Source organism: Pagrus pagrus (assembly GCF_965226575.1).
Source record: "Pagrus pagrus genome assembly, chromosome: 22".
Classification (NCBI taxonomy): Eukaryota; Metazoa; Chordata; class Actinopteri; order Spariformes; family Sparidae; genus Pagrus; species Pagrus pagrus.
The window spans coordinates 18505678-18566625 of NC_140204.1; the positions used below are offsets into that span (position 1 = coordinate 18505678).

General features: G+C 41.4%; 10 protein-coding genes across 12 annotated transcripts in view; 8 read left to right on the forward strand and 2 right to left on the reverse strand.

The window, feature by feature from the left end:
- Positions 1–1442, forward strand: part of cldn7a (claudin 7a) — an 11454-nt gene extending 10012 nt beyond the window's left edge. The window contains exon 4 of the mRNA XM_084344888.1: positions 1–1442. This exon is cut by the window's left edge and continues 2671 nt beyond it. The gene's annotated coding sequence lies outside the window, so the exon portion shown is untranslated.
- Positions 1–3275, reverse strand: part of LOC311252071 (uncharacterized protein) — a gene marked incomplete at its 5' end in the record, with an annotated part of 3458 nt that extends 183 nt beyond the window's left edge. Inside the window, 2 exons of the mRNA XM_084344890.1 lie at positions 1–1497; positions 3095–3275. The exon at positions 1–1497 is cut by the window's left edge and continues 183 nt beyond it. Of these exons, the coding sequence (XP_084201016.1) occupies positions 1418–1497; positions 3095–3275 (261 nt within the window). The 3' untranslated portion in view covers positions 1–1417. The remainder of the gene's footprint in view (positions 1498–3094) is intronic.
- Positions 3276–3388: 113 nt separating this feature from the next.
- Positions 3389–6438, forward strand: LOC311252070 (uncharacterized protein). 2 transcript variants are annotated; one of them, XM_084344889.1, is made up of 5 exons: positions 3389–3475; positions 5387–5581; positions 5804–5866; positions 5956–6060; positions 6184–6438. In XM_084344889.1, the coding sequence occupies exons 2-5, from the start codon at positions 5515–5517 to the stop codon at positions 6276–6278; spliced, it is 330 nt and encodes a 109-aa protein (XP_084201015.1). In that variant the 5' UTR covers positions 3389–3475; positions 5387–5514; the 3' UTR covers positions 6279–6438. The 2 variants fall into 2 exon arrangements, 1 of the variants encoding a protein (XP_084201015.1); XR_014621483.1 differs by lacking the exon at positions 3389–3475 and adding an exon at positions 5120–5174.
- Positions 6439–10410: 3972 nt separating this feature from the next.
- Positions 10411–15352, forward strand: LOC311251186 (placenta-specific gene 8 protein-like; the record flags this gene model as incomplete). The annotated part of the gene is made up of 3 exons (XM_084343535.1): positions 10411–10510; positions 10678–10832; positions 15146–15352. The coding sequence occupies 3 exons, from the start codon at positions 10411–10413 to the stop codon at positions 15314–15316; spliced, it is 426 nt and encodes a 141-aa protein (XP_084199661.1). The 3' UTR covers positions 15317–15352.
- Positions 15353–19967: 4615 nt separating this feature from the next.
- On the forward strand, positions 19968–22668 carry LOC311251285 (cornifelin homolog A-like; the record flags this gene model as incomplete). Its single annotated transcript, XM_084343661.1, has 3 exons — positions 19968–20061; positions 20435–20589; positions 22549–22668. The coding sequence occupies 3 exons, from the start codon at positions 19968–19970 to the stop codon at positions 22666–22668; spliced, it is 369 nt and encodes a 122-aa protein (XP_084199787.1).
- Positions 22669–28765: 6097 nt separating this feature from the next.
- On the forward strand, positions 28766–32201 carry ugt5g1 (UDP glucuronosyltransferase 5 family, polypeptide G1; the record flags this gene model as incomplete). The annotated part of the gene is made up of 2 exons (XM_084344088.1): positions 28766–28810; positions 30612–32201. Exon 2 carries the CDS (start codon positions 30615–30617, stop codon positions 32199–32201), a length of 1587 nt encoding a protein of 528 aa, XP_084200214.1. The 5' UTR covers positions 28766–28810; positions 30612–30614.
- Positions 32202–35909: 3708 nt separating this feature from the next.
- LOC311251173 (G-protein coupled receptor 4) lies at positions 35910–39472 on the forward strand. Its single transcript, XM_084343510.1, has 3 exons — positions 35910–35989; positions 36073–36899; positions 38582–39472. Exons 2-3 carry the CDS (start codon positions 36319–36321, stop codon positions 39003–39005), a joined length of 1005 nt encoding a protein of 334 aa, XP_084199636.1. The 5' UTR covers positions 35910–35989; positions 36073–36318; the 3' UTR covers positions 39006–39472.
- Positions 39473–39602: 130 nt separating this feature from the next.
- On the reverse strand, positions 39603–58297 carry LOC311251602 (prostaglandin D2 receptor 2-like). Of its 2 annotated transcripts, XM_084344089.1 has the most exons (4): positions 58260–58297; positions 57942–58116; positions 46071–46195; positions 39603–41898 (listed from the first exon to the last, which is right to left on the reverse strand). In XM_084344089.1, exons 3-4 carry the CDS (start codon positions 46178–46180, stop codon positions 40686–40688), a joined length of 1323 nt encoding a protein of 440 aa, XP_084200215.1. In that variant the 5' UTR covers positions 46181–46195; positions 57942–58116; positions 58260–58297; the 3' UTR covers positions 39603–40685. The 2 variants fall into 2 exon arrangements, with proteins under 2 accessions (XP_084200215.1, XP_084200216.1); XM_084344090.1 differs by lacking the exon at positions 46071–46195 and having other exon boundaries at positions 57968–58116.
- LOC311251347 (immunoglobulin alpha-2 heavy chain-like) lies at positions 48174–50321 on the forward strand. The gene is made up of 5 exons (XM_084343725.1): positions 48174–48350; positions 48467–48781; positions 48869–49195; positions 49272–49403; positions 49890–50321. The coding sequence occupies exons 1-5, from the start codon at positions 48308–48310 to the stop codon at positions 49892–49894; spliced, it is 822 nt and encodes a 273-aa protein (XP_084199851.1). The 5' UTR covers positions 48174–48307; the 3' UTR covers positions 49895–50321.
- Positions 56170–58120, forward strand: LOC311251286 (uncharacterized protein; the record flags this gene model as incomplete). Its single annotated transcript, XM_084343662.1, has 5 exons — positions 56170–56227; positions 56342–57025; positions 57151–57282; positions 57364–57407; positions 57995–58120. The coding sequence occupies exons 1-5, from the start codon at positions 56185–56187 to the stop codon at positions 58118–58120; spliced, it is 1029 nt and encodes a 342-aa protein (XP_084199788.1). The 5' UTR covers positions 56170–56184.
- Positions 58298–60948: the final 2651 nt, after the last annotated feature.

Sequence of the window (60948 nt, forward strand, 5' to 3'; positions counted from 1 at the left end):
GTAACATGACATCAGCATGAGCCTTTGCGGACAATAATATGTCATTTCGAGGTCCGACGCAATCTTTAAAAAACCCCCAAAAAACACATGAGTGTGAAGATTGTCTCAGCGGTGAGCGCTCGTCATCGGCTGCTCGTTTTCCATGATCTCATACTGTAATTGTGATAACAAAAGGTCGACATTATCTTTAAATAGTTCAAAGACACTGTGGAGCCACCTGGGTGGAGCTTAACAAGCAGATAACATTAATACAAAGTAAGTGTTTTTTTTCTTTAAGACATGTCCGCGGGCCGATCTGGATCCAGTCTGACGTAGCGTTAGATTTCATTTGGCAATTTTTTTCAAAGCGTTTAGAGCCGTACATGTCTTTAATCACAGTTTGTCTGGCCGACTGGGAAACCCAAACAAAACCCTCCGTAATCCTGTGGCTGTTTACCAAATATTAAAGCCGAGTCAGCAGCTCGAGCCAACAGTGAGCGAATCGGAAAACGCTGACTCAGCGCGATCTAAAGAGCATAACGGTGGCGTGGCGTGGAAACACTACTACATAGCCCTTAATAAACAGGATACCAGTTACGTGTTGTTTTTGATGCGTTCAACAGACTCCATGCATAGAATTCTGCAACATGTCACTGCACATAACAGGCATTCCCACAAAAGTGCACCATTTGGAAAAAAAAACAAAAAAAAACACAAAGTAAAATCTCAGTTTCTAGACGACTGGAGCCATTTTCCAGTCAGGAACAAGTAAAAAACATGTAGAAGCCATTAACAACACAACAGAGTGTTTCTGTTTCTCATTTTTTTTTTTTTTTAAACAATAAATAATTAGCAGTAGTTTCTTTTACTGTAAATAGCGAGCTTTCATCCACTGGATAATAGTACACCACTTGCATCGGTGTGAGAGTAGAGAGTGATAGTCATTGCACAACCAAAGCTTAACATTTCACCTGTGTGGTACACATTAACTCACACAGACGGTCAGGAACCCTCACCGGAAAAACAGGCGGGTGAGAAGCTGCCGCTCATCTAACCATTAGCTCAGTGCAACTTTTTTAAGAAACGTAGCCCTTGTGAAGAAGAAGCTTTGAAAAATATATAGACACTCTCTCCCAAATCCTTCTCAAGTCCTGAAAGTCTACTACCTAACCGAGGTATAGAGTAGAGGGCGACGCAATACGATTCATTCACAGTCTGACCAAAGGTTAAGTTAAATAAACACTATGTACAATCGGAGCCTAGGCTTCAGCTGGCGCTAAACGAACCCTTTTTTTGTGCCTTGTTTGAGCCATCAGAAGCTTCAGTAGGACACTTGACGAGGCTCAAGGCCAAGATCGCTGACGGGGAAGTTTTGGCGTCCCGGAGGATTTTCTTTTCTTTTTTCTTTTTTTTCCTTTTTGGCACTTCTCGGTGAAGTTTAGGAGATGGGCGACAGGGATACAGGACACTGGCCGTTGTTGTTCATGATGTCGTCCAAGTCTTCGTCGTCCAAGTCCACTGGGGAGGAGAGGTCAAAGGTCAGGAGAGTTAAGAATACTCCAAAGACGCTAATACCAGATACTGCAGCTGAAATATGGCGGACTGTTCCTTTTACTGGAAGAATTCAACAGTTTCTCATTGGTTTAGCCCGGTGTCTTTCCTTGTGTCAAGTCTTTATGTGACGCTAAGCTAACTGGAACCTCAATCACACAGAGTAGCATGTAAAGTTAAAGGGTAAATTCACCCAAAAATGACAAGTTGAAGTTTCAAAGTTCACAAAACATTTCTGGAGCCTCACAGCAAAACTACTGTGGGGACCAAAAAAACAGAAAATGGCTCCATACAGGTCGTCCAGAGTAATCCCAGCCTCCAGAAGCCCCGAGACCCCAAACTGATTTGAAAGGACATTATTTACACCCTCGATGTGAGGTCGAGTTTGTGCACCCACTTGAGAAGGGATGCGTGCTAACGCTTTTAGCTTTTAGCTTAGCAGCTACATTGAAGATTTCTGATTTAAAAAGGGTTTATATAAAATCTTTTAAGATGAATTTGGGATCTCGAGGCTTCCGGAGACTTGGATCACGGCAGACGAGCTGTATGGAGCCATTTTATGTTTTGTTTTTTTTCAGTTGTCCCCATCTTCTTCAGTCGTTTAGGAGAATGCTGCTGTGGAGCTCCAGAAAGGTTTTGTGGACTACAAAACTTTTTTGGGTGAACTGAGTCCTACTCAGTGTGACTGAGCAAAGACTTGCCATCATTTAGAGCTGCAACTATCGGCTATGTTTTAAAAAACCTACTTTATATTCACCAAATATTATAAAATACAATAAAAATTCCCAATCAAAAATATGTCCTCTTGCTCTCTGAGGACAACCAAAGCATGGAGGTAACGAGAAGTTGTGTTTCTGTTGTGTGCATTCAGTCATTTTTATACAGTCTTGGATGGTTGTGGTTTATTCTAACCTAATTACTGTGTGTCTCAGTATGGGATGGGATGTTGGGAGGGATTCTCATTTTTCTACAGCACAGACCATTAACAAATCTGCCTTTAGGTCCCGTACATGAACACGCACTGCCTTTACATAAGGGGAAAACCCCTACATATATTATTGTTCAGAAGTTAAACTATTAATACGCAGACATACTTGACTCTGCTGCTGGAGGGAGGTTTACTTTCATTTATCTAAGAATTAAGAATGTATCACTCTCTTGATGATCACTGTTGGGGTTTACTTGAAGTCATATTCTCAGAACCCCAAATGATCTAAATGTAGGGCTTCTTAACATGATGACTGATAAGCTCTTGTTTTGAGAAAAAGAAACGAGTTCCTGGTTTCAGAACAGAACTGAAACAATCTTCCGAGAAGAGACTTCAGACCTTTTGGCACTTCTCAGTTTCTCAGAGCTGGTCTGTGTCTATGTTCTGATATTGTCATGTGTTACTGGATATCATGCCAGTCTGACAGGTTAAGCTCATGTCCATTTGGGTGTGAGTGTCATCAGCTAAGTGTGATCACGGTGGCAGTAGGTGATATATATGTTAGTAAGAACAGTGATGCAGCATTTTATGTGGATCCAGACGCACACGCTTCTCTGACAGGTACCGTCCACTCACCTTTCTTGGTCCGACCGATCTGACCCAGCTTGGGTGCCCTCTGTCCGAGTCTCTGCGGGTTGTCCCCGCCTCCATGGCCGTTGACCTGCGGGTGTCCCGGGTTGTACTGTCCCGCCGGGCCGGGCTGCCGCGGCGGCCCGCTGGGCGGGATGAGCTCCGGGACACCTGAAGCTCCGTACATCTCTGAGAGGCGCCTTCTGCTGATCGGCCGCTAGATGTCCGCACAGCCCGGGCTTCGTGTCGAGTGGCGAAGCGTCTCACTTCCGCAATGGCATTCAACAATGAATGTATGAACAACACGCGAGCGGGCAGAGGAGAACCAAAGAGAAAGTCCTCGCAGCCTGTGGAGGAAAGTAAACACGTCTGTCAGGAATAGCTGTGGTGCGTCAGAGAGCGGCCGGTGCGCACACACGCACACACAAACACCGGCGCGCGCACACACACACAAACACACACACTTCTCCGCTGTTTACAGTGAAATAAGCGATGTCCTCTCGTGTGTTTCCCGCTAACAGGTGTAGCGAATGTCTTCCTGGACACTACAATAGCCGAGCGGCACCAGAACGCGCCCCTCGCTTCATCTCCTCACTGTCACAAACTGCTTTCCGCCCGCTTCTTACAAACCCCAACATCCACCGCTCGCTTCCTGTGCAATCCCGTTAAATATGAGAAATGTGAGCTCACCTCTTCCTCGCCGAGGCCGCAGCACAGAGCTGAATCCGGTAAAAGCGGCTTCTGAGAACAGTGTTGTTGTTTATCAGCGCTCTCTCTCTCTCTCTCCCTCTCTCTCCCTCTCTCTCCTGGCACAACACCGAGGAAGCGTCGATTTAAAGGGCCCTCTCGACGTTTTCTCGGCCTTGGGGATTTCCTCGCATTGTGTCTTGACTCATAGCGGCGTGTGCACGTCACCGTGCGGTCGATGCGAGGGACAGTGCTGACACTTCGGATTATACAGTGGAGGAGTGCCAAAGTTTCGAGGCTCGCCCCTGCGTAATTACGCACCTTCGGTAATGAGAGAGTGACTCAGGCGGCAGCCAATGACAGCCGCCGCTCAATAATACCCCGCACATAACACATGTAATGCTGTAAGTCGGTTCAGGGAAGTGAGGCTCTGTGGCGCTTAAAGAAAAAATACATCCGTTACATAGAAACATTTAAAGAGTGAAGATAGATCACTTCTTCACGGAAACACCAGGCATTTCCAAGCTTTTTACATACACATAACAACAACTCACAGAGACCAAAATGGTCAAATTTATGAAAAGCAGTCAACTCTGGACATCTCAAGGCAAAGGGAGAACTGATCATACACCTCAGTCAGTCAGTCATTAAAATGTAAGCTGTGCAGCTGAAGGTCAAACCCACAGAACTTCACTGAATGTCTTCAGTTTAAGTATGAGTGGGTATTGGTGCGTATGTTTATTGAGACTGTGATTGCTACATGACTGTGAGTCAAAGTGTTGTGTCTGTATTGTAATATAATATCTACACTGGCCATCTTTAATCTTTCCCCTGGCAGATTAAACCCCCGCATGACACTGAAAGTAGTAAAACCAAAACCAAAACAAAACATGTTTCAACAATAAAAACTAAACCGGACAAACAAACCTAAATGAAAGTAAACCGATTTGAAAACAAAAGTTTAAAAAAAAAATGAAATGAAAATAAAAACTCGTGAAAAAGAAAGAAATACGTTAACTGTGGTGTGACCGTCACGCAGCTATGAAGAGGAAAAAACAGAAAACAGAACTGGCACTGTGTCGTGATCAGAAGAGAAAGATCTCCGATGACAAACTAAACAAACAAACTCTCTTTGTTTTCAAGACTGAAATAAAACAAACTGACCTTAAAGGACAAAACTAGTTCACACTGTTTCACTTTGTTTATATTTGGCGGACCCTGCCATCTTTCTAGCTTCAAACAGTGTTCCGGGGAACAGCTTGTTTATTCAGCTATGGGAAAGATAAATATTTCTGAGTTTGTATTAATTCATATTGTAAATATTAAGTCTAAATTTCTTCTACAGAACTACATAGTGCCCCTTTAAGGAGGAAGGAAACAGATGTTAAAGGTGCAATATGTAAGAACTTTGGTATAAAACATCAAAAAATTAACTGAAGTTATCAACTGAATGGGAAGACATAACTGGTTGTAACTTTGGCCATAGTTGAACCCATGTTTGTGTTTGTGTGCATCAATAAACCCTTTTGCGTGTGGGAATGTGTTATCTCCATGTTCATCACATTTTATGGATGAATCCATGCACAGTTGACGGATAATCTCCCCCTTTAGACTTGCCAAGACAGATCAAACTCTGCAGAAACAAAGAGGAGGTGGACCATCAGCGCTGGTATATATTTGTCCGGGTTTCTCTTGTCCCGCAGAACAATTCGAACACTTTGTCGTGAACGGAGCAAATCATGTCGAGGATCACTGGTGTCACTCTCCTGCTCGTCATTCTGGCTGTCAGCTTCTACCACAGCACAGGTAAATACAAACAGCGTCTCTGTTTTAATAGTTTTTGCGTAGATGCATCTTATACAATCTCAAATTTGGCACCACTTGAGAAAATAACTGAGTCGGCTCGTAAAAATAAACACTTGTCAAGGGAAATTGTGTTTGACGGGAAGTGTTAAGCGGTTGATGGGTGATGTATTGTTGTCCCACATAAATGATTTCTTGCACTTTGTCTTTTTCCACTGCGTACAGCTTCACATGCGGAAACCGAATTTCATAGGTTCAAAGTTCCCATCCGTCAGTGTCGGTGCACAGGTGAGTGTCTTCATTTGGTCAAAAATTTGCAATGTCCTATTTTCTGCCGTTGTACACATCACTACAGTTTGTTTCTGCTCTCATTGCAGTTTTTGCCAGGGGGAAAAAGAATTGTCCGAAACCATTGCTTCCCGCAAACTCTAGCCAGATACAGGCTCTGGCCAATTGCCTTTGCAGCAAACCAGAGCACCACAGTGAGTGAACTGACATTGTATGTGGGTGTGAGATGGAGAGATTTGATCTTGTTCATGTTAACATTCAGTAGAGATGTTTAATTTGTTGCCATATTGTGTTTTGCTTTTCCTTCTTATCTGCAGTGTTTAAGACAGCCTGCGGATGGTACAGACAGTTCATACAGTCCAGACAGGTCAAACAGTCACCGCGTCCTGTCATTCCAAGCACCCCGCTGTGAATGATTGGAATTACGCAGAGGGACCAGGAGTGACGGTCCTTGAACACATCTCACAAGATCCGAACACCACATCACTGCATCATCATGTCTGTGTCATGTCTCATAAGAAACAGCATATGAAATAACTTTAAGTCACCAGCAGCTATTATATGACATTGAATTTATATTATATTGTGCCTGTAATGTGTTAAACATGTATGTGAAATTTCATATATTGTAAATAAAGAGAGATTTTCTATTACACATGCTTTCTTTTACCTCTTTGTTTGTGTGTGTTTGAATGTAATTGGAGCGCAGCTGTAGTTTGACATTTTGGGGAAAAAATTGTAAGCTGGGAAGCTACAGACAACTGTAGACAACAAAACTCCATGAGGGTTACAAAATCAGACCTTTTCACTAATTAGCATGTTATATCTTATTCTTTAAAATCCATTCAATCACCAAAATGTGCGCTGGACTAGCCTACTTCTTTAGCTAACAAGTTTCCAGCTTCTTTTCCTGTCCTAGCGAGGCTAACCGGCTGCTAGCTCCAGCTACAAATATACCGTATTCTCGAAACAAAAAAGCCATAAAGCTTTCTTTACTGGACTGGTTTTGATATAAATTACATTGGTTGATAATATATGTATAATATTAGTTAAAATCTTATTTTGTTGTTGTCATTTAGCCAGCTAAAAACACTGCAGTTCTTCTGAATATTTAATCAGGACATTAACAGCCAGGCTACAGTATAGCCTACTACAGGTATTAAATCGGAAAATATGCTTATTCACTTCCTTGTTGAGAGTAATGTGAGAAGATTGATACCAAACTCATGTTAGCAGCTTACAGAGAATTGGAAGCTATAGCTAGAAGTCAGTTAGCTTAGCTTTGCCGGAGACTGGAAGCAACACTTTTCACATCTAAGTCTCAGAAAAAAAAGCAAATGCTTTACAAAATGTAGAACTACTGCCTTGAAGCTTTCTTTACTGGAATGGTTGTAAAATAAATCACAACTTTGGTTTGAAGTCTCAGTCGTCAAATTAAACCCATCAATTCTTTTTTTTATGTTTGTATTGCGTCGTCAGCCAGGACATAAACAGCTCAATATGTACAGTAGCGTATAATTTAGGTATCAAATTGTCATTGTCAGTTTACTGTGAATGTCACGTTCTACATTTTTGGGTGAGTGTGATACTTTTTTTTAACTCCCATGAATTTCGCCTTTGTCAATCCTCTGTGGGATCATCTGTGTCAGCTGCAGCCCTTATGAGAGAGGAGACGATAAGGTAAGGCTCCACTCCGCTGGGCCTTTTCCTGTTTCACCCATCAGTACAATGCGAAATCAGATATCACAGTTGAGGCATTTTTTATGTTGCATTACTTCGGCGAGAATGATTTCTGGGAAGTTTTGCAATATCATATTGTGAAATGCTGTCGCTTGTGTGAATCTCATTTGAAAAAGAGACCTTGTCAAACTTCTTTTCGGACAGCTCACCTTTCTTTATAAGATGTTTCTGGTAATGGAATTCATATTAACACTCACACTGATTACTCACACTGTTTTATCACATCTTGTGTTTCTCGTGACCTTGCGCAACCGTCACAGATCAGGAGTTTCCAGTGGTGTAACACTCAAACTAAATTACTCTTCTTTTCCACCGGGGCAATAACTGATAAAGGTCAACAAATATAATGCCACTGACCAGAGGATGGAAAATTCTTTTAGACATCGATCTTTCACCGAGATGTCTGACAAAAAACTGCATGTCAGCAGAGTTAACTGTCTCAGGAGCCGGGGGTTGTGTTTACCCCGTGTTATTTGATCGTTTCGTATTTACACCAAAACACATGCGGTCGAGCAGATCGCACACACACACGTGAAAGTCAAAGTGAGAGGACAGACAAAGCCAAACACAGTAGATAACACAACTGTGCCCACAACTTGGCTTCCCTGACTTGTTTGATAGCTAAACTCTCACACAGGTAAGTCATCTCTTTTCTTATCAAAAGAAGCCTGGTTACACATTTTCAGTTATACTTTGACTCCGCTGAGAGAGGTGATGTAAATCATTCCTCAGAGTACAGCAGCCTGGCTCTGAGCCACACATGTAGCAGGAAAGGAGAAAAGCTCTGGTGGAATCTTTCTGTCCTCGGAGCTGAAGAATAACTCAGGTCAGGAGACAGCGCTGTTTAATCCTCAGCGAGTGAGGGGCGTGGACCTTTGTTCTGTGATTCACCTCACTGGTTTGTTGAGCTTATCTTTCGGCTGAGATAGCAGTTTCCTGCGGATGATGGCTTTGGTTGTGGCCCAGGATTGTGGGTCAGAGATACAGAGTTTGCTGATTTGTATCCTCTTTTGTTTAAACTTCCAATTTGTTAGATAGTTGATTGTTGAGTCTCGTTCCCAACTCGCTTTGGGTTGGAAGGCCGGGCCAGCCCCACACCCAGAGCGTCACTGTTTGACAATTTGGGAATGAAACTCAACAGTCAACTATCGTACGAACTGGGCCTTTAATGTGTGCAGCTGTAGGACTGGACTGATTATAGGGGGCAACACTCAGGAATCCAAAGTTTCCTATTGGTTTGCACATTAGATAATAACCTGCTACACAGCTCACATTAGCTGTATTTGTTGTATTGACTAATTTGTCAGGGTTAGGCTTACCCATAGGTTAGCCATAGGTTACCCATAGGTTAGCCATAGGTTAGCCATGGGTTAGCTAGGGCTACCAGATATGTTTTGAAAGAAACATAACTGCTTCCTTGATTCCTTACAACTATTCTTTTTCCTTTTATTCAGGAAGTACTGTCTAAATAAAATAAATAAAAGCATCAAACGATCTGATTGAGGTATTTGTACTTAACTTGAGTATATACATTTAACTTGTATTTATATTTGTACTCCGACACATTTCACTCCATTACTTTACAAATTGGTATTTTACATACAAAGCCTCATCAGCTTATAAGGGGCAGTACATTGCTTTAAGTTAAACTTGACCTAACTGTATGTACAATTCAAAAATCAGCTCTGTCTTGACCAGATGCCACTTAAACATGCTCCTTACACATGAATAAATCAATATTATAATATATAAATCTTAACAATGACAGTCTGTAGGATGATGGGTACGTGTGTAACACTTCATAATAACCATTGTTAATTAATGGTTAAGTAATAGTTAATTAAACTTGTAGTTACTAGTTATTTCACTGCCAACAAACATTGAAATGCTTTTTAAACATATATTAAGCAACTGTTTATTGTAAAGTAGCAACTGATGTTTGTTATACTTTGTAAATGGTTAATAAATACTGTTTAGTTCGTGTGTAAACATTATTTGAAAGTTACAACTAATGTTTTTAAACCTGTACAAATGCTTATTAAATACTTTGTAAAGCATTTCATTGTTTACCATTTATTATAGATGATTATTATAAAGTGTAACCAGTGCTATCACTGTTGAAACTTTAAGTACATTTTAAATGTAGGACTCTTGCATTAATACCATTTTTGTTTTTAAATGATGTTATTACACTTGAGCAACTGAATACTTCTTCCATCCACGGACAGTCTTCCCTCACCATAACCGAGCACATTGCGCTGTCTAAAGATAACTTCTTATAAAAATCTTAGTCATGCTCTAGTTGCCAGGAGCAGATACTGCAGGATAATAGATGAAATGTATTGGCAGCGATATGCTCAGTTTGAACATTTGGTGTTGGCTGTGAACACCGGAGCGACCATCATGTTTCATATAAAGCCTGTTTAGACAGCGTATGAGAGACACAACAGCCTCCATCAATCCACTTTCATCGGGAAGAAAATTAACAGGAACATTTCAGCCCAACACCATGCTGACTGTGAAGCGTTCAACGACTCAAATCATAAAATTGAATTAGAAAGTTCTGAACTCAAAAAGATTGGACTCAGACGAGTTGATATAATTAACGTTATTAGAAGATTCTACCGTGTATAAAGTGTAGTGGACTGACCAATGTTGTACACACAGAATATAAGGGGCACCCATGGGTGATTGTGGCCCTGCTGTTCACAAGCTGTTGTAGATAAGGCCACCATTCTCTCATTTTATGAAGCGCTGGTATTTAAACTATGTCCCCATCTCTCTCACGGACGTGGAGCTCAGCTATGTCTCAACAGGTGGTCCAGGTCCAGCCGGGGAGCAGGGTTCAGGAGGCAGGTCAATGGAGTACTGGCCTGTGTGAGTGCTATAAAGACATGGGAGACTGTAAGTGTCCGAACATGAATCATTCAGTATGCAGTGATAAAACATCATGAACTTTACCGCATATCTGACATCTGACATGTCAGACTGCTGAACGTTTACTGTAAGCTGCCATGTTCTTTGTCCTGTGAGCTGATCTACTGTGTGTGTGTGTGTGTGTGTGTATGCAGGCTGCTTTGCCCTGTGCTGCCTCCCAGTGTTTACCTGTAAGGTGACCAGTGCAGTGGGTGCCTGTCCCTGCCTGCCTCTGCTGGACTGCATCGGCTGTGTCCCGCCGGCCTCTCTGGCCATGAGGGCGTCTGTCAGGCAACGATACGGCATCCAGGTAGCACGGCACAGCATCCGCTTTTCTTGTACTTCTCAGCTGTTGGACCATCCAGAGTAGCTGGGGATCGATAGCTCCCTATACTGACAACATAGAAGTCATGGCATCTTTACTGTACATACTCACCAACATTTAATGTGCCTTGTGTCTGATTCCTTTAGGTTTCCCCGCTCATTTATTCAGTTTTTTCCTTCAATATGTAGCAGTCTGTGTGTTTTTTTGTCATTTAGGTGAACAAATCTTGAGCACTTGACAGGGCAGCATGACTTTGTTAAGTTTCACTGATTTTGGATAATCTTTGGATCGATTATATCTTCCATTGTTCTTGCATTACCTTTACAAAACATTAATTCCAATGGGGGACATAAGAGCATTAGAACAAAGCCATTGATGTGTGTAGGAATTCATCAACTATTCGCTGAGCTGATCAAAAGAAAATACTTTTTGTTCAAATTTTCAGGCGAAAAAGTCAAACACTTGCTGGTTCCAGCTTCTTACATGTGAGGTATATAAAGAGTCTTGGTTTTTGGACTGTTGCTTGGACAAAAGAAGCAATATGACGATGTCACTTTGGGAAATTGTGACGAGCATTCTGTAGGTTAAACAAGCAATCGGTAAATCGTGAAAGTAATTGAAAGATTAACCGATAATGAAAGCGAGCGTCAGTCGCAGCCCTTTCTCAGTGGTCTCATTTCAACAGGTAGTGAGTAACAACCCTGCAATTACACTAATGGCTTTCACAGCTTTGACAGCTGCCACGTAGCTTAATCATCCTTCCTCGGCGTTGTGACAGAAGAAATTAAGTGACTGTGAACGCATCGTGGGAAAGTGAGAGTCGAATGTGTGATCACATTCTTCCAGTCAAGTGGAGTGGCCCCTGTGGCAGCGATGCTGTGATAAACACGGGTCTGAACAATGCGGCTGATTGCTTTCACTCGCACCGCGCCGTGTCCCCAGCTCAATTACACCGAGCTGCTGAATAATTACAATCCGTGCCGAGGAGACGGAGACGTTTCACTGATGAATCACAATAACAGCGCACAGGGGAAATAGCTGCAACACCGAGATGCGCCTAATGACAGTGGTTATTACTCTAGCAGTACAAAAAGTGTTCTGTGGCATCAGATAAAGACAGAGGATGCAGTGAAATCAGGTCACATTTATTAAATTAATAAATCTGAAACTCCAGCCATAAATAACTTGATGAATAAACAACCAATTGTTGGTGCCTTTAAGATCTACCAAGCTGCCCCGGCCGCCCACCCGCCGCTCCACCGCCATGCTGTTTGTTCACACTAAACTCTCCCACACCTGCCTGCATGAGCACACATCTCAACAGACATCTGGTCTCTGTCACTGATCGCTGCCAATACCAAACAGATGCTCCACATGCGAACAGCGCACGGCCGGGGCCAAGTTGTGCGAGTGAGATGTCCGATAAGCCGAGCCGGCCGTTTTTTTCTGGGACAGTGAAGAGAAGGAGCGATAAGGCAGGAGGTGGGAGTGGTTGGAGGCCAGGCAGGCAGGAGCTGGAGCGCTGCCACCGGAGAGAAGGAGGTGGTTGGTAATGTAAGCTCCTCTGGAGGTGGAGTGGGCCGCGGAGCGCTGTCAATACTGCAGAGAAAAGAGCGTGGACGCTGCCAGAAGATCTTATGAAAACAAGTCCCAGCATGTAGGTTGGTGGTAGAGCAAGGCGATCACATTGTCATGGGTGGAAAGAGACAATGCTGTAACAATGTGCGACAGATCACCGCAGTCAGTTGGATGTGCATTTTAAAGTTTTGGGTTACCTTTCTGTGCAAAGTCTGTGGACTTGTTATGTGCACAATAGCTCTACTTACTTTTCATTTGAAACTGTCAATGACTTTTTATCCACTGCTTGTGACATGGCTCCAGGGTCCTGGTTGGTCAGTCTGCCACTGGCTGAAATATCTCACCAGACTGACCACATGTACAGTGTGGTCGCCGTGGGATGATCGCCTGCCTTTTCCTCAAGTTTGACATTTGTAGTTCCAATGAAATGTGGATTTGATTGGATTACATTGAAGTTTGGAAGAGACATTCACGTCCCCCAGGATATATTGTAATAACTTCTTAGGATCAGGTCAAAAAAGTGTCCAACACTTTGGCTTTGGTCCAAAAAACTATCGTCACTCCCCTTCTCCTCAGCTGTGCTTTGTCGTTAGTGCCACTGTGGCAGCAAATGTTAGCATGTTGCTGATATGCTAAACTAAAATGAGAGCATGGTAAACGTCACATCTGCTTAACATCTGCATTTAAGCATTGTAATTTCACGTAAGCACGCTGATGTTAACATGTAGCTCAAAGCATCGCTGTACCTACTGTCTGCGCTACCAGGATGTAGATTAGCTGTGCTCAGTATACAATATTTCCTTTCCCAGGATCTGATTGGCGTACCCTGATATTCTTACACCAACCCTAATCTCATTGTACGTATCCACAGTGGTGTTTCTGGACACAAGGGCATGCAACGCTTCCAACCTTTGCACATGTGACCAACTACACCCTCCGACAACCACGCAAAAAGCGGCTCATTTGGAAACTTGGAATCAGTCTTCATTTTAACTCGACAACGGGTAGTTTTTATAGTTCTACAGGAGCTTCCAGAGTTCCTGGTGTGCATAACTTAGCCAGACTTCAACTCTCTGAGAATGAGGAGTGGGCAATGTGACGCCCCATCTCTCAAACGCGACGCTACGCTACCAGAATGCATTGCACAGCTGCTCGCGTGGACATTGAATAGGAAGCGTAGAAATGACAGAGCCTGTGGACACGCAGCATCACTCTCCATGCCTAAACCTAACCAACCCAACCAACAAAGGCAACGAGTACTAGCCAATCAGAGGAGGAGTGGGGTGGGTCATGACTTCAGTAAGAAAAATATGGGTTGAGCACACATTCAAATGAATGAATCTTCACTGCCGGCTGAGAGCGCAGTTGTCAGTCCAAAGTGAATGCACTTCTGAACTGAGGACAGTCAGAATCGGTGCTTCATGACTCAGCAGTGATGCGGTCAGTTACTGTTGTTTACAGAAGTGTCATTGAACAGTGATACAACTGATCTTAGATAAAACCTGAACAAATCTTTGAACTGAACTGAAGAGAATGACTCAAATTGATAAAGTGATTAGTCATTTCCACCTTTACAGAATGTTAGCTTTGTCATTATGGGAATGTCAATTTTTTTGTCAAATGAGCATTTAACTCAAAGCACCAAAGCACTTTTTTATCCTTGTATTCAAGGTTTGATTGCTTTTTCTTCTTTACTTATTTTCATTATTCCGAGCAGATACATGATGATACAATGTAGTCTGTTTAAGTGATGATGTAATGATGTTTGGCAGGGAGTGATCGCTTTGGTTAATGTCACACTCCCACGATGAATACTCAGGGGAGGCGGCGCAGCGGATCCCAAGTCTGTTGCCCAAGAAGTACATGTGTGTAGATCTTACTCTCAGGCGTTCAGCGGTTCTGCTCTTATGAGGCTGCTTATCAGCTCTTATAATGCACTTGAATCGGACCTGTGAAGATGGGTAGGGAGATTACTTCGTTGGTTACAACACCTCCAACGCATGATTGTAAAGCGACAGTTGATGACTGATTGAGCTGACGGTAAAAGTTCACAAGTGTGTTATGATTGAGGCTGATTTTCTTTTGAAGAGCAGATATCACGATGGTGTGATAAAGCTAGAAGTTATATCAGTCAGATCTGACAGAAACTCTTCACCTGGCTCTGAGTTCCAGTGCTGACTCAGTATCATGAGGCAGAAACCACATTCTACATTCTCTGATCTGCCTTCTTACTGTGTTTCTCAGACTTTATTGATTTATCAAATCTCAGCCCACCAACATTTCCATCCTGACATTACTGACGAGCTCTTTATCCTGGTTGCTGTTGCTAAGAGCAAAGACTTGGCTGCAAGATCATCACTGTCCTCAGAGGGGGGATATTTACCGGAACACAAGAGCACGATTATTACTGTTACACCGACAAAAACACAGTCAGCAGCTGTATGCTACTGTACATTTTTCTCTCATTTTTATTGCCATATTTACTTTGTTTGGGTCTTGAGCATGTAACATTTGTTTGTCTTAGATTTATCGAAAGGAAACATGACATTTTTTTACATTTTATTGTGTGATGTGAGTTTAAGATCACACCAGAGTGCAAACACAGAGATGCCACATTGTATACATCAGTATAAACTATATTTTCTGCACCTGAATGCAAATGTTCACCTTCTGTGCGAGCCTCCCACCTGTGTTCAGGCCTCTCTCCGTCTGTCTCACAGGGGAGTGTGTGGAGCGACTGCCTGTATGGATGCTGCTGCTATCCGCTATCTTGGCTCCAGATCTCCAGAGAGCTGAAGAGAAGAGCAGCATCCCACGCCTCCTCCTCCTCCTCCTCCTCCTCGGCCAGATACACCACTCTCGCCTCCCTGCAGGGGGCGCACTTGGTCTAGACGCACGACGCAGCGCTCCCTCCTTTCCTCCTTTCCTCCTGGCCTCCGCTGCCGCCAGCCCTCCTGGGTGCAGGAGCTGATTTAATCACACTTCCTCCGGTCTGCAGCCACTCCCTGTTACCTCGGAGAATTCAGCAGGGACACAATGTGTGACACGGAGAGGAAAGTTCAGTCCGACCCAAGATGAAGAGAAAGAAGTGTGATAAAAAATAGATTTAAATAGGCTACTGGAGCAGGAGTCATTTTGAATGTTACTTTGAGTTTCTATTTAGCATTTATATTATATTCTTATTGTTCTGTGTTTTACTGAAGTACTATTATTATGTACACTTTTCAGGTACTTCTACATTACTTGGTATTTTGTACTTCTACTCCACTACATTTATCTGACAGCCGTGATTGTAAATGACCTTTCACATTAAGGACGTTATTTATAAAATACATTTCTTTCCTGTGACCTCCTACAGACTGTGTGTAGTATCATGGTTCAGGTGCCTATCAGTTGTAAGCAGTTCCAAAAGAAAAAGGCTTGTGCAGCAGAATTTTCTTCTTCTTCCTTCCGTGCCCTCTCATTAATCAGCTCATGGCCCCTCAGATGTATCGCTGGAGGGGGCCGAGCACATGCAGGGTTGAGAACCACTGGAGCACCACTGGAATTACCTTTCTGTGTATGAAATAGATTAACAACCAGCTGCTTAAATCTAAAAATGTTACATAACAGTTGATATCACTGCTTTTATTGTTGATACTTTAAGTACACTTAGTCTGTACTTGAACTGAGTGTTTGAATGCAGGACTTTTATTAGTAACATGGTAAAAAAGTTTTAGATTGTTGTATTGGCACTTTTACCTTAATCAACATTATGTAGAAATTAGCTTTTAGAAATTAGATTTGGCGCCCCCCACAGTTTATAAGTGCAACACCACTGTTATAAATACAAGTCCCAGGTCTGTGACAACTTGTCAGACTTAATGTAGGCGCTAACTACAATCAAAATTCATTAAATCTTCACATTGTTTTGTCTTAACACTGTGATCTTACCCTCTCACTGAAGTTACATAGTGCAGAAACAAGTGATAGATACCATTCACCCTATAACAAGACACTGTACCATCAGAATGATTCTGAAGCTGTTATTTTAAGATAAAAAAGTACATAATGTTGCTTTGAGGGAAAGATCTGAATACTTTTTCCACTATTGTATTCATGAGTTATGGTAATGCAAACAGATTAAATGGCTTTTGCTTCAAATAGACTGTAAAGCCTTATTTTGAAAAGGGTATGCAGTTTATCTTTATCTCATCACTTTTGTATAGAGGGATATGTTGCATGCTGCTTCATTAAGAAATGGTTAAAATGTCATTCCTGGAATCTTTTAGTCCCCAGTGTGGCATTATTACACTAGGACAAAGGGCGAGGTGAGGAAAAAACATGTGAACCCCAAAAGTTTTATAAGCAAAACCAAAAGCAGCATTTTTTTCAAACGATACAGTGAATTTCTTTATATTGTTATTTCAGACACACAAGAATTTAGACATCATAAATGGAAAAATGCAGCTTTGACTGCTGATGTTGTACAAAATATTCCTTGAAAATAAAATTGTGAAATTAACTGTTGATGCAGTTTAGGTTAATCACTTAACATCATTTGTGACTTTATTTCTATCTTTAAGTTTTCTTGGAGACAGAGAGGTTTATTGGCAGAAAGTTTTTAAATCTAACAAATGGGGAAAGCACACACCACACACACACGATCTCAGCAACTGATTTACTATCTAACACTTAACATTATCGAAGATATAACAAGTGAAATCAATAAACGTGGCTCTGCGGGACTTGTTGCACATTCATATGTTGGAGAAAAAAGTGCCTGTTTCAGTTGATTTAAGTGATTGTTTTAACATTTCACATTAAGATGAATCACTCTGACATTTGAAGTTAATCAGATGGTCTCAACAATCAGACTTGTTGACACCTGACAGAATTTTACTTTTGTATAATGTACGATCACGCAAGTCAAAATCAATCCAGTTTAATGTCATTCTGTTTACAGGCTGGCCTTGTGTACAAAATCCAATTTTGTTGATTATTCGCGTGAATCGTATCAAAACACCCAATGTCTCAATACAGGTCTGAAAACAATTAAACAACGTGAATTCGAGGAAACATTCTCGTCTGTTCTTATCACAGCCTCTATGAACACAGTCGCACACGTGAGATATGAGGCCATACGCACTTTGTAACATGATGACATCAGAAATTTCAATGATGCTTGACTGTACGATCTGATGTCTGACTGTCAAAGGTATTGTTGCATGTCAGACTGGACAGACCAGTCGGTGACACGAGGCCCCTGCTGTCCTGTCACGCTCACTGCTCTGCAGCCGCTCTATAAGACGCCACGCTGACCTGCAGATCCATGAACTCCGACTTCCTCACGGGACAGTAAGGTAAGGCGATCCGCTGCTAGGCAGGATGACAGATATATATGAATATTGCTAGAATGCAGATCAGCTGTAGGACAGATCACAGATGTAATCAAATGTAATTGTCTTGTATTGCATTTTTAAGGGAGAGCTACCTCTCCTAATATTTGACGTATTTAACCAAACTCTTCATTGGCTTGGTCTTTCAAATGTTCAAGTTTTAATTGCAATCTATGTATTTCTGACACCTTTCAAAAAACAGAAGTGATTGACCTCTGTCGTTTTTTTCTTGCTTCCTGAAAAGTCGAATATATGAGGTTTGATGTGTAATTGTCATGACTCAGGACACTATGAGCGTTTACTTCTCTTTCCTCAATCTAGAAACTAAAATACTTGACTGTATTTGTGACGTCACCAGCATCTCAAATGTGTTTAAAGATCTCTCAGTTTCAAGAAAAGCTTTGTGGCATATGAGAGATTTCCAAGACTTGTGATACTTTTTATACTGTTTTTGTACAAACCTGCTACAAGGTATGAAATCTAAATATAGGCGTAATTTCCCTTTAAGGGCCAAAGTAGTGGAACAGTACAGTGCACTTTTATTTGCAAAATTGGACATCCTCAATGAGCACATGGATGTCAAAATGTCAAGACATCACCCAGTGAGCAAAGAGTGGTCTAGATCACGTCTTTTAGACATCATTTATAGACATGCAAGCAGTCTAAAAGACGTCCTCTGTGGAGCCAGAATGAAAGTTTTTTATACGTCTTTTCTGGACGTTGTATAGATGTTTATATTTGGTTTATCGACTAATTCTGGCTGTCAATGGACGTCCAGATCATGGCCTGGCCATGTCAATAGTCAGGCCATAATCTAGACATCCACTGACATCCAGAATTAGTTGAGAATAGACGTTCATACTGGCCATGATCTGGACGTCCACTGACAGCCAGAATTAGTCGAAAAATGATGTCAATAGTCAGGCCATAATCTAGACATCCACTGACAGCCAGAATTAGTCGATAAACCACATATAAACGTCTATACAACGTCCAGAAAAGACGTATAAAAACTTTCACTCTGGCTCCCCAGAGGACGTCTTTTAGACGTCTTGGATGTCCTTAAATGATGTCTAAAAGACGTGATCTAGACCACTCTTTGCTCACTGGGCAGCTATTGTTCCATCATGATATCTAGGCTACATTAACATTACGCTCCAACACTTCCAAAATACAGAGCATTTTCATTTACTTGGCAAATATACAGTAGCTGTTTGCATTTTCAGGGACAGTTTTAGCCAAAATACAAAAAAACAACATATTTTTCCACTTACCTGTTGTGCTATTTATCCATCTAGATTGTTTTGGTGTGAGTTGCAGTGTTGTGGGGATATCAGATGCAGAAATATCTTCAATATAAAGGAACTAGATGGCACAGCAGTTTTGTGTAGGGACTATTTTCTTTCTACTGGGTCACGACACAGAGGGAAGCATACATTTACTCATGGACCAGACGTCCGTGGTCAAGACATCGCTGCGTGTCAACATTACTGGTGTCTTAAGCTGAACTGTGGCGTCTGCAGTGGATATCTCCATATTATTAGTAATAATACCGGCTGCTCTGTCCACTGCCTTACATTCAGTCAGTATGTGTGAAGTGTTGAGCCGAAACGCACACTAAACTATGAGGACGATGGAGGAATGTGTGCTGATTTTGATCAGTTTCACAAATAATGTCACAGCTGTCACATGAATACTCTCTCTGCTTTCTAGGAACCAAGAAAATATTCTTCTTTTATCCATCAAACAATGCAGATTCTAGATGAACAAAAAATGTGTTAGTCCAAAGGGTAGAGGGCAGAACTTGTAGAGTATTTAATCCCTCAATTTATCTGAAAACATTACAGTCACCGTACTTAGAGCACCATGGATTTCACCACAGAGGAAGGTACAACAAAGCTGCATTACGCGACCGGCCCATTCGATATTTTTCCACATCCTATGATGCAGTATTCTTATCAAAAATGCACGAGGTAGCAGATACATGAACAGGTTAAAATGTTCTCATGAATGCAATCTCTTGGATGTCAGTGTGTTGTGGTATCATTTATTACAAAACCATTGCTATTTTGTCAAGAAAATACACAGGGCCAAGGCTTTATCCAGCATGTGATCTGGATCTGTATTTTTTTTAAAATCAGAAGCTGAATTCATGCCTGAAAACATGGTCACTAACCAGCCAAAGCCCTTCATCCAGACCAATACATCCAGGGAATGGACCTCTGGCATCTGTGATTGCTTCCAAGACCTGCCCCAGTGTGAGTACACTTCTCAGTTTCTGTCCAGCTGTACGTACTTGACGGTGAGCGATAAGGAGCACGAGACAAGAACATCTTAAATCCGTCTCTTGTGCGTGAAGTTGAAAACATGCTCATCATTCAGACTGATCTGGGCGTAGGAATGCCAACAGACAGCAGATTGGAGATCAGTGGCTGTAGTGAAGTATTTGGGCAATGCTGGGTATTATCATTTGTGATGCTTCATGTGATAATGTAAACCACAGGCTTCGTCATTACACTATGAGATAACAAAACACAAACTATGTGTGTTCACCTCTGTGGCCGATGTTCTCCAGCTGTGAAACTTTTTATATGAGCACATTCCTAATGTAGAATTGTAACTTTTTTGCAGGTTGCTTGGCCTTTTGGTGTCCTCCTTGTTTCGCCTGTAAGACGTCATATGAGGCCGGCGAGTGTGTATGTTTACCTCTGCTGGACGGTTTTGGACTCATCCCTCCAATGACCACATCCCTCAGGGTGTCAATACGGCAACAATATGGCATTGAGGTACAGACGGCATGCTATATGCTCCTTGTTAAAAACAAAACTGTAAGGCCAAGTGTCATTACCGACAGAGGTGAAAGAAATATTCAGATCCTTTACTTAAACATGCTACAAAAAACTTTATAAAAGGTTAGAAGTCTCAGTTTCACACTTCTGCCTCAGCAAATGACGCCATCAGTGCTTCTACAGAGTCATTCTTAACGCCCGTCACAGGGTCGGATTCTGATTTATCCCAGTTGGGAAATGCATTTAAAATGGAGTGCTCAGGATGAATTGAACTGGAGACAGATATTATCTCATGCACTCTGCAAACAGCTGTGCTTAAAAACAAATGTGTTTCCTCTTTCTTTCACTTGCTTTCAAAACAAATACTTGCGGTAGCCAGATCGAGAGCTTTATTACAGAAGGTGGTGGTGCTCGTACCGCTTCTGTCCACAGGGGCCGCCAGAATCAAAATCAATATTAAAGTTCCTTGATGACACTTTAAGCAAAAGCACTAATACAATCCACAACAAGTAAAATTCATGTGCATATTAGTATGTAAGTATTATCAGTGTTTCAAAGATAAAAGTACTTTGTTGTACTGTGGCATTTAACTGTTGTTTAAGGTTGAGCAAATTGTAACTCCTTTATTTACTGTTGTATAGTTTAATCTACAGCAATGCTTCATATCCTGTGAGGTCATCAGATGTTTGTAGTTCCCTGTCCTGTGAGAAACACGCATCAGTTAAAGGTCAGCTTTTCATAAGCTCTGACAAAAACAGCCTGTTTTTAGCTCTATGATGATTCATTTTGTTGCTAATCCAAGAAAAACACTTTATTTAGCTTCAGAAGTAGAATTTTCTCAGCCCACAAAGGGTAACTCCACCAATTTTAGTATAAAGCCCTTTGTGGCTTTAGAAAGCTGCTGTAATCTGATAAATTCCCTCTAGTGATGCCACTCAGAGGCTAAATTGCATTGTGGGTAATGTAGATGTCCAGTTTGAAATCAGTCCACTGGTTTAGCATTGTGCTCCTACAACACTGTGGGACTCATGGACAGGTCAAAAACAAATGATCAGAATCGATACAGCAGAACCACAGAGCCAGAGATATCAGCTTTTTTATTCCACGCATTCTTCTTCCTTTTCAAAACCTGGAGCCGACATTACCCACAATGCAACTTTTCACTGGAGGCAATTTATCAGATTACATGCTTAATCCTACTTTTGCAGTAGTGCTCCCTAAAACCTGTAAACACACTTTAATGTGTAAAATTGGTGGAGTTACCCTTTAATCCTTCAGTTTATCGCAATATTTCACATTCAAAATCAACAGTTTTGGAGGTACATTAATTTCATTTGCTATTAACTGTATCCAAAATTGTAATCTTAAAGGTAACTAGTAACTAAAGCTGTCAGATAAATGCAGAGGAGTAAAAAAGTACAATATCTGCCTCTGACATGCAGTGGAGTGGAAGTATTAAGTTGATTAAATGGAAATACTTGTAGTTAAAAACAGTCCTTGAGTAAATGTACTTAGTAACATCACACCACTGATCTCTGAAGCTTTTTGCTGTCAGTAAAATGCACCTCAACTGCGTCAATACTTACCAGCATAAAAGTCAGTGCATCCTTCACTATTTATCAGATCACTGATCAACCTGTTTATCTTTCATCTCAGTGTCTGTTCATGTTCCTAGACAACATCCAGCAATTCATTAAACAGGGCTCAGAACACCGTGTTCCTTTTTCTTCCTGTTGATTTGTTTGTGTCGACTGTGACAATGATGAATGGCTGCTGCCAAAAACCCAGCTGTGTTATCTTACTGGTAGCTCTACGGTCACGCAAATAAACCTTTATTCCTCTGTACACACGTATTAATGCGTACAGTGTGGTGCCATTTTTTATATTGCATGACTGCATATTTTGCACTCCATATCTTACCCCTCTAACCAGCCCTAACTGCGTCTGTCTTCACAGGGGACAGTCTGCAAAGACTGCGTGTTCGCCTGCTGCTGCGGGCCCTGCACCTGGTGCCAAATGGCAAGAGAAATCAAAGCAAGGACGTATCCTGTTACCTTCATCAACATGACGGCTTGATGAGAACAGAGATTACATTAATAACCACGTCACCATTAATTACATAAACGTCAGCTTTTGTACTTCTCGTCATCACCAGCATCGGTGACTTCATGCTATCTGGAAAAGGACAGGGCTACTTCGACTGATCTGCGATCTGCTTCAAGCACGTCTGCCTCGAAGGAATGCGGCCGAGCAGCTGATGAACCATCAGCACAGTCATAAATGTTGCATCACTTAATGACAGAAGGAAGAGATAAGCAGACACTTGGCCTCTGTGATTTCCACCAACAGATGTGAATGAGAGCTAGCCAATGACAATAGCCTTGTACTGATGGTTATTCTGGTTCAACTGTGTTGTTACTGTCTTTCTTTCTTTTCCCCAACACTTCAACAGTGTCTGTCTTTGGATAATTTATGCTCGGCCCCAATTATGTAACTGTTTCTATATGGGCTCATTGTTACACACCATGAAAAGAGAAAGAAGGATGCTGTACTGAAATTAAGCTCTTCATGGAATTTATCATTAATGTTTACATTGTAGGGGAAATGATTTTTAGCTAGCAGTGTAGGTCTTGGGATGGCAATTTTGAACTGTTCCACCATTTAGGTCCAGTCTGGGATATCTCAACAACTATTGGATGGAAATTTGTTAGAGAAATTCATGATCCCCAGAGGACGAATACTGAAGACATGGAAATGTCTTAATGATTTTGAGGCCTCCGATGTTTGTTTATCCAATGTTAGCGCTATCATCAAGGTTTATGGCCAAATACCCACCAAACAACTGAGACCCGAGCCAATGTTAGCATAGCATTCTAGCATTTAGCTCACTCATAACAGCACTGTGCCTAAATAGACCCTTTTCACAGCATCTATTTTGACATAAAACAGCAGGGTAAACACAGGTTACCAATGATACTAATTAAGACTCTGTTCCATTCAGGTCAGACAGAGTCGAGGTGCTGCTATCGTGCATGTTGGCTCACTAGAAAGTCTCCGCTAGACTTAATGGAACAGAACCTACGTTATTTGTCATGAAGCAAACCTGTGTTTACCTTCGATTTGATGTCAATATGGCTGCAGTGAAAAAGGTCTATACAGCCTGACAGAACAACTTAGATGGCTGCCAACTCTTTGTCTTGTTGTAGCTTTTGTCTCAAGACTTATTTTTCAACAAACTGTTCATTATGAAGGTGTGCATTGATCTATTGCCTTGTCTGGTTATATTGCATTACATATAAAATATACAGTAATTGTTTATGGGTGTTGCTCTGTAGATTCATTTGTGCTAAACGTTTAAGATTTTTTATCAGTGATCGTTCACCTTCATGTTGTATGCCTTGATCCTTTTATCTATATCGCATTAGTCATATTCAGGAATTTTGCATTTAAACAGTGACTTTGAGAATCCACTTGAACCGTGCAATAAAACTCTTATACCCGAAAGCCTATTTGTAGTTCAATTTTGGCTTTTGCTCCATGTGATCAATCCAGAGTCCATGGTGAAGCTCCAACATCAGGTGACTGTTCATCAAATTAAAGCTTAAATTTCAAAAAGCAAACACTCTACGCAGCCTGTGGATGAGGAGCAAGAATGCTTTCACAGTATGCATGCAAGGAAGTCGAACAGCTGTTTTTGATGAAATGTAAACAGCTGTCACCGGGTGATAGAAACAAGCTCGAGGTCTGGGTAAATGGCGTGAACACCGCCGTGGGGATTTAAATGAGCCATATCATGACTGAGAACAATTGAAGGAAGGAAAGGTTCTGAAGCAGCAGGCGTCCCGGGAGCGCTGTTCAGATATCTGGGCTCCAGTTCAACTTTGAAAAGGTGCACTGAACGTAGAAAGACTCCCATGAGAAAAAACACATACATGTTTTTGTTCTCGGGCCTTCCTTATTTGAGGAATCACCATGGCAACGAATGTTTCCTTGAGCCCCAGTCTTCGACTCTGATAGCCGTCCAGTCTGACCAGTGGAGCACCAGCATCTGTGGCTGCCTCGATCGTTTAAATGTTGGTCTGACTCTGCAGCACGGCAGGTGATACACCTCCACCATCTACAGAGCATCAGTGATACTGGTGAAGAGAGGCAACTGCACAGACCCCAAAGGATACTAAAGGAGGACACCCAACCGAGCCACAGTCTGTTCACCCTGCTGCCATCTGGCAAAAGATACTGAAGTAACCGTCGCTGTACCACCAGAAGACAGAGCCCCTCGATACGCGTTACACGTTGTGTAATGAAAATCCAATGAATCCTGAATCTCCCATCAACATTAGTTTAGAGTTGTGTTTACATGTCAGTAAACACAACACAAGCAATCAGGTCTGTAAGGTCATGGTTGATCATGGTCCGTCATAGAACATTCTAATCTGAAATCTTTTATTAAACTGCCAGGAATATTTCTAACTTTCCCATGATTATGGATCTACTGTACCACCGCCTTTCAACAAAAGATCCGTTTTCATTGCAGATCTCGATCTTGTTCCATGTGTTTTTCTGGCTGGTGCTCCCCTTTGCTTGGCCTGCAACACCACCTGCCAGAGTGTTTCTGTCTCCCCCTGCTGGATATGTTGTGACCCATAGATCGGATAGCACTCCACTTGCTTCAGTGTCTGTGAGGGTTTCTGTGTCTCTGCTATGGAATCCAGATGAGATTAAGATAAAAAGCAGAGGCAGGAGTGATGCCTCACTTCTGTCTGTTTTTAAATAAAATGTTTGAGTGTGTGTGTGTTTGCTCGGGGAGATATGACATCTGACTGTTTATACGATCTGTAACTTCTACTGATGATCGTTGGCCAGAGTTCAAAAGGCGCAGCCAGGTGCCCACAGTCATCACCACCCAACCAGTGTACACGGTCGTCCAACAATGATGACCACCCAGTGCGGGGGCAGTCACCTCTTAGAAAATCATTTTAGCTGCTCCTCAGCGTGACATCTGTTGATTTTCCTTTGGTCTCTGAGTTTATCAGGCAGTCTATCTTGAAAATCAGCCCTAACTAGCCCAGGATACTCACATCGATGCATATCTGGGTCTACTTTTAGAGTTTTCCTTTATCAACTTTCCAAATCCAGGAATGTCATCTCCAGGATAAAGGGCATCTTGCAGGGCTGTCCTAACCTGTTGGAAGTTGGCAGCAGCTGCCAAAAGATATGACAAACATGCAAACACATTCCGGCAGGTGGATAGATATAGACTGGATCAACCTGACTGAAATATATTGATTTATGTTAAACTTTCAGGGGTCCAGGAATTTTTTACAACATCTGTTGTAACTCAAAACTTCATCTTTAGTCTTTTATGGAGTCATTTTCGTGGAAGTCAAGGACACAAACAGCTGAACAGATAAGGGACGGACTCAAAGTCACTTGATAACAGTGTCAACTGATAAAACACACATATAAGTAGCTGGTTGTAAGTACACTTGTAATATATTTTATTGAACCTGCATCCGCCTTCGGAATATGTTGAATCAAGGGTGTTAGAGATGTCGTGATTAATTTGATTTTGTTACTTTCTTCCTAAAATGAATTATTCTCCTGCCTGTTGAGAGGGTGTGTAGGCAGCTTCACAAATAGCTCCTATGTCCTGTTCTGAGGTAGGACTATTCTTAGTTCTTATTCAAAATGTCAGTACCGTTCCTAGTCATGATAAATATAGATCCCTCTTTTTTCAGCTTTCATCAGCTCTTAAAATTGGCAACTTGAACTGTTTGGTCATATGCCTATTTTTTATTTTGTTCTCTACACAGCTGATCTGGGCTGGACAAACTGCTAAGTGTGAAATTTTGGACCAAAATACAGTAAAAATCCTTCACTTTAACTCGTGCTTGCAAACTAGAAAATAAAGGTTGTCATATTTCTTTTGACTCAAAAATTAAAGGTCTTAAAGGTGCTTTATGTGAGAATTTTAGTTTAAGACATTCAACAATTATCACCAGCATTTGAAGAAGTAACAGTTTTGATGTCATCTATTTATTGTGTTGCGCAGATATCTACTGATGTTAGCACAATAACTGGCTAGCCCCAGTCGTCTTGGTCATCCCTTCAGTCAGTTGGTCGGAGCAACTTCAAATCATCTCCTTTTTCCCTGTTGGCGTACTGGCCTTCACTGGTCACTGAGGCTGTGAAGTCTAAAACCTGGAAATAAATTAGCATTTTAGCACTTCTGCTCTCCTCCTCTCAAAGTAAATTTTTTTTTTTAAATGGGTTTTTGGTTAACTGCCTGAAAAAAGGTGGTTAATGCAAGCTTTACGTCAGTTAATACCCCACATGTGAATTAAAAAGCATTTACATGTCTAACAAGCAGCTAAATGAGACCACAGAACTTGCCGGGTATATTAAAATGAATTACGCCAAAACTCGAGACTCCTGTACTCACTAGTCCATAGGAAACTATTCTAACTCTAACTTTACAAATTGTAGATTTACCAATTTATAGTAAAGTGTGTTGTGGATAGGGTAGCAGGAGGCTTAGTGGTGGTGACGTTGAAGTCATGTGACTGCAATTTAGTCTGTTTATAGCCTAGCATTAGCTTTTTACTTCTGGTGTTTTCATTTACGCAGAACGTTTATAGCTTATCTTCTGCGATAATCCAAAATACAATTGAAAAATTGCCTGCAAAAGTACGTCATTCCTGCAGCACGCTATTCCTGCGCAGTCAGTTAATGGCTGCTAATTTACAAGCTTTCGGGCTCACAAGCCGTAATGGCAGCTAGAGTTAGCGGCAGTTACGTGGGAATCTGAGTCTTATGTTGCTAGCTGACCTCCATTAAGTAGTCAAACAAAGGATATGTTAGAAATGTCTTTATTTCTCCAATAAATAAAAATAAAAAAACACACATGTATAATTGTCACCAGTCTTCATTTTCTCTGCATAACATTAACCAGTGTTTGCAGGAGCAAATGTCGCTTTCCTTAACCTGCAGGGTGACGGAGTGTATGTCACTCCTGCTCCGGTCTGACTTTTTTCTGTAAATGTCATCCAATTTCCCGTAATTCTGTCCTTAATATGGTTGTTAATTCCGTAATAAAAGCTACTAGAGATAAAGATTTCACACACATGAAAACTTTTAATGCATTTAAAAGGCTTTTGCAGGGTATCACTTAGAAAATGCCTGAATTTTCCGTCCAGATGGAGTCCATGTCTCTGATTGGCTGTTCCTGCTCTGAGCACATCCTTAAAGGAAGCTCTCAAAGGTTTCTGCTACACTCCGCTGTATGTAGGAGTGGAATGCCTGTTCATGTGTCTTATTCTTTACTTTTGGAAAAAGTCATTTGTAACTTAATGGACATTCCTTGTCCTGTATGTCATTCTGGCATATTTATGTTTCTCGTGAACTATGGAGCTTTGAGCCCCAAGCTGCATGTCTTCATCTCTGCTGTTGCTTTGGGCTGACTGTGCTCCCTGGCCCAGGTTTATTTAACTCCACAGAGGCAGAGGAGAGGAGGGGAAGGCTGCAGTTAGCTGATATGACGGTGATTCACGCAGTTATTGTAATCACCGACGCTCACTTTATTTTTCCTCCGCTCCGTGACCTTGCTGCTTCCTCTTTCCCTCGTTCCCTGCCACTCCCGTCTCACACGCTCCGTTTGGATTTTCGCCCTGCTCCCCCTCAGGTTTCCTCGACAGAGGATCGTAAAGACTTGCCTGTGAGCAGTCAAATAGGAATCTGTGAGAAGTGAAAACCACGACCGATTATATGAAATGAGCAGCACTCAGGAGCTGAGCACGGGGATGAACTGATGAGTAACTTTGCAGTGAAACACTCAAAAGAACAATGTATTGATTGAGCAAAAAAACATCCATTCACTTCTTACTTATCTCACACTGACTGAGTGGACATGTGACTGGAAAGATAACAGTAAATTGAAATGACACTGATAATCACTTCCGCCATTAATTTAACATTGGCCTTTGCTATTACATATAATCCTATGTAATATATGATAATTGACCTTTGCTTTTACTTAACTACAATGCACACTGAGTAACCTTTTGCACCTAGTCAACCCTCTGGACTTTGGCCTAGTTGAATGTTGAAGGGCTGTGTGTGTAAAGGTCCAGCGGGCTGAACACATGTCTCATTGTAGACTGGCTGACTGTGGACCTGGAGCTCAAGCTAAACTCCTGGATTTGAATACAACAACAACAAGGTGAGGGATTTGATTTAACAACAACAAAGCAGTTATTAACTAGCTTTAAAGCAACATTATGTAATTATTTTTTAAAACCTTAAAATAACAGCTTCGAAATCATTTTTGTTTGCAGGGTGTTGTTTTGTTTACTTCAGGATACACGTTTTCAGACATAACATTGTTATGATGTGATGAGTTTTGTTTGTAGTCAGCCCCTACACTACATCTGACAAATTGTTACACACCTGGGATTTGTTTTGACGACAACGGTGCTGCGCTCAGAAACTGCCGAATCGCACAAAATGCCAATTTCTACATTATGTTGCTTTAACTTGAATGCCAATAAAACTGGGCCATACATGTTTATTTAAATGCTATTTTAATAGCTATAATAATAATCGAAAATATGTGAAAACGTGTCAAATGTCGCACTGCAGAGAATGATTGACGTCGGATTCGGCTGCAAATAAGGCTTAATGTTTTGTAACACTTGTACAGCTTTCTTATCACTTGACAGTGACAACCAGCAGCTGATAAGATAGCCATCAAAGGAGGAAATTAAAACTTAAGTATGTCAAAGTAAATCATATCTATGGACTTGGCTCGAGCACCAGAGGGTTGCTGGTTCAGGGCCAGCATGGAGTGATTTTCTTTTTTTCATTTTTCTAAATTCCTACAAACCTCTAATTTACAGATATATAACAGAACTTTAGAAATGAGGGATATCTGAACATCGTTGTATTTGTATGTTAAAAAATAGCAAAAAAAGAGAGAAAGAAATTAGGATTTACCTGCTTTGTAAATGAACATGCAGTATTTAAAACAGATTTTAAGTAAGTAAGAGTAGCAGACCACATGGTCAGTGGCATGGGGAGAAGGAGCAAAACTCACAGTGAAGACCCACTGGAAGCAAACATCACCTCTGCCACCTCTTGCTCAACACAGTGGGCAAGCCAGCACTCGTAAGATGGGGAGTACTGATGGGGAGTGCTTTGTAGTATTGTGCAAATAAGAGGCCCTCTGTTTTCTGTCACGATTCACATGACAGTGTGCCAAGCGGCACTTTGTTTGTGTGTGTGTCTGTAATGCCGAATGCGAGGGACATACAAAAAAGGGATCATGTTTCTTTTTAAAAACGATGCAGAGGTTATACCCAGTCAGGAAGCTTAATGATGGAGTGTCAGCGAGAGCCAGAATATTGCTAATATGGTAAAAATCTGGTGGAGAGTATCTCGCCTCTTTACATGGTTGTGTGGTGTGGACACTTGGACGTGAAATGTAACAGGTAACTGTCAAGAGTTGTTACAGCAAAATCATTAAAAAAAAGCCGAAGATGACATCACAGATTTCCAAGCTCTAATATATCATTAAATAACCCATTAGCTTCTGTTAACAGCAAAAGTTAGCATTCAACCACTTCCTAGCTGTTTGATTGTGTCACATGAAACAGTAGGAAAGGTGTAAATGACTTCAGTCACATCTTGGACACATTTATTTTAATCTATTAGCTTATGAAATACATTGTTTTACCTTGAAATATAGCCAAATGTCCCCCAGATTTTCACTTTCACTTTTCACTTTTCAGTTGCTGATCAGTCCAGAAGTGGTGAAATGATAAGAATGAAATGAAAATGTAAGAATCCTTTCTTTTAAAAGACTTACAACCTGGAAAACAGCAGCATAACGTTATCCCAGCATTTGAGTTTCCCACCCTGAGCATGGCATCAGAGGAAAATGGACACCATTCGAATATGATCTATGCTGGAAGTTAACCGGGAAGAGTGGGAGTCTAATAATTGTTATCTGTTGTGTCTCACAGGAAATGTCCAGCATGATCCCTGTGTTCCTGACGGGGCTCTGCTTCCTGTTACTCAGCCCCAGCTGTTGTAGTGGCAGCAGGATCCTGGTAGTCCCTGTCGATGGCAGCCACTGGATCAACATGGAGGTGCTCCTAAGGGAGCTGCACGCCAGAGGCCACAACCTCACTGTGCTGCGCTCTGCCAAGAGTTGGTACATCCCTAGTAACTCTACGATTTTTACCTCTATTAATGTGCCCATGCTGGAGGATGAGGCAGACATGAACTACTACAATAAAATGCTCCTAGATGTCATGGAATGCAGAAGGTTGCCGACTTTTGTACGAACCTTCTGCCAACGCCACTTGATCACATCCATGTTGACAAAAGGCCATGAGATCCTCGCCAGAGCAGCTGCTACAATGATAGATGACCCTGTTTTTATAAAGAAGCTGCAAGATGAAAAGTTTGACTTAATGTTAACAGACCCTGCTCTCACCTTAGGGGTTCTTCTGGGTAGTTACCTCAAGCTGCCAATGGTCTTCAATGTGCGCTGGATTAATAATGGGGAGGGCCATTTCACCATAGCTCCGTCTCCTGTCTCCTACGTTCCCGTGCCAGGGAGTGAACTTCATGATCAGATGGATTTTCTGCAAAGGATCAATAATATGTTACATTATCTCCTCAGTGTTGTTGAACAGCACTTAATCATCAACCCCGCCTACTCAGATCTGCTCCAGCGGCACTTCCCCCCTGGAACTGACTTGCTGTCTTTGCAGCTTGCAGCTGATATCTGGCTGGTGAGGACGAATTTTGTCTTTGAGTTCCCTCGGCCCACCATGCCCAACCTGGTCTACATTGGGGGTTTCCAGTGCAAACAGGCCCGTCCCCTCCCTGCTGAGCTGGAAGCCTTCATGCAGAGCTCTGGTGAGCATGGGGTAGTGGTCATGTCCTTGGGGACGCTGGTGTCAGCCCTGTCTCATGAGGTCACAGAGGCTATCGCTGCCGCTTTTGCTGAGCTGCCTCAGAAGGTAGTGTGGAGGTTTGTGGGCGAAAAGCCTTCATCCCTGGGCAACAACACCCTGCTGGTGAAATGGCTGCCTCAGAATGACCTCCTGGGACACCTCAAGACTCGTGCATTCGTAGCCCACGGAGGTACCAACGGCATGTACGAGGCCATTTACCACGGCGTTCCAGTTGTGGGGCTGCCTCTCCTCTTTGATCAGTTTGACAACCTACACCGGCTGAAAGTGCGTGGGGCAGCTCGGGTGGTAGAGGCCAAATCACTCACCAAAGAGGACTTCCTGGAGGCTCTAAAGGACATCCTGGAGACTCCCTCATATCGTAACAACATGCAGCGTCTCTCACAGCTGCAACACGACCAGCCGATGCCTCCTATGGACACCGCCATCTTTTGGACTGAGTACGTCATCAGGAACAAAGGAGCAGCCCATCTGCAGTCAGCAGGTTTTAGTCTGCCTTGGTATTCCTACTTCAGCCTGGATGTGGCTGTTTTCATTATGGCCCTCATTGGATTCTTCGTCTGGGGTTTGGTCTTAGTTTGTAGGATTCTCTGCTGCCGAAGGTCCAGGAGGAAGATAAAAGGAGAGTAACAGATTTAAAAATAAGTTGTGCTTAGTGACTGCTCAGTGTTTTTCTAGGGGACCAACCACTCAAGAATCCAGACATAAGTGAACTTTAACCGTGATCTGAAGAAGAAACAACAGACGTCTATTTATTGTTTTGCAGACTGAGGTTAGCATGCTAACCAGGTCCTGTCTCCTAATACCATTTTGTACCTCAAGAGCGGATAGTCCGATAGCCAAGTTGTTGTCAATGTCAATGTCAAGAAAGGAGATTTTTTAAGCCTATTTTCCTTACTAGACAGAAATACACTAAAACACACCTTCAGAATTCAAGTCTCTCTCTTTTGCAAAACTAAGACGGGCTTAATTGTCTTGTTAACTCACTGTAAAAATGTGTTATCTGAGTGCTCTGACCTGGTTGTAGGTGGTACAATATGTTGCCCAAACAGTAGTTTACCTTACAGAAGCAACACAACTGTGTCATCATATTTTCCCAAGTTGTTCATCAAAAGTTTCACATTTCTGATACAAAAATACATTAGAGACAGATCATTATCATTTTATTCATCGACTTCCTGTGTGATGTGAAACTGCGAGTCGTTTCTGAGTACCTGCAGGTTATCACTAACACTTCACTTTGATCTTACATACAGTATGTGCTTACAAACCAAGATAACATAGAGAATTTTAAGATTTGTAATGACAAAAAAATATGTGTAATAATTTTGTCAATGTGTATAAGTATAATGTGTGATGGTAAATGTCCTAAATTGATGCCATACTGTACCTGTACTGTACTTAAAAATGAGATCAGAGCTGCAAACCATGTGAGATCATGTGTCTCTGTGGCTGCTAAATTTAGAAAAGAGCGCAGAGAGCACTGAGGAAAACTACTCACGACACTGTAGCAGAGCTGAATATGTCTCACTATATAACTGTGAACTGTTCTTACAAGCCTGTTTGGAATTGTACCTCACCTGCACGACTTTGAATAAAGCATTTCTGCTAGCATTTCTGTTGAGTTATTGGGCAGTGTATGGTGATGATTCAGAGGAACGATACAAGCAAAGTGCTGATGAAGTGACACAGCAAATGAAATGCATAACAACATATGCAGTGTGCCCACAGCACATACTGCAGTTCACACTTATTCTTTTGACAGAACCACCCACGGAGAGCCTCAGATGGAGTGTTATGTTGATGATGCTTGTTGGGTTGCAACAGAAGAAGTGTGTGCTTCAATATTTGCTTCACAACTTCATGCCTTTTTCTCAAACATGTTGCAAAGGACTGAACAAGCAGCAGAACAGTAACACTTTAAATTAGTGTACACATATTGACCATTAACTGGCTGCCTGTTAGCATGCATTTTACTAGCATACTGGCTCTTCATCAGTCACTGCCTTAGTCTGCATGACCATGTTCTATAGCTACTTGGCCATTAACTGTGAATGTTCCCTCAATAACCTCCTACTGTTTACTGCTTGTGGTACTCCCACTAAAGTGTAAGTAACACTCCATAAACATTGTCTGTCTTTTTATGTAACAAAACACAAAACCAAATAACTCTTAATTAAAGGGACAGTTCACCCAAAACATAAAAATGTAGTCATATCGACTGAGTCCCATGCTGATGGAAAGTCACAGGTCAAGTCTACAATAGATTTCTGGAGCTTCACAGCAAAACAGCGTTGTAGCATTCCCCTAAACAACTTGAGATAGTAGATGGGGACTTGTTTTAAAATGTAAAAGAAACAAAACATAAAATGTCTCCATACAGCTCATCTGGTCCAAGTTTTCAGAAGCCCCGGAATCCCAAATTGATTTGAAAAGACGTTATTTACAACCTTTTTTAAACCCAAATCATCACTGTACCTAAGCTAAAAGTGTTAGCATGCAACCGGTCTGAAGTAAATAATATCTAATCTCTGGGCTTCCAGAGATTTGGGTTGTATGGGGGCAATTTGGGTGTCTTGGGTTCTTGTTTTTAAAAAAATGTATTTCAAAACAAGTCTATTTCTATTTAAGTTGTCTAGTAGCATGCTGCAAACATGTTTTGCTGTGAAGCTCCCAAAATGTTTTGTGGGCAACAAAACGTCCCTAAACTTTTCATCTACACGAGGGTGAGTAGGTGACTGAATTTTTATTTTTGGGTGAACTGCTCCTTTAAGTCTTTCTAACTCAGCATGTCTTTCACATTCAAAATGCGTTCTTGCTCAAAATAATACACTATTTATATATCATAGTTGTAGAATATGGTCATGCAGAATAAGTGCTTTATAATGGCTAATAAAGAGCCAACATGCTACTAATATGCATGCTAATAAGCAGCTTGTTACTGGCTAATATGTGTACACTTACACTGTCCCCTTACTAACACTCAGACAGGTGAATCACTCAGGCTTTTCCTCCGTTATCAAGAAGCTGACGTCTGTTGCTGAGTGGCAGAAGGATGTCGAGGTGAGGTTGCCAGTTCTCACACTGGAACTTCCTGTATGGTTTTCAATTTGCAGAAATCCACAGTGGCGCCCGGGCTCAAGAATCACAGCCTTTACCTTGTTTGTTTCAGTGTTCCCCACTGAGATTCTAACAGTCCAGTTTCCCAGACTGCTGGTAGTCGATGCTGGCGAAGCTCATGTGGCAGTGGCTTCGTCCTCATCTTTCTATGTGCGTCCGTTTTCCATGACAAGATGACATTCTAGCAGAAAACATCCTGCTGTGTGCAGCCAGCCTGATGCAGGAACGACTTATCATGCTGCCTCTCAACTGAAGGGACATTTCCCCTTGGAGCTGATTTGCTGCCCCAACAATACACAGCTTTTATCTGTCTCTTCAGGTCCAATTTGGTCTATATAGGGGCATGGAGATCTTAATGTGGATCTCTGGAAAGCATAGGTTGTTATTAATGTCTCGGGGGACTGGTCAGTTTATTAGTTACAATCTTGAATTATTCAATAAATCACAGATTGGTGACATTTTGCAGGAAGCAGTGATTGAGTGATCCGACCCTCGTCCCTTTGAAACCCTGTGGTAAAAATACTGCCGAACAACCATTGTCTCAACATACCCATTCTTCCCCAAAACAATTTCAATTGTGTAAGCTCTTTTTCTCTCCTCCCAGTGGTGCCTGAGTAAAGTTCACACGGGGTAAACAACACACATTCACTGCCTGCAATCCCTGTTAATGGAAACACTGACGTGTTGATTAAGGTATATATTTACATTTCCTGAAATAAATGTGTTTTTCCTTTCAATCGTTTGTACTGTGACTATGAATCACATAGAAATGCACACGGTCTTGTTTTTGACACTTACTGTAAGAGGACGTTGCATTGACTTACATTCATTTTCTGAACGACTAACCCTACTGTAACCTTATCAATAACATAACATTCTTATCCCCAACAGTTATCTGAGCTCAGATGTGTTGAAAAGCTTGTTTAAGGACGGCACAGCTGAAGGGTTAATGTGTTTCATGGCACATAGCCAGCCACGGATAATCTAAAGGGCATTAGTGGACACCCTACATCAGTTCCGCCCCTGTCCACCTCAATCATCCTGTCTACTGCTGGAGTGAGAGAGACAGGGAGAAAGAGAGAGTGTATGTTTTTGTTCTGGGGCAGAAAGGCGTTCTCCTGCCTCAGGATGTTGCCTTTAAAGCTGAAGAAGTGGGTTTCCTGTGGAGGAAACGATCACAGAATAGACAAGGCTTGGTCGAGACACCGTGTTCCCAACATTTCTTGTGTACAGGTCAGACGGCTGCAGAGCGGGCAGCGTGCTTTTGTGGAACAAAGTGGGTCTCAGCGCCTTGGGAGGTGAGTGAGAAGTCTTGGTTAGAACCATTGTTCACCTGCTGATACTGAATCATCTGAGAATGTCTCATCTGTCTTCTTTGCAGGTGTTCATTTCCCCTGATGGATCCTGGATGCTTTGAAGACCAGTTGACTGACAGCACTAAATCTGAGCCTGACCTTTTCCACAGCAGAATGCATTTATGAATATTTCATAATGGACGAATAACAAGTGGATAAAAAACAAACTTCTTTCTTTCTTTGACTTTATGAATGGGTATTTCTGTACCAACTCATCATCCTGAGCAGGGTCTCCTCTAGTCTCCCATGTCAGGTGCTTGACCAACAGAGACATGTCCAATGAAAGCTGCAACCTCCCGTTGGACACGGACACATTTGGCCTGACCTGCATCTATGGCCTGATCTTCTCTTTAGGTCTCCCCAGCAACCTACTGTCTCTCTGGGGACTGTACCACCTGGGCCGCTCAGGTGGAGGAGGCTGTCAGCTGGTCTACATCCTCAACCTGCTGCTGTCGGACCTCCTCCAGCTGCTCACCCTGCCACTGTGGATTCTTTATCTCCAAGGGAAGCACCGCTGGCCCTACGGCCAGCTAACCTGCGAGCTGGTGGGCTACGTGTTTTACGTAAACGTCTACGCCAGCGTCATGTTCCTCTGCCTGATAGCGCTGGACCGCTGCCTGGCCATCGTGTACCCGCTGAGCAGCCGCAGGGTGCGGACTGTCAGGGTGGCAGCGGTGAGCGGTGTTGCAGTTTGGACACTCACCTTCCTGTTCTGTCTGAGCGGGCTACTGCCGTCAGTGTTTGACTCTGAGAGACTGCTGTGTCTGGAGCAGTACCCCGTCAGCCCTGGATACGCCCGCTTCAAGATCACCACAGTGGCCCTCGGCTTTCTGCTGCCATGTACCATACTAGGGTGAGTTAACCCCAAGATCCCAGAGAGGATGTTTCTCTTTCCTATTTCATTTTGCATTCCCCATGTCTGACTTGTAAATCTACAGATTTAGATGTTAAAACAATGCCCTTTGGATTTTTTCTTCACTTTATTAGTTTTCACAAATGATAAAGAATGGCTATGTATACAAAAGTTAAGGAAAAAACAGTTTGATTTGCCTGGGTTTAAGCTTTTAAATGGAAAAAAGAGTATTTATGTGTCTGGAAGCAGACATAAGTAATAAATGGGCCAATTAGCTTCCTCAAAATGATCAAAGGGCCACATTCTGCCAACGAGCCACCAGTTGAATAGATCTGAGAGTTTTGTGCTCAAATGAGTCAGTCTGTTCAAATGTTTCCCTCATGTCTTAGTAATTTAAAAGGTCAAATTTGTGGGAGAGCAGAAGGGGAGCAGAATATTTTGCAACCCTAAGTAGAAAGAATACAGTGAAACTTATGGAGAGAACTGATACAAATGAAGTGAATTTACAAAATTAGGGAAATCCCAGCGATAAGCAACCACTTTTACTTGCTTGTGAGTGGCAATGATGAAATGTGAATAAGCAAATACACACAAGTACTGTATTTAAGTGTAATTTTGAGTATATTTCCATTTTTTGTTACTACTTTGTCACACCCTCCACTCTACATTTTGGAGGCAAAGGCCAGGAAATGAATCTGTTAACTCCATATACAGCAGAACTTTTTTTAGATCCAATTTTTGGATATTAGATATATAAGTACAAATTGATTGTTGATATGTTGATATATCGGCATATATATGATCTCTCAAATACGGTTGGCAAAGATATGTAAAGTTGGTAAAGTTGTGAATGTATTAATAATAAAAATTATTCCAAGCCTTTTTTCAGCATTATAATCTCTAAAAACAGGAGTTTTCATATCAGCACATATAAGACAACACACACGCCGATACCAATACATCTGTAATAGGCCAATATTAGCCAATAATATCAGCCAACCAATATATCAGTCAGCCTAGTATACAGCATATACATAAATGAAAATACATGTATATTTAACTTTAACTGGTACTTTTGATACTTAAGTACATTTATTGGCAGAATATTTTTAAGATCAGATACTTTAAAGGTGCAGTATGTAAGAATTTTAGTTGAAAACAAAAATACACTAGCTAAAATTATCCAATTACGATTGCAACAGAATGTGAATAATAGCAGATATCTCGTTATGATATTTGTGCATTGTGTTGTGTTGCAGAGATACTACTAAAGTTAGCATGCTAACCAGCTAGCCCTGAACACTCCTCTGTAGTGATAAACACCAATAATTCCGGAGCTCCCAGTCCAGACCGCTAGCTGCAGGGATATCTGAGCTAACTAGCTAACAGCAGCAGCTAGCGATCAGTCTAGTGAAATGCTGCCCCCTATTTGTTATGAGTATTCAACAGGTGGCCAATTCTTACATGCTGCACCTTTAAGACTTTAACTCAAGAACTATTCGTATGGGTCACTTTCACCTTCACAGAAGTAATATTTTAGCGCAATATCTTTACTTTTCCTCAAGTATGCTAGTGACAGTTTAATAAAGGATGCTTCAAATTTCTCTGTCCTTAGGAGACATTACACTATTCTGTTTGTTGACAAGCTGACTTCCTGTCCTCAAATCTGATTCCTCCCCCAGCTACACCTCAGCCCACATCGGGGTGACTCTCCGACGATCTCCTTCCCTCTCGGACCACGAGCGCCGCAAAATCGTGGGCATCCTGGTCGTGATCACCGTCAACTTTATTGTGGTGTTCGGACCCTATCACCTCGTGGGCGGATACAGATTTGTGTCCTTGCTGCTGACTGATGAGCCCTGTGGATTGGAGCGTTCCATCTTCCTCACCTATCGCCTCTGCTACGGTCTGACCAGCCTGAACACCCTGTTGGACCCACTCTTCTACATCTTCCTGTGCGCTGATGCCCGGCTGGAGCTGCAAAGGTCCCTGCCCTGTTTGGGAAGGGGGCAAAACACTGGCAAAAAGATCGCCCTCAGTACCAGAGCTCACCCAGTCAACCAGAGGGGGAGTGGAACTGGACATAACAATCTCCTAGAGATATAACTTGGATTTGAGAACAGACTTTACTCCTGGTGTTCAGTCAGAACAGTTGTGCCACCCAGTGGAAATGCACATGAATGGTTTCTGTGCAGTCTGTGTTACAACTCTAAGTCACAAGATTCGTTTGTGTTTCAACCTTCTGTGGTAAAAGAATTCCACTAATTCAGTTTGTCATGATGATCTAAAGACTGATTCAGAGTGGGACAGAAATAGTAATATTTGTGTGCAGGACACAGAGCTCACAGTGCAAATTCTTGAACTGTTGCTTACATAAACTCAACACTATGTGACGGAGTGGAAACATGGCAACCTGTTGTTTCATATTTATCCAGTATTTTGTGATATCAATGTCAAATGAAGCCGAATGAAACACAATTTTACTTTTTTTCATGATAACGAACCATTCTGGACATTTCATAAACTATTTGTTGCTGTTACGTTTACAATGATTAAAAATCAATGTTTCATCACTCGTTTGCTGTAAGTCATTTTTAAAACACGGGAATGACTCAGGTTATACAATATAATTGGAAGGAAAATGTTATACTGCAACGCCAGATTGCTTTTCTTTTTCTTTATTAGAAATGTCACGGAATAAAAAGTATAGACATTACATGTACAATGAAGCAGATACACAAACTCTATTATAAGCACACTGGGCAAAATCATAAAAACAGCAACAGCATACAGTATTACACCTCTAGATATTTACTTGTGAGAGCTACTGACATCTCTATTGTAACTCCTTTTACAAAGCGATAAAACTGAAAAGCAGTAATGTACAGTGCATTCAACCAAAATTACACATGAATCAAAATAACAAAATCAACCAAGATGCTGTATGTTTTTACTCATAGTTTTTTTTTTTTTAAACATAACAAATATAACAACTTATGCTACAGTGATACTGGTGAGATAGCACCACTTGACAAATACCATAAATTCTGAAATAAGTGCCAGGATTCAGTAATGGTCATTACAACTGTGGGCGTGGCCAACAAAAACAAACAAAATCTTTAAAAGACCAGGTAGAAAATATTGAGGAGGGATGGAATGACCTTTACTTTTAAAGCTCACGTGATAAATAGAGTTATGTACATTGCCACACACTAATTACATCAGTAAAAAGACAAAGTCCATTGGATTCTACTCTGCCGTCTTTCGAAGGCATCATTGAAATCTAGCACTTCCTGCCCATGTTACTAATTGAAAGCCTACCAGGAATGGAAGGCATTACGCTAGTCGAGCTCATTAGAAAGACATCAGACCTGCAGCCAGTGGACCCTGCCTCCTAGATTGGAAACAGCGGACGCATCAGGAGGGGAATGAAAACTGTGTTTCTCAGCAGGAGATTGTTGAGTTTGAAATGACTTTTCTTGTGCGATGCTTTTAAAAAAGAAATAATCCTCAGCTAATAAAGACAACAGGTGAGCACGCATTACATTTTCCATTTGAATAAACTGCAAACAACAGCAAAAACGCAAATTCAAACTGGAGCCCCAGATGGCAAAATTGTACCAGACACGCTCATCTGGCTCACATACTGCATGAAATGATGGCTCAGATCTGGCAAACAGGAGACGTAGACTACCCATGTAGATTACAATATTACAATTGAAGGCCAAATAATGACTTTTCTGTGTTGACCAAGTAAAAATAAAAGCCTTGGCACTATTAGAGAATTTACAGCCCATTTTCATAGTTCTCAGCTACATTAGCAAGACTTTCATCCTCCGTCTGATTGTCTTCTTTTACATACAAGGTTGGAAGAGAATTCTTTGACTTCAACACAATCTCGCTGGTGCTAATAGAGCTGCGAGCGGTGCTGCGGCGTCGGGCCAGCTCTGCCAGATCCTCAGCCAGGACACTCTCCATCACCGCACCAAGAGAGTGTCTGATTTTACTGCACAGGTCAGGGCAGCTGAACACATACAGAATGGGGTTAAGAACACTGTTAAGGAAGCCGATGGTTGCTGAAATTGGGAGGGCCTTGCTTGCAAGTTTCTGTGCAGAACTTCCTACGGGGGCCATCATCTCCATGATGATGAAGAAGTGGTACGGAGCCCAGCACAGTACAAAGCTCACCACCACGGCCACGACGAGCCGAACAAAGCGGAAGGGGCGTCGGCAGCCTCTGCGAGCCAATCCAGTGTTCACAGCAGTATAACTGAGGATGATGACAGCTAGGGGGATCAGGAAGGCCAGAAAGAGCTTGAAGAAGCCTAAGGCTTCCTTGCGTTTCTTGCATAAAGAATCACGGTCAGCCGTCTCACTCGGGAGGAATCGAGCATAATTGTAGTAACACAAGATCTGTCCGCTAGGAAGGGGAATGGTGTCACGGAACAGGTAGAAGGGGATGGTGCAGATCGCAGCAACGCCCCAGATCACCCCGCATACCTTCCCAACCAGGTGGATGGTCCTGTGATTCTGCGCCCACACAGGCCTCAGCACCACCAGGCAGCGGTCGAGAGAAATGGCTGCCAGCAGGGAGCCACTGACGAACATGTTGAGAAAGAAGATGGAGGAATGGATGCGGCAGAAGGTCGGGCCCAGCGTCCAGGTGTTACCACGGGCCATGTAGAGGGTGAAGAAGGGCAGGGAAGCAGTGGCCAGTAGGTCAGAGGCTGCGAGGTTCAGGATCCAGATGCTGATGACAGAGCGGCGGACGTGGAAGCCCACCACTCCGAGGATGAGGAGGTTCTCTATTATGCCAATGGAGGAGAACAAGCCGTGGAGGGAAATGGTGAAAACGTTTAAAGAACTCATCTGGGCTGTTTGGTTTGTTGAGCTACTTGTGACATTTGTCTTTATGCTGCTAGGACAGAACAACATCTTGGTGGACAAATGTCTTGAAGTCGAACTCAGCTGATGTCCTTTTGTGTCACACTGCTGAAATCTACAAAAGAGATCAGAACATGTAAAACTAAACTGAATCAGTCTAGAAAAAGCACACAACTATGAAGAGAGCTCAGAAGTTATACGGAGAGTTTCATCTAGGAGCTTACTTATGTATTCTTTTTGAGTGTATCATAGGCTATATACTCTATTGACATGTCTACAAAACATGTCATATCGTGTTCACAGTACCTGATTATCACCTGACTTTCATGTTGGGACGTAGAAGCTACGGTGGTGGAGTTAGAAACGACAAGGCAGCCGAGCCAATGACCACAGTTCATGTCTGCGTTTCAGCGTACTTTTTTGAAACCACTTGATATTTATGACAATGGATGCAACACTTCTGGATATACTTAAGGAAACCTCAGGACAATTTCCAGCAGTGTTTTCTCAGAACATCTTTAGCTTTGTTTGTGGCGACAAAAAACAGATATTCTAAGGCAGAACGTGATCGTTTCCTAACTCTCACCGAGTGGCTTTTATGCTTAAAAGTAATGTAAAGTTGCATGATATAGATAATGTAACGTTTTATTTTATCTGTGGTTTTGCAGTTTGCCATCATTTATTCTGGCAGTTGGGTTGGAGATATGTATAGGTTCTAAAAAAATAAAAATAAAAATAGTATAATAATATATTTAATAATAATTTATAACAAATAATAACAACTTCAATGTGTTGCAAAAACTGCGAGCTGTCCATGATGTAAGTGGCGAGAAATACCGCAGGGGTGAGAGGAACATGGGTGTGTTGTTTCACAGCTGAGTCAGACTTCAAATGCAAATGATCTGCATGTTTCCATTTCATGTTTCACAGTCTGGCAAACCAAATGCTGATCATATAAAGTTATTATGTGGTCTGTAAGGCATCAATAAATAATTCATTAGCAATTAAAAACACTGCCACTTACACCATGTCAACATTAATATGCCTTATTATAGAATATCACCCACAGTAAAGAAAAAAATGAACAACTCTTACTTTATATACTCTCATGTTTAATAGCTGTTACATATTTACTTGAAGGCTAAGTTGCAGAACAGTAGTTTTGTCTGTATGAAAGCAGTTGTAGGAATGCACTGAAGTGGTGTACAGTCGTACCACCCTACTTCTTTCTTATCTTTTACATTTGCCACATCCTCTCTGCAATTCTAGGTGCTCTTTTTGAGGGCACTTGTGTAACTGTTATTCTATGTTGTCTGACGGTGTATCACCACTCGCCACTGTATGAAAAGATCTCTGCCTGGCGTCGATAAGTTTCACATACAGAACACATCTCAAAGGCTCGCACAATTGCTAAATTAAAACATTTTTGGGGAAGTTCTGCAATGAGCATGAGGCATGTGGCTGATCATGTTGAATCGGCAGGTTGTGTCAATTAAACGTAACAGCGCAAAGTTGAGGATTAAAAAAGACCCATTGCATGCCTATTTGTGGTTACTACTCAGTAACTGAGTCCGATTTAAAAGCAAAGTAACACACATAGCACATATGAAAACATTTCCGCCTGTTTCCAATGCACATTCGTTTAATTTTAAAACTTGCAATGAATGAAAAAATGACACTGGAGACTATCTGTCTCATTGCAAGATACTGACTAAAACTGAAAAAGGACGACTTCTCTATTTTCCTGTGTGCTAAACATGTAGAGCTTATCTTCCATGAGCAAAAAGTCATTTACCTTTTCCTCTGTCTCTTGCAGGTCTGATGCGGTCTCTCTATGTTACACTGCTCTTTTTAGCCTAGAGGGCGTATTAGTATACACAGTAATAGGAAGTTGCAAACCTCAAAAAGAACTTGTGTCAGCAGCAAGTGTCAAAACAACCAAATGACAAAAAATGACAACTCCTCCAAGAGTCAGGTCGTTGCTAGAAACGAAATCTGGTCTCTGAAAACAGACTGTGGGTGAGGACACTCATAGAGTTAGATGTAGTTTGATTTGAGTTTAGTTGATTTTTTTCTGCAATAAAGAATTCTCTAAATTACTATCAAAGCTTTGGTTTTGCATAAGTTGTTGTTTCTTGGCATCAAAGATGTGCCTGCTGACCTTTTAACAACCCACTACCATAGTCATTTCAAAGGATGCCAACATGACCAGAACACACTGACCTGAATTTTGAAAATAACAGGAAAACAACAGACAATTTTGCTGACACAGCATGTATTGAGGAGCAACAATCTGGTTATTTCCTTTCATTTATTGAATGCGACCTTCTAGGCCGACGTGCCAGAACGATCTCGGGAGGCTCTGCTAGAAATTGTTTGGAAAAGGGCATGTTCAGAGAATATGTGGCAGGTGGTTTGATGAACCATCTGTCTATAGCCGCCTATCGCAGGCTAACTTTAACTAGTCAGATCAACAGAAGGAGAGCGCTACCAGCAGAGATGGTTGGTGAATCACACTATGTCAGTTGAGAGAAGAGTGAAAACCTCTTTTCCATCAATCTTCAGTGCCCTTTGTTGCTCTTCTTTCAAGGAAATATACTCTCCACTTCTAAAGCTGATGCAATAGTGGGTAACAACTTGAGCAGCCGAAACAATCACTTCTCCTGCTGGTTGTCACACCTATACCATGTTTGCAGCAGCCATAAACACATAGATCACACCCTCTCACAAATTCAGCTACCTAGCAAGGTAGGAAAACTCAGTTGGTTTGAACAGTTTCCCTCAAAGATAGATTGGAAAGGTTACGACCATTAACCATCTCCCACGAATATTCAAGTCAAGCCAATTTTATTTACATAGCCCCAAATCACAAATCACATTGCCTCAGGGGGCTTTACAGTCTTAGACCCTGGGTTGGAGTGAGGAAAAACTCCTCCAAAAAGGGAAAAAGCAGAAGATACTTCAGGGCCACAGAGCAGGGATCCCTCTATTAATATTTCTCCCAAACATTTTTTTAATAAAAGGTACTTTAATCTTGTATATATAAATATCAGCTTCATAGTAGTAGTGCTGAGTCTTCTGAGAAAAAAAGACCACAGATTATCCTACATATGGCAAAATTTGGCATCATGCAGTAGACCATTCATAACTTAGCTACATTAGCTGACTGTGCACTTCATTTTAACAAATGATATCATTGTCTGACACTGTTCTTTACTATTATATTTATTATGCATTGATGATGCCTTACTTTGAAGTTGTGCTCAGCGTCAATGTTTTCTGTCTAGGCGGGATTGTACAGTAGTGATTTTCTTTGTATTTCTGCCATGTCTGCAGTATTTCAAAGGAAAGTGGTTTTAAGTCTTTATTGCCAAAGACAAAAGGTTTGTGGTTTCGTCTTATGACTGGACTGTGAGAAAATGACTTACAAGTGTCAGTGGCGTGTTTGCAAGTAGCATGCACAGACACATAGGGCTTTTTCTCTTCCTCTCTATCTCTCTCACACACACACACACACAAATACATACAGCAGTGAGCCCAAAAGCAGAAGGAAGTGCTTGACATTTTATCTTTTGCTCAATCACCATATGCACATTACTTCTGTCTGAGCGTCTATTAAGAAATATTAAGTTGTGGGGACCTTTATTATGCCGGAATAAGGATAAAAGATAGACACATGTCATTAAAATGTGCATGTCAGAGTGGATTCTCTTAAAGAGGAACTGCAAGAATGAGAATGAGAGCATTAAATGTGTGATCAACTCAGCGTGTGTCAGCGTGAACCTTCAACACCGCACATTCACACCTTAAGGTTGTATTTGCTTTTAGATCCTCACAGAGGCTAGAAAGACTTGCATCAATACAAACAGGGATGTTTGATGTGCTCTTATGTTTCACCCTTCCACAGCCTCACTTGTTCCTATATGTTCAGTAACTTCTGCTTTGCTTGCTTTTACGTATCTTTCTTGAGGTATTTGGTATTGGCATTGCACAGAGTTCTGTTGTCCTCTCTTCCACTAGATGTATCTGAATTCCATAAAAAATGTAAAACCTCGAAAAAAGCTAAATCAAGTCTGAGATCGATATTAAGACAACATCAGCAAGAAAAAAAATAAAAATTCTGAAGAGGCATGTCTCTAAAGTCACCTTGTTTTACAGCGCAGTTTAGGAGCTAAACTATCCCTGTGATCTGGTATCTCAGTTGGTTACTTTAGACTCCAGATGATAAAAATGTCAGAATTTTAAACAAGAAGGCCTTACAGATGAAAAAGTGAGCATACTTGATACCTTCTAAATGTCAGCCACATCACCTTTGCACGGAACTGTGGTGATGATTGTTGCGACCAATGAATCGAAGGTAGCGTCTTGGTGTAGAGTCTAGAGCTGATAGATAGCATCAGGTGGTTGCAGGGCTGTAGCAGCAGATTGAGCACAGAATATCTCTATGAATCAATGTAGATATAACAAGTTTTCCGACACAGTTCAATTTGAAGTTTAACATACTGTTGGTTTAACCAAATTCCTACATAGTTATCATGCTTTTTTGCACTGTATACATTTTCTAAAAATGCTTGCACTTTTTTTTGTTTTTTCAAGTCAAGAACAAGTTTTATAATGATTTTAGGTTAGATCACATTTATGTTAATAAGAAAAAAAATGTTTTTAGGTGCTTCAGCTAAGCAAAGGAAATAATCTAATGAAAAACTATACAATGAAAAAGGAAAACAATGCCCTAGGCTAGTGTTCATATGCTTAATTTGCATTAATGAGGTCATATTGTGCTTTTGGGGTTTTTGCCTTTCCTTTGTTGTGTTATGTATCATCTTTGTACATGTAAAGGGTCTGCAAAGTTAAAAAGCCCAAAGTCCATGCCAGAGGGAGTCAATCTCCCCCACAGAAAACACTGCTCCTGCACTGCCTGAAAGACCTGGTTTGGAGTCGAGCCTTTACTTCCATGACTTATCTGCGTGACTATGTAACAGGCGTTATATAAATATATATATTATAAAATATATACGGCTGTACCGCAGCCATAGTTACCAACTGTAGCAGCGTTATTTTAGATCACACTACCTTGCTCGGTATGACCTGCCTTACTCTACCTCTGATTGGCTACAACAGAGGCGAGATGTATCACTCTGTAGCTAAAACGGAGCGTTCAAGACACAGTGTGTATAGGGGTGCTGCAGCAATGCACCATACGAGAAAAATAGGTGGGCGTAATTAAGAGCAACTTTCTTTCTGCACAGTAGTCAACCAACTGAGTACAATATTAAAGTACCTTTGTCGGAATTATACTTTTTGGAAAAGTGTTCACTGTGTAACACCGTGAATTAAATTAAGCACAGCCTAGTGAGAGTCAGACTGTTTGAGTTGTTGTTACAAAGGTGCTGTTTGTTTGTGTATGAATTTCGTGATCACAAATGATAAATAATGTAATGGAGACCAATTTTGTTAAAAAAATGAAAACAATGTTTGGGAGAAATATTAATAGAGGGTTCCCTGCTCTGTGGCCCTGAGATATCTTCTGATTTTTCCCTTTTTGGAGGAGTTTTTCCTCACAAGACTGTAAAGCCCCCTGAGGCAATGTGATTTGGGGCTATGTAAATAAAATTTCACATGTGCAACTCTCACCAAAGATTGAACAGAGGCTAGATGTCTCACTCTGTAGCGAAAACGAGCGTTCAAGACACAGTTTGTATAGGGGTGCTGCAGCAATGCACCATATGAGAACAATAATGTGTTTCTTGAAAATTAAAGTACGTAAACCTGTTCTACTAGGACCCCCAAGTAAAAGGAGGAACCTGAAAACAAACATAACATGACCTCTTTAACAAGATAGGGGTATTTTTAACACTATGGCTTGACTCTATCCTGGTGGTTTTATGCAGAAAAAAAAATATCGCAGACACTGCCTTCAAATTGGATTTTTAATTTAGATAGAAGATCCATCTGATTGGCTCTGTCCTCCTCTCCTCTTTCTGTCTCCTGCTGGGCACCAGGCAACAGTAAATACTCTTGTAAAAAAAATATCAAGTGTCGTTGGCGCCCTCTTCAGGCCAATTAGCGCATGTGAAGCATCACTTGCATGCTCAAAAGGATGCAGTGTCATGGTACAAGCACTTTATACGTCTGAAAACATATTTTAACCCCATAAAGTGTAACAATGTTCTGCCAAAAACACCATAGGGTTAACAGAAAATTATACTGGCTGATGAAAAGTTATCTTTTTTCTTGTTGTTGTTGTTTTTTTGGATTTGGAATTTAAGTTTTGGACTGCAGGCAATGTTTCTACCTGAGGGCAAAAATCATAGCAATGTGTAAAATTGCCTGAGTAAAACTGGCCACTCAGAGCTTTTTTTATTTCCTTTTATGCAGGAACTGCAAACCACAAATCTGCGCCACCTGTGTTACAGACAACTTTTCCGCTGAAGGTGCATGTCTTTGACCCCTTTACGGAAACTGCAGTCACACTGGATCACACAGTCACAGATCACAGATCACAGATCAGCGGAGAGTGAAGGATGTTCAAGTTGTATGTGCTCTTGGTTCTTTTCCTTAGAGCCTGTAAGTCACTGTAGACAATATTTTTCATATTTTTGTGCCATGAATTGTGACTCCATGTGTTTAAAAATAAAATATTCAAAGTGATTATCATTAATATATCTCTATCTGTGTTTCAGATGGCTCTCTGCTCTACGCTAACCCGGGACACAATGTGACTTTGCCGTGTTTCTATGACAGTGCCAGACAGCTGTGTTGGTACAAGCAGGTTGCAGGAGAGCAACCTCAAATAATCTCCTCTTTCTACAAACACTCAGTCAACAAATTCCATAACCAGTTCAAAGGCGACAAACGGTTTTCAGTTCATACTGGAGACAACTTCTACCATCTGAACATCTCTTTTGTCCAGGGCTCAGACTCAGCTATGTACTTCTGTGGACGGATCGATGTTCAAGCCACTGAATTTGTTAATGGAATATTTTTGGTTTTAAATGGTAGGTGTTAACAATTTACAGTTTTTTTTTCTAAATCCAAAATTTCCATTTCATTTCCTAACCCTTTCTAAAATGTCTGTTTTTCAGAGTCTAGTCGCAGGTCTGTCCCCCAGCAGCCGGCCTCCAACTCTGTGAAGCCAGGAGGATCCGTGACTCTGACCTGCACGCTGCACACTGGAACCACTGACGGAGAACACAGCGTTTACTGGTTCAAAAAAGATTCCCACTTGGGAATGTTGTACGTCCACGAACACAGCAGCGACGAGTGTGCAAAGAGCCCTGAGTCTCCTGCAGAGTGTGTGTACAGTTTATCCAAGAGGAACATGAGTCTGTCCGATGCTGGGACATATTACTGTGCTGTGGCCTCATGCGGAGAGATTCTGTATGGGAAAGGAACCAAACTGGATGTTGGAGGTGAGCAACATATACTTTAAAAAAAACTCTAAATCAAATTTCTATTTAATCTTAGTCTTCTTTTCTGTTTTCACAGAGAAACTGGACTCTATCTCTCCTGCTCTGATGTTTTCTGTGGTTGCAGCTCTGGCTGCGTCTGTTTTCTTAAACATCATCTTAATCAGTACCCTCTGCAAAATATCCAGGAGAGAATCTCTTCAGTCTGAAGGTACAATTAACTCATAGTCACCAAAGAAGGAGGTTGTCTGTTATTTTAACGAGGATAAATAGAAAGGTTTTTTGATTGATCTGTTTCTGAGATTCCTGTCTAAACCTCAGTACAATGCATGTGAATTGAATTTCATTTGTGGTAAAAATACATCTAAATCATATTTTTCATAAACAATGTCAAAGTGACTTACGATAATCCACAGCCTCTAAAGAAAGGGGGCCATTTTCATTCTTATTTGGGTTAACTGTCCCTTTAATGACAATGACAGAAGGAAGCTAATGTAAAAGATATGAAATATATATATATATTTTGTTTTCTATAATAGGGCTGCACCGCCAGTCCAGTGTCCCAGAATACACCGCTGATAGTCAGGTAAACTCAAAGAATCCTCCCAACACGACTTACATTAGTTTGTATAGAGGCACATCCCATAATCTAAATTAGTGTAGCCTCTAAAAATGTGTATTTTCTTATTTCCTGCAGAATGAGGAATCTGATGCGTTGCAGTACGTAGCTCTGGACTTCAAAAAGAGGCAAAGCAAGAGCAGGAGAAAGAGGAGCACAGAGGAGGAGACGGTTTACTCCAGAATCGCACTGTCAGACCTGTGAGGTGACTGTCGCTGTTTCATAGAGGCAAACTTTTCTACACCTGCTTCTGCTGCTGCTCTCTTTTTGACCCCTGTAATAACCCTAATTATGATATGATCTAAATCAGCTCTTCTGTTTTTATACATTAAATCATCCTTTATCATCCTACGTATACTGAACTGCAAGGTTAAAAGTACATTTGTATAGAAAAAAACATTTGAAAAAAGCAATACACTTTTTTTTTACTGGATTTGGTGGATCTCTATTTCTTATTAAAAGGCTGTGGTTTCCCTCATTGATATCAGTAATGTTAGCTTTATGTTGACCTTCCACTGTAATACAGCAAACAACCACAAATATGAAGAAATATACATTCCTTAAAAGCATTAACGTGTGTGTGTGTTTGTTTGCGTGTATGTGTGTGTGAAAGAGAGAGGTTCCTCGAGGTCAGTATTTATCTGAGAAAGATCTGCTGTACAATAGAAGCCAACATACTGTCTGAAAATGCATTGAAACTAACGCAGAATGACTTTTAAAGTGATTATTTTCGACTGTTGTATGGCTAATAATAGTCTAGTGCAGCTTTAATTTATATGGATTTTACAAAGATTCAAAATTGTTCTAATGCTTTATCTACCATTTTTGAAAAAGTCCCTAAAAGACTAGTATGATTAAAAAAAAAAAAAACAACTTAATTTTCAGCCCTGACTGATTTCTTCTGAATTTCAGTCGCATGGAAAAGAAAAAAAAGAAGAAAAAAAAGGGTTACAATGACTCATGTGACCTGTGTGAGTTTCCTGGAATGTGTTATGTATCTACGGTTGTACAGCCTAAATGTCTGAGAAAATCTTTATTCAAGCAAAAAGCTGCTGTGGTTGTGATATTCTAACAGTTTAGTATTCAACTTTCATGAAAGTCAAGGTGTGCACGAGAGACAGATTACAAAAAGCATGGTGAAAACTGAAGCAGCAGACGCGGAGATATTGCAACCTTTACTCCCTAGTGTGGTTTAAGACCCAGAAACACTGGATCATACTTTTCACACAATGACATTTTGACGTCATTATCAGAGTAAATTTTTCTACAGAGACACAGAAGACAGTTGATCTCAGCAGGCCTTGTGCAGTTACGCTCTCGGCCAGTAGGGAGCAGCAGTGCACCGACAGTAGACATCATAAGCACCACATCATGGTGTTTTTAAACAGTGGTATATAGCTGTGACCGCCAGGTAGCTAATATTGGAAAGATAAGTGATTTAAAGTGAACACACCACAGAAAGGCTAAAGATATGCATCTGAACGTTTCAAAGACACTTTGTGAGGCGTATCCTGTCTGTTGCACCCACAGAGTGTTGCTTTTTGGAGGGACTGTTGTGGTCGACTGACACCAAAATCTGAACTCTATCCTTTTTGTTCAGCGCCTCGGAGCACAGCCAGTGCCATGACGGCGACGTTTCATGTTATTACGCAAGAGGCGGTGCTCAGTTTCATGGTTTTCAGCAGACAAGTTTGGTCAAATCAGACAAAATACTAGAAAATATGGAATTTTTAGCAGCTCAGACTTTAATCACCTCAGCCTAAGTTATGATCAAATCTAGCTAAATTTGACATCTTCACTGTCACAAATGTATTTCTTTAAATTCTATCTCCTCAGAAAACAAAAAATCAAATACAGAACTATCTAACAAAGGATGGTTGCTTTGTTCAACTTCTGAGCTGTTCCTCTCAAACACATAAAAGACAGCGACGTGTTTTCAAGTTCTTCTGCCGACTGACTAAAAAGAAAAGGAGAAAAAAACAGCCTCGTCTCTGAGTTCCCGCTTTGGTCAAGCTCGCTCACATCGAGCTGAACAAGGTGGTTTTACCCCCCCCGCTGCCCTCCACTCTGACAGGATGTCTGTGTGGTTTTATTTGTGATGCTGTTTGTTTGTTCCAGTTGCTTGAACACCTCTGCTCTTTCACTTCTCATTCCCATGTATATATATTTTACACGTATACGTCTGTAAACAGGTCAAAAACAAGTTAAAACACCGTTGACATAGCTTGAAGCAGTCACAGTAGAGATAATGCAAGGAGGAGCTTCATGACAAGGTGATCCGGGGCTGGCTTTACTTTCTCTTCGATGTAACCGCATGTTTTTCAGTTCTAGCCGAAGGCTGCCTCCACGTTCCTGTTTTTGATAGAAGCAGTATATTTAGAGAAGTGTATTAAAGTTGTAAATAGCTAATCAATGCTGATGCAATAAAAGAAAAAAAAAAGGTATTTGTTCTTTTTGCAGAAGTACCACGGAAGTACATTTAACCCTCACTGACCTGATTCACTCTGTCATGCCAAAAGCACAGTGGAAAAAAATAATCCAGCATGGCCACAAGATGCATCTGCGGTGTCTAACCTACTTTCAACAGCTACAGAAAACAATGAACCTTGTGCAGAGCACCGATGCTTTTGATACTGTGTCCACCATTTGGTTTAAAAAAAAAAAAAAATCTAAGAGAAAAACTTGTGGAAGTGTAGATGAAATTAAAAAGATACCATCTCGTGCGTTAAACCACAGCGTGAACTGGCCCTCTCATGCTTCACTGATTCTTAATATAAAGTCTAGAAAGGCCTGTAGACAGCACAAAATCTAAAATGTGATTCTTCAAAAATGTTTACATCTCAATAACCTTTAATAAAAATAATATATACTGTAATGCCACTTATTGCACTGTAGTGTTGGAGTTTTAAATCCAGCTCATTCTCACTCCTTGAAGCTCCCCTCTCCTGGAGTAGTATAAAAAATGAATATGGGCTGGTTGGAAGGGTCATACACTAAACTGTCCCTCCGGAAACCTGGGTTCAGGTGATAGTGTTATATTAACACTGTAGTGTTATATAAGTAAATAAACGTACTTACGTGAGTGGTGCACTTACATCACGTGACTTATAGTACATCGCATACATAATTTACGTTAGGTAAGACACAAGACTGATTGTAGCTATTTAGAAGTTTAAAAATAGTTTATTTTCCTAAACCTAACCAAGTAGTTTTGGAGCCTTAACCTAATTAAAACGCAATTGTTAATAACAGCAAAATATGTGAACTGTTTGTCAGCAAGCCTTAATTTGAAAGTCTAACCAAACAGTACCCATTACGTATTTCTAGTCTGACGTGAAGAGCCCTTCACGTGCAAAAGTAGTGCTAGAGGGGTTGGTAGAGTGTCATAGTTTGAAGTTTAAGACCACTGATCAAGCTACCGCACTTGAGGAGTTGGGAGTGACAACGTGTTGTAAAATCGAATGTGCTTTGGATTTTGAACACTCAAATAATGCCGAAATATGTGATAAAGTTGGTCATTCCATCATGAGATGTTATTTGTATTTCTAAACGTTCTAACTTGACCTATTAAACTCAGCCAGCAACAACTTGAGTTCCTTTGAATGTCATTTCACAAAATGAGGTCTGAATGAAAGCTTTCTATATTTGTCAAGCAGCAGCTCGGTTTGGCCTCGCTGTGAAAAGACTGAAAATACAGTCTTTTTTCACAAGTTAAAGACACTGGGACTTAATAAAATGTGTGATTCAGTGTGTGCATACAGCTCGGGGTTACTTGAAATGACTTTCTACAGTCAGTCAAAGTTCATCCGCTGATGACCCGAGCAGAAAGGGCCCTCCACCCACACGTTTTCGGAAAGTCGACAGAAACGTGGCAGTATTGAGCACTTAGCTCCGAGTGACATTGAACACATCACGGAGTCGAGTTTGACGAGCAGCCATGTGCTCAACTTGCCATAACCAGCATAAACAATACTTCTCAATAAAGTTCCACCTTGAGTCTCGCCTGTACTCAATACATGAGTGATTTCAATGAAGGATTCTGACACACAGCAGTGCTTCCTCTTTTAATTGTTTCCGACATGGTCTGACTGTTCTCTTCAAAGAAGAAAGGGAGGATCTACTTTCCATTTAAGCTTTGACTGCTATTGAGAAACAGTGAGCATTAGGCCGACTTACTGTCACTGCACAATTCAGGAAGTGTGAGAGGTGTCGGTCAGTGCTGCCTCGTCTCTACTGAGCCAGCAAATGTAGAGCTCTTTACCACAGCTTTGTCAAAACACGTACGTGCGGACCACAAACATCAAAAGACAAACACTAGTGACACGGAGTAGCCTGTCTGTGCTCGGTAACTGTCTACTGCATGGGTTGACTGTACTATTAAATCTTCAAGGATGAGGGGACGAGACAGCTACATAACATTTAAATAAAGTCACACTTGGACATGTTTTTTTTTAAAATAACTTTAAACTGCTTTATCATAGAAAATGATTGTGACTCTAATTAAATTTGCAGGTTGAGAGTTCATACTGAAATGAAGTGAAACCAACAGCTGTCCAGGCAGCAATCTGTCTGTCTAATGGCATGCTTAGTTATGCTTGGTTAAACAGTTACGCTTTCTAATGGTAGAAATAGTTATGTCCACCTAAACGTGATTTGTAGCCTACTAGGCTAGGTATGATAAAAGACACAAATATAAAAAGTGACTTGTATTTCAATATTATTTCTCACTTTTAAATTTGAGTTATTACGCCCTATTATCTGTTTGTTTTAGGCAAAGCCTCTATAAAATGAGATGTATTGTTTTTTCAACTGCGGTAGGCCACTTGTTGTTGCTGTGAGTTTGAAAGTTGTTGTCAAAACCACAGCTAGACCCATGAGAAAGAGACCGCTAACGCTAGCAAGCCCTGCTCCAAGGTGTGACAAATGCATTATAATGGATCCTACCATTGCCGGGTGTTATTGGGTTGTGTTCAAGTTTTTCTTGTAGTTGCTTTGTAAAAGAAACTAGCAGCAAATATCAGCCGATATCACTGATCGTGAGCTGTAGTTTCCCTGGAAAACAGACCAACTTGTCTCTGGGCTGAAAAGCGGCCTGTCCACGCTGCCTAGCCCAAAGAAATTCTAGCATGGAAGACAACTCCCTTAGACCCTTAGAGGAGCCGTAGGCCGAAGAGGTTGGTGTGTTTGAAAATACGAACAGCACAATGGCTGCTCCCAAATGTTAAATGTTGTAAAGGGACTGATCTTGAACCCAAACTGTAGGTTACTTTAGAAAGAGGAAAAGAAACATTCTGTATCAACCACTATAGGCTATGATATGCTCCAGGAAGCAGCACACCATGGCAGTTAACATGGCGCCTTCAACAAACACCAGCCCTCAGATGTTTGAGGTATCCTCACCATGTGCCCAGGTATGGAAGAAGATAATGGGAACCAGATCCACACAGGGTGCATTTCTATACAGTACATGAATGTAATATAATTGTAATGGAAGCCAGTCCATCTCAAAATGTATAATATAAACTGTCTTCCTCCTTTTACCTTCAAACTGACATTTTTCAACACTGCACTTGGCATTAACCATGAGTCAAGAACAAACTGAACAGTAGAGGGCAGTGATGCAGCACTGAAGCAGATATAGTTCACAATTTGAAACACCAAAAGAAGAGGCAAAACACAACGTCTTTCTTAACATGTGGTTTCCTCTGCCACTTCTGATTATGTGTATTTAGGTTGTTGACCCATTAAGTACAGATAGACCTGTAGGACCACACTGGCATGACGTGACCTACAGAATAACACTGAAAAGACAAACTGCTAACCACAGCCATAAGTGTTATCAGCATTAACTTTGAAGTGGGGTAAATCACTTGACCTTAATTCTGCTTTTTTTATGTGCCTCTCCATCACACTCCCTTTCAACCCAATTTTACTTTTAAAATCTCACACACACACACAAGAAAACCCATCCAAATTTAACAATATTGTGTCGTGACAGAAGAACACAGCATGTTCTTCCACTCTACAAAAAACCCCTCTCAGCTCTGTGCACATTGTGGAAAACAAACACTGCACATGCATCAACCTACGCCTCCATTCAAAAATGTAGACTTTCCTTTTCATTGTGTTCAAATATGATGTCACACCTGCTGTCCCTCCAGTGTACAGCGACAATGATGTAACCTGAAAGAGTCAATCAACCCCAATTACACCTCTGGTCACCTGATCAGTCTCTTCTTTTGCAAGAGAACAAATCGCTTTGTCTTGCTCTAGACTTGACAGCATAGCCAATCACGAACAGCCTCCGTCTCCTATAAGAGTTGGGTGCATCCGTCGACACACAGGGTGCAGACAGAGATACAGAGCTTCAGGGATGATGCCAATTAGCCTTTTTCTTGTTCTTTTCACTGAAATCTGTGAGTATTTTACAGCCATTTTACCTGTTTCTAAGTGCATTCATGTATTTTTGAATGAGAGGGGTGAGGTTTAAATGTGATAGTAAATATGATTTTTTATGCATTTCTGTCCAGGTCAGGTGCAAACTGTTGAGAAGACCCCCGCTATAACTCAAGACAGTGGGGTCATAGCAGCCGAAGTTGGGGGGACCGTGACTTTGAAATGCTTTTGTCGAAATGATGCTGTAACCTTCCTCTCTTGGTACCAGCAACGGCTGGGAGGCAAGCCTCTCATCATATCGACTCGGATGAAGCACAACACAAAAGCTTCCATTTCCTCAGCGTACATAGAAAGGTTTCAGGTGCAAAGTGGAGAAAGCATCAACCATCTCACAATCTCAAACCTCCAGCCGATGGATTCAGCGACTTATTACTGTGGCATTTTAGAATTCAACGCTATTGAGTTTGGGCAAGGAGCTTTCCTAAACGTCAAAACATCCCTGTCCAACAATCACGCTGTCGTCCGGCAGCCATCGCTGGAGTTACTTCGCCCGGGCGAGTCTGTGAATCTGAGCTGTACGGTGTACGCTGAAAAATGTGCAGGGGAGCAGAGCGTCTACTGGTTCCGACACGGTGCGGCTCAGCCTGCAGTCATGTATCGCAATGTGGAACAGTGTATGACAGATTCCCACATAGAAAATTGCACGTTAAACCTCGTTATAAAGTCCGTGAATGCCTCCGATGCCGGGATGTACTACTGTGCTCTGGCCTCCTGCGGGGAGATTGTGTTTGGAAATGGAACAAGAGTGGAGGTTGCAGGTGGGTCATAATAGCCGATACTGAATATAACTGTTTAAGTAAGAAATAGCTTTTAAATGACTGCATATCCATACATCTAAATATGTTAAAGAGACAAGATATGCTTTCTCTTTGCTGTTTGTTAGGAGATTCTCCCAAAGTTCGCCCAATCCTGGCGTACTGCCTGAGTGGGGCGTTGGCCGTTTCCATTATCCTGCTCCTTGTCCTGGCTCTCACGCTATACAAGTTAAAAACACAGATATGCTCTGTCTGCAAAGGTAAGCTTTTTTTTTAAAATAAAAGTATTTCAATTTGTTCTCTATCAGCCTGGCTTGATCATTTCGTCTTTTGCCTGACAGGAAGTGTTTCTCATCTGACATGTTCTGCAGCTTCTGAACCCATGGTAGGTGATATAACTATGATAGAAGCCATATTTGTACAAGATTTGTAACTGCTATTTTATTTCTCATATATTTTGCCACTGTACTTTTGTCATTACCAGAGCCAAGACACTGATCTCCTCCATTACGCTGCTCTGAGCCTGAACAGAACCAGCGAACGACATCGCCAAGAGGAGTCTGTGGACAGTGTTTGTGTATATTCAAGAGTAAGGAGTAGAAAAGAGTGAAGTAGGACTTCGCCTTGACTTTCAACCACACACCACATTCTCTCTCCTGTCACTCACTTGCAATAAAACAACACTTCACATGTATAAATGTACAATATGCAACACTGTTCAAATAAAATAAAACATATTTGTGCAACATGTTTGCAGTATTTAATGTGAAATATGTTGACACTGTGTGTGTTGCATGTGTGAGCATCCCTGTACACAAGTGTGATACCGGTTACAAATATAGAGAATGCAGGCTCATAAAAAAAACCCTACGATCTATAAATATCATCCTCACCATGAAACGTAAGCACAGGTTCGCACCTTTTCACTCTATAGCCGGCTCTCACCGTTTACTTTTCACTCCTGTGGTGAAGGTGGCGAGAACCTCAGACTTTAAGTTTCCATGGGTGGAAACGCAGGTCCTAGCAGAGCTTGAACACAGGAAGAGCGGCCTGCAGCTTCCAGGCCACAGTGTTTGCACTTCAGCTAGCCAGGCCTGAAACAAACATTATGTCTTAGATGCAGAGAACATGCTGCTCACACGATGAGAAAATTAAAGGCAGGCAGTGTTTGGTCATTGAAATGAAGCAGCAATAAAGACAACAGAGATCAGAGTGAAGTGAAAAGAGTTTTACATACCTACAACTCCCAACAGTCCAGATCCATCTGAGTGAAGCTTTCACTTCAGTCGACGAAAATGTTGTAGTAATCATCTGTCGTTTGCCACACTTTCAGTTCCCTAAAACTTAATACGGTTGGGGCTGATCGCAAGCTGTGCTTTTGAGGAAATTCACCAGAATGGCATTTACATTTTGTACTACATCAGCTCTTTGAGGAAGAGGATCTACAGGATCACGCAGGGCCACAACTTGTACTCAGATCAAACATGATGTTTTTCTCGTTGATAAAGTGCCCTAAGAACATACCCAAGCATTAATCCTCTGGTCAAAAAGACTAAAGAACCAAATGCTCCTCCGCTACAATGGCAGAGGGGGTGGGCAAAATTATCACAATATTTAATGCTTGGAAATATTTATGAAAGAAATGGAGATCAGAATTATGACCAATATGTGCAAAGCTCAATTTATAAATATCTCTATCAACTCTAGTTTGGCACGATGGTTTCATCTATACTAGTGCTACAAAATGAACTTTCTATAAACGCGCAACTACCAGGAGGTCAGAGGTCAGTGTTAAATTACATCTGACCTAAAATCAGCCTTTCCATTTTGGATAAGAATGTCATTTTTGATGAATGAAAACACTTTTATCAGTGTGTGTTGTCTGACAAAGTGTCACACCATCGTATAGCATGAAGGTAGTTTTATTTGAACTGAAAGAAGATTCGAGAAGAACAGGAAGAGGGTCGCGTTTGGTGGATGATAGGGGTCGAACGGGGTCAGGAGTTGCTGGACCATCGATGGGTTGAGACTGAGCCGCCGTGCAACCCTGATCTGTGCAGGTGATTGAATTAGAGAGGCACAGGTGGTTACATAAGCATGGCCCAGTTGGTAATCTAGTGAGGTAGAGTGGTGTGGTCTTGTTCCTGAACTTCAGTTATGATAACTTCATTAATGGATGACATGGAGGCCAGAACTGTCACGTTGCCAGGGAGTTTGACTAATGGAAGCTGGAACAATCACTACCATCCCATTAGGTTCTTGTGCAATGGAATTTAAATAGGAAAAACCTTAAATACGACTTAGCAACAGGAGATAAAGTGGTCTGCTCAGCTCATTGAAACCGTTGGCTTAGTTATTAGCCAGAAAGCTAACATTATGCTAACAAGATGCAATGTCAATAACATTGTATATGGTTGAAAACAGTTAATATAATCTGTCGCTATGTTTAACTACAAGACTAGCTAGCTAGCCAGCCGGGTCATTGTCACCAAAGTGATATCATGATTTTCATGAACCAATGACGGCCTGGAGGAAGTGAGTTGGATAGCGAGTGGGATGTCAGTATCAGTAAGTCCAGGACAGTGTAGGCTACTTATTGCAGCTTGTGTGTTATTGTCACCATCCTGTGGTGTTCAGAGGGTGTTGCTTTGGAGAAATACACTCAGTGTTGTAAATAAGATATCCATATTTTTTTAAATTTAATTTTTAACATTGAGGTGTTCGCAGACATCTGATGGCAATGCCACTTATTTTAGATACAAGATATGGGGCATTAATTTAGGCAATTTCACTGGAACTTCTTGAGTAGATCCATAGGTGTCTATATAGGGACTTAATTGCAGCCAATCAGAATTGAGTTTTCACACAGACCATGGTAACTTCAGCCCAGTTTTGCCAGATGTACAACAATTACCGTCTTTGTACGATGATTTAGCCCTCTGTACTATGTACGTTGTAATTCCAAAAAAGCCACAATGTACGATAATTTGACCATTCTGTGGCGCTTTTGTTAGCAGCTGGTTTTAGTCTATGCTATCCTGTTTTAATCCATTTGCTGACACGATCAGGATAGCAAGATAGAGGTGGAGTTGGAACTTTCTCAATAAGTTATGCAGTGTTCTTTCATTTGAATTATGGACACCTCCATGCATCATGAGCTGAGTGGATTTGTAGGCATGTAAAAACTAGTCTAAATATGTGTTCTGTAATATTACACTATTAATTATTGTGGTTATGACTGGCATTCGCTATTTTCCCAAAATACGATCATTTTAAGCCTGTGGTACAATAGGTTAACATCAATCCTCTGGCAACGCTGCTTCTGCTGCTGGAGGTTGTCTGGTGTTAATGGGTTGTGCTTGTGTTTTCTCGCGGTTGTTTAAGACAAGCAGCCAGCGTCAGTGCTGATGTAGCTGACTGTGAGCTGTAGTTTCCCTGGTAAACACACAACCATGACTGGCTGCCGCTGCTGCAGTGTCCCTGGGCTAATTAAGTGGTCAGCCATCCAGATGCTCCGCCACCCGGCCTGTCCGCTCGACCTAACAAGCCCAGAGACACTCAGTGACAGTGAACAGCAAGGATAAATGACCCAGGCAGGGGCCGAGAGACTGTAGTCGTCGGCTCAGACACTGCCGAGACCGAGAAATTTAGTCCCTATCCCAGAAGTAGCGGTGGCGACCTAATGAAACGCATCGTTACCTTGAGTAAAGTTTCTCTGGGATTTAACATTGTTGGAAACATTTAGGATAATGTCAGTACACACAGCTCAACAATGGACGAGTCGTCATTTTGATGCAGAATTAATACATTCAAATGTTATATACTTTTAACATGTGTTGCTGTGTCTTTTAAAGTCAGTTAGAAACAACAGTTTCTAGAACAGTTCACAAACCTCAATGGGAGCTAGGTCAAAAGGGGGCTGTTGA

Excerpts from the sequence above, each read along its gene's own strand:
- LOC311252070 (XM_084344889.1), top strand. The coding sequence starts at position 5,515 with ATGTCGAGGATCACTGGTGTCACTCTCCTGCTCGTCATTCTGGCTGTC. Across the intron at positions 5,582-5,803 it reads CAGCTTCTACCACAGCACAG|CTTCACATGCGGAAACCGAA; the intron begins GTAAATACAAAC and ends CACTGCGTACAG. Across the intron at positions 5,867-5,955 it reads CCGTCAGTGTCGGTGCACAG|TTTTTGCCAGGGGGAAAAAG; the intron begins GTGAGTGTCTTC and ends CTCTCATTGCAG.
- LOC311251173 (XM_084343510.1), top strand. The coding sequence starts at position 36,319 with ATGTCCAATGAAAGCTGCAACCTCCCGTTGGACACGGACACATTTGGC. Across the intron at positions 36,900-38,581 it reads CTGCCATGTACCATACTAGG|CTACACCTCAGCCCACATCG; the intron begins GTGAGTTAACCC and ends TTCCTCCCCCAG.
- LOC311251602 (XM_084344089.1), bottom strand. The coding sequence starts at position 46,180 with ATGCTATCTATCAGCTCTAGACTCTACACCAAGACGCTACCTTCGATT. Across the intron at positions 41,899-46,070 it reads ATGTGGCTGACATTTAGAAG|ATTTCAGCAGTGTGACACAA; the intron begins GTATCAAGTATG and ends TCTCTTTTGTAG.
- LOC311251347 (XM_084343725.1), top strand. The coding sequence starts at position 48,308 with ATGTTCAAGTTGTATGTGCTCTTGGTTCTTTTCCTTAGAGCCT. Across the intron at positions 48,782-48,868 it reads AATATTTTTGGTTTTAAATG|AGTCTAGTCGCAGGTCTGTC; the intron begins GTAGGTGTTAAC and ends TCTGTTTTTCAG. Across the intron at positions 49,196-49,271 it reads AACCAAACTGGATGTTGGAG|AGAAACTGGACTCTATCTCT; the intron begins GTGAGCAACATA and ends CTGTTTTCACAG.